The sequence below is a fragment of the Jaculus jaculus genome, chromosome 5, assembly GCF_020740685.1.
Source record: "Jaculus jaculus isolate mJacJac1 chromosome 5, mJacJac1.mat.Y.cur, whole genome shotgun sequence".
NCBI classification, from domain to species: domain Eukaryota; kingdom Metazoa; phylum Chordata; class Mammalia; order Rodentia; family Dipodidae; genus Jaculus; species Jaculus jaculus.
The window spans coordinates 104042162-104114250 of NC_059106.1; the positions used below are offsets into that span (position 1 = coordinate 104042162).

Here is a 72089-nt window from a genome sequence, read left to right on the forward strand (position 1 = left end):
AAATTCCAGGTCAGCCTGGGCTAGAGTGAGACCCTACCTCAAAAAATCAAAAAACCAAAATCCCATAGTCCTGCACAAAGACTAGAGAGCATTCCTGAGAGGTCCTAGAAAGCATCCCTAGGGAAAAAAGCTGGCCAGGAGGCCCAAGAACCCCAATAGGGAGTGTTGGTGGGGGCAGGCTAGTATCCAAGTCTAAGTTGTATCCCAAGTCTATAGAATTGAGTGCTTTATGGTCTCAGGTTCAGGAATGGTCATGTTATGGTTCAAACTGGGGTGAGAGGAAGAGGTAGGATCTGAGGTGGCAGCAAGCTATGGGGAGGGGCTGATATGGGGGTCAGACTAACAGGCCACACCCAGTAGAAACAGGGGAGGCAGCTGGCTGGTGAATTTATCCATAAGCAGCAGCATTTGGGTAGAAGCAGGAGGGGTCATTGTCAAGGAAGGTGGTTTGGCCCAGGCTCACTGTACGATCTTTACTCAGCTGTGGGCTGCTGACAAGTCACACACGATCACCCCTAAACCGTCACATCTCAACAATCCCACTTCCTTTATTACCCAAATATCACAGAATTCCAGTCATTGGTACAAACAGTTTTAACACAAACCTGATACCTGCTAAAAGAGCTAAGTATTTGGACAAACTGACTCATATGGAATCATCAGTAACACCCCGTACTTCAAGAATACGCTTTTGAGAGCTTTGGAAACTGAATTAAAATGTCTACACAGCTATGAACAATTGTTTAATAAAACGTTTTCATGTTTCCATTACATGTAAATATATCAATTTGGCATCTCTATAAAAACTCTGAAAATGGTGCAAAAGTTTCATTCTCTTTGAGAAAGCCATTGACAAAAAATATTCACACTTCACTAAAAAATTGAAAAATGGTCTTCTTTCAAAGATTCATTTATTAATCTGGAATCTTCTGGATTATCAAAATCTATTTGTTCCTCCTAAGACACTGAAGAACATTTATTCACAAGGATTTAAAGAAAAAGGCAATAGGGAGATAGAGAACTGATAAGGGCTTTTGTCCCTTAACCCTTCCTTTTTCTAGAAATATTTTAAAAGCTAAGTTACATTAACATCCTGCAAAGAACACAATGGGATCCACTTTGTTTTTGGCTTTTGGACAGCAGTGTCAGACTTTATTGAAAACAAACCTATGTTTAAAAACAAAGTTAAAATAAAAAAAAGGTACCTGAAAAATAAATTATTTCATATAAAACAAATCAATAACTTAAAACACACTAATATACAAAATGTCTAGCCATCTACTATACAACATGGGCATCGGCTGGCAAAGCCCTCCCTCCCCCAGTGCAAACCACTGATAGGAAAACAGCGTGTGGAAAATGGCAGTCCCAACCAATGGACAAGCCTTCTCTTGGGGGATGGGACAGAAAACACAAGTCTTCTCAAAGTCTCCATTAGCCTAACATCCATACTTGTGGTTGGTCACTTACAAGTTAAAAAAAAAAAAAAAGTAAAATAAATAAAAAATTTACTTTCATGACCAAAACCGAACACTACCTGCAAAAGGTTAAGAGAAGACATAATACAGTCATTGAATGCCAGGGTATAAAATGTTCCTGTCTGGGATCAAGATTCACATTCTACCGCTCCCCCTAAGAAATGTGTCAATTATCAGTCACTCAACAGAAAGTGATTGCAATTTTAGGGAAGTTTGGAGACACTCTGTAGTACTGTGAACCCCAGGGGTGTCTAAAGGGCTATCACATCCCAGTAGATAAGAAGGGTCCTGGGAGAATGGAAAGGAAAGGTGGAGATGATCAGATTGGAGTACGGAGGCCCTTGTCTGCTTAACTCTTACTTTCTTTTGTTCAATAATGGAGACCTGGCTTGACCAAGAATGCAGCAATGAAAGCAGGCTGTGAAATGGAACAGCTAAATTATGTTAACTTTGATTTTTTAAAAAATATTTTTATTTGCAAGCAGGAGGCAGGGGGAAAAGAGGAGGGAGAGTGAAGGGGAGGGAATGGGCACATTAGGGTTTCTGGCCAACTTCAGATGCATGTGATGCTTTGTGCATCTGGCTTTACGTGGGTACTGAGGAATTGAACCTGGGCCGTCAGACTTTGCAAGCAAGTGCCTTTAACCACTGTGCCATCTGTCCAGTCCGACTTTGATTTTCAAATCCAATACTGGATTAATTTCCATCTTTTCAATACCTTACAAATAGTTCTTATAGAAGCAAACAGGGGTCGGTAAAAAATTGCCACTGAATGTCTTGGGGTCCATCTTCTGTGATCCAGTAGGGACATCCATGACTGCCAGTTCAGAGGCATTGGCCATGGTAGTTCCCAAACTAACGGCAAATGCAGACTCCTACAAGACTAAAGCAGCTGCCCCTGGCGAGGGGGACACATGTGCCAGGAAGTGGAACCAACCCAGTACCATGGCACCAGGTGCCTGGGAAGCTTAATTCTCAGAGAGCTAAGCAAGATGGTGGCCGAAGTTGGAGACAATCCCAGCACAGCAATTAGGTGGCATGGCTTGGCACAATACTTGGAAAAGCATTATCAGGGCACAGCCATGTAGAAAAATGGATAACCCAAACAAGAACTTGGGCTAAGTATATGCAGGTACTCAACAACTACCTCCAAAGAAAATTACACAGATCAAGAGAATTCACTCAAAGCCTCTGGTCTGTACTGAACCAGATATGAGTGATCTACCTATTCTTCTTCTTCTTTTTTTTTAAAATCAGGCTGGGTGTGGTGGTGCACGGCTTTAATCCTAGCCGCTTGCTTAGGAGGCAGAGGTAGGAGGATCACCATGAGTTCAAGGCCACCCTGAGACTACATAGTGAATTCCAAGTCAGTCTGAGCAAGAGCTTACCTCAACCCCCGCCACCCCCAAAAACCCATCAAATTCCCAAATGAAAGAAAAACACTTATTCTGCTGAATAAAAATGTGATAGATTTATGTAAAAATTTTTAAGAAAGTTTATTTGGGGTTCTAACTTTTTTTCTTTGTAGTGCTAGTGGTGGAAATTTTGGAGCCTCTGTGCCTCAGGTTTAGGGTTCTGGGATCTTCCTTCCTGAGCAGGCCTTGTTAAGCTGTCATGAACCCCAAAGTCCAGGCCCAGCACCTAGATCCTTGATGAAGTAAAAATTTCTTTTAGAGGTGCCATTTTCAAAACCAGTCCTTTCAAAGACTGGCAAATGAAAGCTCCCCACGAGATGCACTGGGATTTTCATACAGAAAGCTGTTCAACCAGTGGAACCCACACAAAACGTAATTTCATTAAACTGAGAGAAACTTGCAGTGACTTCCAAAAGCTCATTTCTCCATTTCCCTCTCACATATCCCAGTATCAGAACAATCACTACAGAGCAAACAGGTGCACAGAGGGAATGGGGCAGCTAGAGAGCTGGCTGTGAAGTCCTGGTGCCCTTCAGTTTAAATGTAAGACAGTATCCCCTTCTGAGATGGGACACTCACTAAGGCTGCAGGAATGCACAGGAGTGATGACCTAAGGAACCAGAAGGGCCCATCTTTCTAGGAAAACATTCTGGTCCCAAGAATGCTCTGGGGCAATGAACAGAGACCTTTGTCAGATCCAGAAAAATGGGTCTTGGTTCTAGATTCCAGGAGAGCTCTAGGGCTGGCTTTTGAGTAAGGAGCTGGGTTTAGAAGGAGCAAGGTCCTGTATAGTACTTGGCTCCTTTTAGCAAGAAAAAGCCTGGCTGTGCGAGGCAACCTCAATTTGGGATCATTGTAAACAGCTCCTCCAGGAAGTCTAGGGGAAGGGTGTGGGGGACAGGCAGCCTCAAACTGTCCAAGGAAGAACTTCAAGACACTGACCTGTTTTGGAGACAGCTGTGCTTATCGCTCAATTTTCCACTTAAATAAATAGCTAGATAAATGAATAAATAAATAAATAGCTAGATAAGTAAATGTTGTCGTTCCATAACATCAAGAACTAAAAACAAGTTTGTTCTTAACTATTTCAGTCTTGTGTCAAAGTTAAGAGCTGCCAGTGAGTGAGTTATCCTGGTTTTGATTCTCTTTATATACTACTTATAAAAAACAGACTACATTCTTGAACTGCTACAGATCTGGCCTTGTCCCCTCTGAAGGCCTTTCCTCTGACCCTTTCTACTAGCTCCTGAGTTAAGAACCACTGCTTCATGACTATGTGCTCCTACGCCACGGATTCAGAAATGTTTCTTCTCTGAGGCAAGTGTTTGTTTAAGGTCTTATGATTCCTTCCTGAATGCTGGGCTGTCTATGACTTCCCTAGCCAAAAAGAAAGAAAAGGTAAAACAAAAAACAAAACAAAACTTGAGCAAAACAAAATCAAATTTAATGGTCTTAAATGCAAAAGTAAAAACAAACAAAAAACACAAAAAAGCAAAAGAAAATTAACAGAACAGAACAACCCCAAATGTCAAGGTAGCTATGAAGAGAACTTTGAGGGTTAATCTTTAAAACTACAAATTAAAGAGTTTTTGTTAATAGATAACTAGCAAGAAGTAAGTACTTTTCTGCTGAGTGTCCATATGAAAGCAAAGTTCCAAAACAAAATCTGACTAAGATAGAAAAATGTCTAGTGCTCACAAGGAGGGATGCGAGAAATACAATGCTCAAATGTTTATGTGTTATTAAAAAATAGATCTATCTTATGCATTCACACTATGTTAAATGCTCTTGGAACTGGAGGAATTGTATACAACAGTATTCAATGTGTGGGGCACCATGCATGCATTGTGTGGACAGGAACTTGGGATGTCAGAGTAGTAACACATCTTCAGGTGTGCCTGGAGCTCAGGTCTGACTCTGGAATATACTGGAGCTTCCCTGAAACTCTTTGGTCCATTCCCATTGGTGCCTGGGCTTACAAAACACCTTCGTCTCCTCTGGAAGGCCCATCCCAACCCAGTGTGTAACTCCCCTCCCTGATGATGGCTCACACAGGATGGCCTCTGTCACTACTTGGCAGAGGTAGGACTGAGTGAACAGAACGAGGCAGTGGACCTGCTTGGGGGGGAAGGGGAGTAATTTTCTGTCAACCAAAGCACAAATTGCTTAAAATGGTGAAGCAGTTGAGAAAATGCACACTTGGCATCTGTCTAACATCTTTAGATTAAAAACTAAAACTAAAAAGATCATGTTTTAAAATCCAGTTTGTGGAGTCATCAAATGAAATGTGCGTTAGACAGTCTCAGAGGCTAAAGCATGCTTTTAGTTCCACCACCATCCAGAGGGACTTTAGTCAATGCAGTCTACTTTAGGTTTCGGTTTAATATATGTTTTAAAGGAAATAACTTAAGAAACTTAAGTTGGTCTAACATTGTGGGATTTCAAACATTTGAACATGTCAGTTGCATCCCAGAGTATAAAAACCTTTTCACTTCTCATTTAGACTAAGACAAACACTTGTGAAAATTGGCGCAAAATGAGCTGTACGCTAACAAAAAAGTTTCAACTTCTTCACTCTTAATTATCTATTCCGTACAAAAAAAGCATGAGCGAGTTATTTGTGAGACTTGTTGGTTTTGAAGGAAACCTGTAAAATTTTGTCCCCCAGGCGGTAGCCATTCAGACTTGCTATGGCCATTGCAGCTTCTTCATAGTTTGTCATGGTCACAAAACCAAACCCTTTGCACTTGTTGGTGTTGAAATCTCGAATCACTTTCACATTGGTGACTGCACCGAAGGGGCCAAACATCTGCCAGAGGATCCCTTCATCAGCGTCTTGCCCAAGGTTATAGATGAAGATGCACCAGCCTGAAGAAGCATTGCCGGGGACATTGACACCCGAAATCCCACTCATGTGATCTACACCCATAGGGGAGAACCTAGCAAACAGAGAGCACACATTTAGGTCAAGGTCAGTGAAGGAAAGGTAGCAGGGATGGGATTGATAGCTACGTTAATACTGGTATAAGGATGGTTTTACACAGTCTGCTCCTCTAAACTGAAGCTGCACAAAGCTGAAGTACTACATGGGCCAAAAAGACATTTTAGGAAAAAAAACCACATCAATTACATAAAAACATTACATAAAATAGTATCGAGACATATTAACAATGCATAGGATGTACTTTGATCATATTCACCCATTACCCTCTTGTCCCTTCTTTCTGGAAGACCCCCTTCCCAAATAGTTCATTCTATTTCATTTGTTTAAAAAAAATTCCCCATAAGTGAGGGAAAAAAAATGAGGTATATGTTTTTCTGAGTTGAAAATGACTTTTTTGTTTTGTTTTGTATTTCGAGGTAGGGTCTCACTCTGGCCCAGGCTGACCTGGAATTCACTATGTAGTCTCAAACTCACGGCAATCCTCCTATCTCTGCCTCCCGAGTGCTGGGATGCCACCACGCCTGGCACTTTTTTTCTTTTTCCTGGTCTTTTGAAGTAGGGTGTCAGTTTAGCCCAGGTTGACCTGGAATTTACTATGTAGTCTCAGGGTAGTCTCAAATTCACAGCGATCCTCCCACCTGTGTCTAGGATTAAAGGTGTGCATCATCACGCCAGGCTCAAAATGACTTTTAACAGGAATTCATAAGGCAGTAGAGAGGGAGGAACCCTGCTCTGTAGAAAACTGAGTAGGAGGGGTGCAGCTGGTGTCCTCTGACAGCAGGGCCTCCACCCCTACTGTGTGCATGGTCCAGGTTGATTTGGTTATTTCAGAGACTGCCTGAATTTTATTCTGTTTTATGGTGTTAGGATTGAAACTCAAGAGACCAGCACATGTAAGTTAAGTGCTCTTCTATTGTACTTGAAATGATGGGTGTTTCTGCCATATCCCCCTAAGTAGATGAAAGCATTCTGTTGGGGCTTACTTCATCAGTTACTCTGTGGGAAACTGTTCTTTTCCTCAGTTTTGTCCTTCTCCTTGTGAGGGTCCTCTCCAAGGGGTTAACAGCCTAGTGAGAAGACACTTATGCATAGGGCTACTCGAGGACATAAAAATTCTTCTCACATCTGAGCTGGCTCAGACAATGCCAGAATGGCCAGGGCCAAACCACTGAGGCTTCTGAACTATGGAGATAGGGGAAAGGCTGGGGGGGGGGGGGATACTAACAACCACAGGTCACTCAACAATATGACCAATACAGGGAGCTCCTTCCACAGTGACAACTTAATCCCTCCTCCACTTTTCCCTTACAACAGGGGCTTCACCACATAGCTCAGACTGGCCTGGAACTCATGATCCGCCTGAACTCATGTTGCCTGTTGGGGCAACAGGTGTGCACCACTACACCTACCTACAGAACTATAGTTATTCATACTTTTTTGTTTGTTTTGAGGCAGTCTCACTCTAGACCTGGAATTCTGTAGCCCCAGGCTGGCCTCAAGCTAACAGTGATTTTCTACTTCAATCTTTTGAGTGCTAGGACTAAAGGCATGCAGCCACCATGCCCGGCTAACATTTATGTTAAAAATAAACCTGAAACTGGGCGGGAGAAATGGCTCAGGTAAAGAACCCAGGTTCAAATCCCCACTACCCACATAAAGCCAGATGCACAGGGTGGCACATGCATCTGGAGTTTTTTTGCAGTGGTTAGAGGTCCTGGCATGCCCATTCTCTATCTGCCTGTCTCCTCTCTCTCAAACAATGTATCAATTTTCAGACACACATACACACACACACACACACACACACACACACACACACACACACATGAAACCTTGGGGATATGATATCAAGGGTTAAGGAAGACAAACTGGTGCTTTGCTGCCCTCTGGATGTTTTGTGGGAGAAGGCCTAAGAATGTCTGAGGACACAGTTATCTGTGGCTATTCCAAAATGATTCTGGGCTTTGGGAGACGTGGGAACTTGCAGCATAAGCACAGTTCCCTGCAGATGCTATTAAACAGACATGTCCTCTCAACAGACACACCAAGGAGGAACCAAAACACAGAATCAATTTTTTAAAAAATTATTTATGCTTGTGTGTGTGTTGCTACAAATGAACAAATTTTCTATTTTTATTTTTTTTGTTTTTTTGAGGTAGGGTTTCACTCTAGTCTGTCCAGGCTGACCTCTTACTTGGTTACTGAGCCTCTTACTAGCTTGGCCTCTAGGCCATGGTTTTGTAAATTAATTTCAAGAGCAGGCAGTAGGAGAATGTTTGAGTGGATTAAATGACTCAGATGGCTTCCTGTAGTTCAGAAATGGTTTAGGAGGGCAGCACGACTGTTGGCATGGAGTGGGGAAGAGCCTAGCCTAGGTATCTGTGAGACACTGGGCTGAGTGAGGTGCTTTTCAATGAGAACTGGAAAAAGGTGCTGGCTTTGGGTTTCAAGTCACTCGTATTCCTGCATATTGTTTGCAGTGGGCCCACCCTATCTCTGGGCTCTACATCTGCCAGTTAACTTGCCTTTGGACCAAAGAAGGTATTTGCAAAAAAACCCCAAAAAACAAAATCAAAAACATTAACAGTAACAAACCATCCCTCCTCCCATCTGCCCAAAATATGTATAGCCTTTTTTGAGTCACCATTCCCTAAAAATCAAGTGTAGCAACCACCTCTACCTTTTATATTGTGGCAGGTATCATTTGGAGATGAAATCTTCAGAGAGGCTATGTGTGTGCTCTATGCAAATGCAATTTTATTTACAAAGAAGACATGAACTAGAGGATTCCAGGATCTGAGGGAGGGTATTGGTTAGTCCTAGATTCCATTTTCCACCAAAACAGAGGGATGACTATAGTAAGATTACTTGGGGTACTATTAATTATTGTTTTTAAATATGTATGTACTTATGTATGTATATATGTGTGTACAGACACTAGTATGCACACAAGCACATGCCAGCACAAGCCAGGTTCTCTTTGCATGTACTACATTGCATCTGGCTTTACATGGGAGCTGGGGAATTGAACCGGGGTCATCAGACTTTGCAAGCAACTAACTGCCTTTAACTGCTGAGTCATTTCTCTAGCCCTTACTATCTTTTTTTGAAAAACATAACAACAAAAAAAGTCACTATACAGGATCTTCCTGCCTTAGCCTCTCCAGTGCTGAGATTAAGGTACCTGACTTCAGCCCAGCAAATGTCTCTTATTCTTATGCATTGTTTTTGCTGAATGTTCCTTCTCTTGCTGATGAGATCCTAAACAGCCATAAATGTCTCCCCTGCCCTCCTAATTCTCATCTCTGATACAACAGGAGGAAGAGGAATCCTGTCTTGACCTTGAGGACTTTTCTCGCTTTTCTCTTTTCCAATTCTGGTGATTGTAACCCAAGACCCCTTCCATCCTTCTAACATTCCTAGTCTCCAGTTATTGGGCAGTTCCCCACATGATAATGTCTATCCACTCACATAGGTACAGTGAGGGATCCAATTCTGTCCAAACATGCCTTTGTGATCAAACCAGGAGACCTGGCCAGCTTTCAGAACTCTATGTGGCTCTATTGAGAAAATAACATCTCCTAAGATGACAGGAACAGGGTCTATCTAGTACTACTACCTAAAACTAAGATGGGAAAACTGTTCCCCTATAATCAAGCCCCTTTCACTTTCTGACAAATGAAACAGCCCTTAAGCTGGGGTCTCTGTTGCTCTGGAGACAGTCACACCCCTTAAACTTACATTCAATTTGGTTATCCTAATTGTATCTATTCTTCTTGAGCCTGGCAACTGAGGCTGTTTTCAGTACAGGAAAACTAAGGAATCTAGGAGAGCTGCTCTCCTCTGGGCCAGGGGCCTTTAAGCAGCAGGTATGGAATACTCAGCTATAAAAACAAGAAGGTATCCATGTGACAAAGGCTTGCCTTAGGGCAAATGTATGAAGTTTCTTAAGACTAGCTCTTGTCTAAGCACACCATGGGTGGCATCTTATCTCTCACTAATATGAAGACTTTTTTTTTAGGTTATGGAGACTGAACATATACCCCCAGCTCACAAGGCATCTTTTAAGCTCAGGGCTCCAGTCCCATGTTGCTAGGATGCTAGGTAACTCCAATGAAAGACAATGCCCTAACAGCTGTGTGGCTGGCCCTCTGAATGCATGGGTTCTGTATCTGCAGATGCAATCCACCACAGCTCAACTATTTCTGGGAGAAAAATAAGCATGTATATACTTTTCCTCTTGTCCTATTACCCAGACAACACAGTGTAACAATTTATATATCACTTAGACTGCATTAGGCTTTATGAGTCAACCAGAGATGATGTAAAGTCTATAGATGTCAATAAGTATATGCAATGCTACATCATGGAACAGAGGGGAGCTGAACATCTTTGGATTTGATATTCACAGGGTCCTAGAACTAATTCTCTATGGATACTGACAGAGTATTGTAAATGGCTTTTTCAGAGATCTTTTTTTTTTTTTTTTTCCCCTTGAGACAGGATTTTGTTTTGTAGCTTATATTAAGCTCCTTCTGCCTCTGTCTTCTGAGTTTACATGCTGGGTTTAAAGATGTATTTGTGTGTGTATATACAGGCATGCACCTTTTCTTTTTTTTGTTGTTTGTTATTTCAAGGTAGGTCTTGCCGTAGCCCAGGCTGACCTGGAATTCACTATGTAGTCTCATGGTGGCCTTGAACTCACAGCGATCCTCCGACCTTTGCCTCCCAAGTGCTTGGATTAAAGGCTTGCATGTACTCTTTTAAGAAAGGGTGTCTCACATTGCTCATTGGCCTGGAGCTCACCAAGCAGATTAGATTGGTTGGCTAGTGATGCCTAGGGATCCAACTATCTCAGCCTCCCCAGTCAGCAACCAGGCCTAAAACTTAAAAGAAAATATTCTATGTGGGTTCTGGGGATTCCTCAGGCTTGCAAGACAAGCACTTTTAACAACTTAAGCTATCTCCTCAGCTGTCACAGATACATTCTTTTTTTCCACAGAAACACTTTAAAGAAAGTATTTATTTGAGATAAGATAGATAGACAGATTATGAGAATGGGCACACATGGCTTCTAGCCACTGCAAAGGAACTCCAGACACATGTACCACTTTGTGCATTGGGCTTTATGTGGGTACTGTGGAATCAAACTGAGGTAGTTAGTGCCTTAACTGCTGGGCCGTTTCTCCAGCCCTTATTTTATAAACAGATTATACACTTTTATTCTATCTCTTTTGTTCCCATTTCTCAAGGGCCCTCCTTTGTGGGGTTATGGGATTTACTGTGGGGTCATGAAGGCCTCAGTCAGTCCCAATGGGATAGTCGGGTACCATGCCTCTAAATATTCTCATTCACTCCGTTTTTGTTTTTTTTTTTTTTTTTTTTTGAGGTAGAGTCCAGCTCTAGTCCAAGCTGGCCTAGAATTCACTATGTTGTCTCAAGCTGGCCTTGAACTCAAGGCAATTCTCCTACCTGACTCCCAAGTGCTGGGATTAAAGGTGTGCCCCACCATACCCAGTCACAGATACATCTTTTTTTTGGGGGGGGGGGAAGGAGGTTGCGTGATAGGGTCTCACTCTAGCCCAGGCTGACCTGGCATTCACTATGTAGTCTCAGGGTAGCCTTGAACTCACAATGATCCACCTACCTCTGCCTCCCAAGTGCTGGGATTAAAGGTGTGCCCCACCATGCCTGGCCACAAATATATTTTTGATGGAGACGGGAGCAAAGCCTAGCATCTCTAGTCTTTTCCACTCTTTGCAGCCTCCTCCTCCTCACCCCCCACACCAAGGCTATTGCAGCTTAAAAGAACATGGCAGGCCAGGAAAAGCCAGCTAGTGCTCCAGCCTCTGCACCCACCTGAATCTCTGCGCCTGGTGGTGCACAGGGCCTCCGAACCGCCTTGCAGGTGAGTGATACAGCTGCGAGAGGAGAGCCATATTTTTGTTCTGGTTGGGATTGGCTGCGAACTTCACTGTGATTGGCTCAGAGGAACCTGGGGGTTTATGACCATTGAAGCTGGTAATTGCCTCTTCTGCTTCCGATCGTTTGTCAAACCGGATAAATGCAACCCCTCTGGACAAACCTTTTTAACAAACCAACAGAAATGGAGTTAAGAGGGAAAAAAGACAAAAACAAAATTGAAAGCAAAAGTTAGGTTTACTGTGATTCAAAGTGGGCATCTGGTTAATGAAGGAAACAAAAATTAAACATGAAAATTCACGAATGGATTAAAGAAAACAAACAATGACCAATCAAAGATTGTTTCAAATTCTTTCAAGTTGAAGCAAGGACTCTATACCCTTGGTGCCAAAAGATATCCCGAATAGACACTCTGAACCTATTTTTGAAACAAAAGCAATTTCAAGAGAGATCCTTTTTCTCCCATCACCACTTAGCCATTAGGTGAGCAGTGCCCGTGAATGATGAACATACATGCTAAGGAGTGTGGACCTATATAGCAAGAGCTGGGTTAGAACTCCTCCCTGGGCTCTAGGCCTGTGCTCCAGCTGCTGATTCCATGAACCCACTGCAAGGAGTGGGGAAAAGGGTTAAGAGTGGCAGGAATGGGTCTTATCATTCTCCCCATTCCAAGCTTTCCTGGCTTATCCTGAGGGGACTATTGGCTGTCCAGCACCTGCCTCAGCCTATATACTTTCTTTGCCCCAAGAAAGCAAAGTATCCTAACCTTGCCCTTCACCCTGTTCTCCTGCCCTACCACTTCATTTATTTCTTAGAAACTCCTCTCTGAGGCCATGGGATCTTTTGTGGCCTTTAGGAACAAATGAGGCAAACTAGTCTCCACAGAAAACCATACTGGAACTGACAATAGAGTTTTACCATGCCAGGAGAAACATAAACCCCTGCTGTACCCCCCACACCTGTTTGGGGTCTTCTATGGAAGGAACCAGGGCCTGAATGACACCTTCTCCTGTCATCTGAAGGCAAGCTCTAACCTCCCACCAGAACCTTACCCCTAGGCCAAGCAGCCTAAGACTGAAGCTTGACTGCTGAAGGCAGCACTTTGTCAGTGAAGACATAAACTAGATGGAGGAAGTCATCCTTCATTCCTTGTCTGGCACATCCTGGTACCAAGCAGAAGAAAAATGGACAGATTGTGCCTTGAAGAACATAAGAAATGAGATAAAAGCCTGCTTGCACTAAAGGAGTGGGTTGGGGTGGACTTGCTCCATCTTATACTTAAAGGAATAACAGGGTCAAAGGGCTGGAATCATGGGTATAGTCTCAAAGGAAAGATGGCCCCAACTTGGCTAAGTATACTTATTCTGATGACCAGCAAATGCTAAACTCAGGTTTCTTCCTCAGGGAAAGGCCTTTTTGCACGTAGGCAAGACCAGTGATAGGGATAGCCTGGGACTCTGGGTGATGTGCTGAGTAATTATGCTGCCAACTATATCCAAGTACCCTCTCATGCCTTGGCACTTTCCCTACTCACTTTCCAGAGAGGCCCAAGTTGCCTCATGATGCAACACTGAGCTTCATGTAAGCACAAACCAGCCAGAGACCCCTAGACCAAGGCTTATTTCTTGACCACTGTGGATACTACCTGCTAATTCCTAAAACTTACACCCTAACTGTCCAACTGGGATTCTTTGCCTGGTCCTCCTGGGCTACTCCTTCCCCTAGTACAGCAGCAGTCTCAATGCTCCCTCAACTCCAAGACTCTTTCGCTATACTCTCCAAGCACGTTTTAGTGCCTGGGTTCTATCCCTGCACTGCAAAAACCAACCAACAACCAACAAACAAAAAGAAATAAAAAAACACTCAAACCCACATAGTTAAAATATACCAGACCAGAGGCATCCACTGACTTAGTAAGGTCAGCAATATGCCATGTGCAAGGAAGACTCTAGTACCTGAGCTCATAGTCAAATTTCACTGAAGGAATACCTGCAAACCCACACTTGGCTAATGCTGTTTTTATTTACTCTCATGTGGCATGAATAATACCTTAGTTGGTCCTGGAAAGCTGAATACTGAGCTAAGTTCTGGCAATCACAACTGAAGTCATGGCTGGCTGCCTCACACAGGGCTGCCTACAAGGAGACAGTGTCATTAAGACCTGTGAGCAAGCGGGTGTAGAAGGAATGGGGGAGGGGCGAGAAAGAGTTTTATACAACAGTTGTCATAAGAAAACTGCCTGAGCAAAGAAGGGAAAACTGGGAAAGAAAAGGAATACTATTTCTTGTAGGGCATAGCAATTCATTAAGTATCCCTGATAAATTTATGTACTTTTGAAAATAACTCTGTAATTTTGTTTTTTTGTCCCCTTTGGGGGGGAGGGCCTTTCCTAGAAATTCTCAACCCTGGGGAAGGAGGGAGGAGGGGGATCCCTGGGACATTTTCCTTGCTTAGAGAATGGCAGCCAGGGGTGAGAGCTAGGATCATGTGAAACACCTGGTGTTAATGGCAGAGGAGGTATCCCTAACACCCATGGAGATGTTGTCTTGCAGAGGGATAACAAACAGATAAGGGGGCTGAAGTGACCACCTTTGACATGGTGGGTCCTTATGTGCCAAAGAAGCAGAAGGGACTCCCCAGAGAAAGAGATGTTGTTAGTGATGGGGACTCTATCTGAGAACTCCCTACACCCTGTAATGCTAGGCCATCACGGTCCATGTGGGATCTAGGAGATTGGGGAAGCAACATCTTGTGTCTGCCTGGTCACCCAATTCACATGTACTGATTGATGTACTGGTCAGTAGGCCAGATCCTCTCTCAACAGGCACTTCAACAAGGACTTTAGAAATCACAGAAAGATTGCAGAGCAAATTGGGGCTGGGGTTTCTTGCCAAGTAAATGGAGTTCCCTGGTACCCTGCCCATACAGAGAAAGGGCCATGATGGTACAAGGGATCCTAGTCTTTCTGACACAGATTGTGTCAGAGCAGGTTATCATACCAGGCTACAAGTCACATCTAGAGTCCTCATGACATGCCAAGAACCTGAGTCTGGGAAGCCTATTCCAAAGAACAAAGCATGACTCAGCCTGACAGTGCAGTGGCACTTCCCTTCCATGACCCAGCCTAAGATGGTTCAGCTTGCCAAGTAAAGCTGCCATACAGGTGGGGAAAGGCTGATAAGGGTGCTTGCTCACAGTGCACAGTGCAGGGGGACAAAGTTAATGGGTGTTCAACTCCAGCCCCACCTGTCACATGCTGAAGGTTATGCCCTGCAGAAGGGTCTGCTCTGCAGTCCCAAAGGGTTATTTCTAGTCTCTCAAAAGGAAGGCTGCCCAGAGTTGTCTATGACTCAGTCACCCAATGCCAAGGGGCAGGACAGTCTGTGGACAGAGTGTAAAATAAACAAACAACAACAACAACAACAAAAAAAAACCAAAAAAACAAAAAGGGGGGGAAGTCTTCACTGAACCTTTGAGTGCACTCTTGCTTTCTAGTATGTCAGCAAATACCCACTCCTACTGGGGCAAGTACCGCAATTCTGAAACAGGTGAAGCTGCATATGGCACTTGGGAGGCACACCATCAGTCTGCCTTAGAACACTAACTGAGGCAGGTATGTGTGAGGGACCTCAGATCATTTGTGTTCAGTGGTTTCACTCAATGTGTTGAGCACAAGTCCTATAATAAGATGATCTGGGAAGCCCAGCCAAGTGGCTAGTGAAAAAAAACTCATTTTTTTTATGACCTTCCTTGGAGTGAAGCATCCTAACCACATCTGAAGTAGCCAATGGTATCAGTGCAGGACACTGCAAAGTGGGGCCTTGGGACTATGAAGAAAGACACAGACACCATGTGACTGCATTAAGAACCACAGGGAAGAGAAGAGTAGCAGCCTCTCAACCTTTCTTGGGCCAGCCCAGGGCAGTTGGGTACTTGGAGAAAGTGTCAGGATTCTTGGTGTTTTCCCTGTAAGAAGCTGGCTCGATGCTGGTTTTCTTCTTCTTTTTTTTAATGCCACGTTACTTCCCTATCACACGAAAGCCAACATTGGTCCTCTCATTTCCAGCCTGCCCTCATTTGGAGGATAAACAATGGCACTGATCTCTTCTCCCTAGAACACTTGATCCTGGGCTCAGAGGTAAGCCCTTGCAGCCTGTCCCGGCTGCCATCCCATACCTGTGGTCTGATCCACAAGGACCCTGGAGTTGATGATTCGCCCAAATCGAGAGAACATGTCCTCCACGTCCTTCTGGGTCATGGTCCTCGGGAGCCCGCTGATATACAAGTTGGCATCTTTGATGACCTCTGAGCTTGGGCGAGCATATGACACCTTAAAAACAAAACCACTTTCTAAGATTAGGGGATGTACATGGCCAAAGCACCATAGGTGAACACAAAAATTTGGTGTTAAGAAAAGCCAATGCTCTGGTAAGAAATTGTACACAGGATAATTTTTCATCATTAATGTCTGACCTGTAATAGAATGTGACTGGCAGCTTACTATGGAGTAGATGGGGAGCTGAGACACCTTGCAGCAGTTTCTTACTTGGTCCTCCATCATCCCCAACAAGCTGAGTTGGTGGCAAGGTTGGGATCCAAGCACATTCTGATGTGCTTGAGACAGGATCTAGGTCCCTACCTACAAGGAGCTTGTGGTTTGATAGACAAGAACTGAGATTATTTCTTTTAGCAACTGTAACACCCCTTGACTACAAGTTACCTTGCCACAGAAGTTCCAGATAGGGTCCTGGATTCTTAGCTAAGTCTGTGTGGAGCACTCAAATGCCTGAGCTGCAGGATGGAAGGGGAGATCCCATAGGCAGCAGCTGGAAAAAGTGCATTCTCAGGTCAAGGTTGGGGTTGGTACAGACTCCATAGACCAGGAGTAACAGGACCAAGGCCATCCCTGATAAGGTGTTGCTGGCAGTAGGTCTTTTTGTCTGCAGAGAGATGGCATGATAGGACTGAGCCCACAGCCAAGTTAAGAGGCTGACCACATAAGAAGGTGAGCAACCAAATGTTCCAGAAACAGACTTATGCAGAGAAAGAATGTGTTCTTTGAGGAGCACCAGGTCTGTCAGACAGCAGAATCTTTGAGAAGTGGAGCTGCACACACCAGATACACTCTAGAAACTTGGTACCTTGGTTCAGCCTATGGGGCAAGAGCACTGGGGATACTTGGCCATCCCATGATCTAGTCAGGGGTTGGCATACATGTGACACTATTCTGCCTTGGCCCACATCCTCCCCAGAGCCTGTCTCCAGAGAGAACTAAAGTGTCTGGGTCTACCCTTAGCTGCCCTGCCATGCAGAATACCTATCCACTCTTGCCTGGGGGCAGCACCCAACAGCATGCCTCCAGTTTTACCAAAACCCTCACCCCCAACCTTAAGGGACTCCAGCTGTCTGGCTTTTCCCAGGATTAGGCTGAGCAGGCAGGACCATCTTACCCTGTCTAGGCCATGTGTAGGATCATTCCTTTTTTTGGGGGGGGGGCAGGTTGAAGTAGGGTCTTGCTCTAGCCCAGGCAGACCTGGAATTCACTATAGTCTTAGGGTGGCAATCCTCCTACCTCTGCCTCTCGAGTGCTGGGATTAAAGGCGTGTACCACCATGCCCGGCTGGATCATTCCTTCTAATCAAGGTTACAGGGGACAAGGCATTCCTGAGTTGTGACTTCATGACACCAGTAGAGTACAACTTAGGATAGCACTGCCTGTTGTGCACTGGATGAGAAACACCTTTTAGAGCTAAATTCTGGAGAAACTTCCATACTATGTCTTTAAGGACTATGAGAACTGAACTCTGCTTTCTTCTCTCTAGCCACTGCCCAGCTCAAAGTCAAACCAGAGTCCAAAGGGGTTGCACTAGAGCAGCTGGCACTCATAAGTATGCATCCTTGGGGGTACTGCTCCATGTTACCCCAAGACCGTTCCTGTCTTGATCTCAAGAAGTCTGTAAAAGGTTGAACTCTGTGTCCCCTCAATTTACATTCATATGGCTAAGTTCTTAGTCCCAAGATCACAGAACCTAGTATGGAGATAGGGCCCTTGCAGGTGGATTATCATCCATAGGAGGGTGGGCTCCTAATCCAATGTGATGCTTTCACAAACCAAGGATTACCACCAACTGCAAGAAGCTGAGGGAAAGGCCTGGAGCAAATTCTCCTCCATGACCTTTGGAAGAAACCAGTCCTGCTGACTGACAGGTTGGACTTGGACTTCCAGAGCAGAAGATTTTTTTTTTCTTTACAACATTTTATTTATTTGAGAGAGAGGGAGGGAGAGGGAGAGGGAGAAGAAGAGGGAAAGGGAAAGAAAGAAAAAGAAATAGGCACACCAGGGCCTCCAGCCACTGCAAACTCCAGAGGCATGTGCTACCTTGTGCATCTGCTTATGTGTATACTGGGGAATTAAACTTGGGTACTTAGGCTTTGCAGGCAAATGCCTTAACCACTAAGCAATCTCTCCTGCTATTTTTGGTTTTTCAAGGTAGGATCTCACTTTAGCCTAGACTGACCTAGAATTCACTATGTAATCTCAGGCTGGCCTCAAACAGTGATCCTCTGTGTGCTGCACTTGTTTCACTCTGTTTGAGTGTATGGAAGTAAGTAGCTTCTTCTACCATTTAGTGAAGTTAAACATATGCACATGATGGTACACATGTCTGTATATGCTATTATGCCCAACCAAAGGATGATTTCTGTTGTTGGAGACACTGAGTCTGGGATACTGTATGAAGGCAGCCTTAGCAAGCTTTAACTTCCCTGGCCATGTGGTTGGTAAAGACCCCTGTACCCACTGGCCAAGCCCTCTCTGTCTCTGCATTTATCACAATCTTGCATGTATCTTAATTAAATTAATGAGAGCCGGGTGTGGTGGCGCATGCCTGTAATCCCAGCACTTGGGAGGTAGAGGTAGAAGGATTACCGTGAGTTCGAGGCCACCCTGAGACTACACAGTGAATTCCAGGTTGGCCTGGGCCAGAGTGAGACCCTACCTTGAAAATTAATTAAATGACTTTGAGATCAAAACTTGGATAACCACTACCATGCCTTCCTCCCATTATTGCTGGCATTTAGTAAACACTGTGACTGGGTGTGGCAGTGTACCACTACAATGAATCCCAGCATTTCAGTGAGTGAGGTAGGACAGCAAACTCCAGGTAAACCTGGGCTAATAATGAGATCCTGTCTCAAAAACAAAACAGTAAACAAACAAAACAGAGTGCTGTCTATCTCCAGTTCCCCATATTTTCTGTGCTGGGAAGGTGCCAGACCATTATGATGTTAAACTGCCCAATGTCACACAGGATCCATTTTCAAACCTTGGCTTTTGCCCCTCCTGTGCCACCTGTCTGAATGTTTGGAGCTCACGTTTTTATGAGGACCCTGAGATGCAGTATGGAAGGGCCTGGCCTACCATCTTCATCTGAAGTGTGAGCTGTGTGAATCATATGGTCCTGGCAGACCTATAGAGCTGGACCTGGGCCTGCTTGGTTCTTCTTTTCCAACAATAATCCCCATGTGTGACTGTCCAGGCTCTCACTCAATTCTGGTCTCTGTGACCAAAGTGACATTAGAACCAATGAGGACAGAGCAGACAAGGTGGCTGCTTAACACTGTGACCTCAGAGGCTGGGTGGATACATCTAAGCCTTTAAAACAGGCCCTGCCTAAAGGAAGGGAAGGTTTGGCTTTGGGGACAGAATATGCCTGGCTACTGTTGTTCTCCAGTACAGTTGACTTTTCTTGGTGCTCCATCCATGAACTATACAGTTGATGCCTGTGGGTCCTGAAATCGGAAATACCCTTAAATGCCCATCCTAGCCTGTCAAATCCTCTTCCTCCAGACAACAGTGGTTGGTCTTGGAGACTTTTTTATTTTGGGGGGGTGGTTCAAGGTAGGGTCTCACTTGAGCATAGGCTGACCTGGAATTCACTATGTAGTTTCAGGGTGGTCTCAAACTCACGGCAATCCTCCTACTTCTGCCTCCTAAGTGCTGGGATTAAAAGTGTGTGCCACCATGCCTGGCTTAAAAGTTTATTATTCTTATTTTCTTTTCCCTTTTTGATTTTTCAAGGTAGGGTCTTGCTCTCGCCCAGGCTGATCTGGAATTCACTTATGTAGTTTCAGGCTAGCCTCGAACTCAGAGATCCTGCCTGAGGTGGGAACCCAATAGTACTGGTCCACTGTGATGTGGGACCTCAGCCTAACTGGGCTGTCTTAGGCCGAATCTTTGGGATGACATCACTATGAACTTGTAGAACGAAGGGCAGACCACATAACTGCAGCACAGCACCTGGCACCTATTCCATTATTTTTTATACAGTAAATAATTTGTTTAGTCTTTTTCTTGGATTCTTGGTGAGAAGCTGCTTTGAAATGCCTTGTAGTCAGGAGTGCATGCTAAGAGATAGAACAGGATAGGGCAGGTCACCAGAAAGACCAAGCCATGGTTACAGGGTTGGGGCTTTAAGCCATGCAGTTAGTTATCAGTCCACCCTCCAGGGTGGACAGTGGGGGGGGGGGAGGGGTAGGGGTGTTAGAGTCAGATCTTATGTGGCAATTAGGTCAGTCACACCTACAGAATGAGACCTCTATAGAAACTCAGACCCTGATCAGTGAAAAATCCTAGCTGATGAACACACTGCTGTGGGGGAAGTGATGTACCCTGATTTCATGGGGTGAGGACAAAGGAGTTCTATTTCAGATCCTCCCTGGCTTGCTTTGCCTCTCCATTTAGTGAAACCCCAACTTGAGTCTTTTATAATCAAACACCAATTTAAACTGTGTTTTGGGAAGCTTTCTAGTGAATTATGGAACCTGACAATGTCATGGGGACCCCTAAGCTTGAGCCAGCTGGATAGATGTACAGGTGGCTTAGGGAACTCACAGGTACACCTAGCATCAGAAACAAGAGCAGTCTTACTGGGAACCATGCCCGTAAATTTGTGTGTGGGGGGGGGGCGGGGGCGGGGTGTATTGACTCTGGATAGTTATCAGAACAGAGTTATAACTCCTTAGTATCAGGCTAAAGTTAAATGCATCTCTACACAGGATGAACCCACAATTATGATGGCCTTTTGTAATGCTATCAAGGGACAGGGCAGATGATATAAAGTCTCTCGATCTCCAGGTATCTTGATCCCTGGTTGCAGGCTTGGGAAAAGTTTGCTGAAGAAGCATGCTCAGAAGACAAAGAACCCCATGCACATTGAGGAAGGAATCAGCAGCAAAGACTCAGGCAGCTCCACGAGGAAGGATGACACAGGGCTGCCAATGGTGGAAGCTTCCACATACACTTAGCTGGGTTGACAGGGAGGGGGCAACACCTGCCCAAGGATGCACTTTGCAGTCTTGCTAGCTCCTGGCTTTGGCCTTAGGGAAGACCACTGTCTGCCACTATCCACCCCAAAAGGTAGAAGGATCAGATTCACAAAGAGTTGTGTGTTTTGTGCACGAGTACACAGAACTAAGTCCCTGCTTGGGTGGGATGGTTGACTTTACTAGCTTTTTCTGTGGCAAAAGCCTTTGGGAGCCTATGCCAGACACAAGGACATGTGAGTTGTGCTCCTGCCCTGGGAAACCCATAGCACACTCCACATTTACAAAGCAGAAGACAAGTCAAAGAATCTGCCTGGAGCTGGAAATGGCTTTGCGGTTAAGATGCTTGCCTGCAAAGCCTAAGGACCCATGTTCAACTCTCCAGAGCCCATGTGAGCCAGACACACAGGATGACACAAGTGTGTGAAGTTACACATATGCACATGATGGTACACATGTCTGAAGTTCGACTGCAGTGGCTTGAGGCCCTGGCATGCTAATTCTCTCATAAACAACAAAAAAAGAAATCTGCCTCAATTCATAGTCCAGGGAAGGTTCCGTCATTAATAAGATCACAGAACAGTGTAAGGGTATACAGTTGCCCCACAGACTCAGGTGTTTTATTAAACTTGAGTTTGCAACTTCAGCCCCTAGCAGCCAAATTCCTGCTACAGGGGGTATGTCGCTGGACAGGTCTGAATTTCAGCCCAAAAATATATAGAAAGAAATTTGAACTCTGTGGCAGGGTCTGTGTTGTCTGCTGGTGTGTTAGTGTTCTGTGTGCTGCACTTGTTTCACTCTGTTTGAGTGTATGGAAGTAAGTAGCTTCTTCTACCATTTATAGAACTTCCCCTGGATCTGTGAGCCTGAAGTAAACCTATTCCTCACCTAAACTGTCTGGCTGGATGTTTGTCCTAGCAACCTGAAGCTGATTGCAACAGAATTTACTAGCAGGAGAGTAGAGTGTTGCCATGATGAAGCTGAACATGTGGATTTTGGAAACTGTAATGGAGGAATGTATACAGACTTGGTATTTTCAATTACAGAAGGTTTACAGAACAGTAAGCCAAATTTTAGGGGTTATTCTGGTGAGAGCTTTTTTTTTTTCATTTGAAAATGCTAAATGCAGAGAGAATTGTGTTGGCTTATCAACTTTCAAAGGAGAAGGAAAGACTTTAGAGAACCTTGTTGAAACTGGGCTACTGCCATAAAGGCTGGCTGTGTTTTAATGTCCATGCCCAGAAAGTATGTTTAAGGTTGACTTTAAAATGGACTGGTGTGCTTGGAAGAAGGTATAGAACTGAAAGATGAATGGTTTAAAACTGGAAAAATCCAAGCAAATTTAATGTTACAGGCTGTGGTGGTTTGATTTAGGTGTTCTGAATGCTATGTCCCCAGCTGATGGGTATTTGGGAATTAATGCCTCCTGGAGGGAGTGTATTGTTGGGGGTGGGCTTACAGGTTTTTTAGCGAGTTTCCCCATGCCAGTGTTTGGCACACTCTCCTGTTGCTATGGTCTACCTTATGTTGGCCAGGGGGTGATGCCCACCCTTTGCTCATGCCATTGTGGAGCTTCCCCTCGAGCCTGTAAGCCAAAATAAATCTCTTTTTCCCAGAAGCTGCTCTTGGTTGGGTGATTTCTACCAGCAATGGGAACTGGACTGCAACACAGGCACAGAGACTGGTTTTAGGTTACTAGAGCTAATTGTTAAACAGATTACCACCATTAAGGGTGGGCCAACTGCTCTACATTAAAACAACAGAAAAACTGCTTTAGGGCGCTGTCCATGCAGGAAAGGCTGAATGAATAGAAATGCAAACTCTTTTGAAAGAAGAATTCTCAAAAGGTAACCCAGTTCATCAGGTCATGATTTATTTCCCCCTTGGATTAACAAAATGGCTGTCACTGAATCACTGGTATTGGTTTTGGAAGCATGAAAAGTACATGTAAGTGGGTCATTAAGTGAACACAGTTGCAGGAGCCACTGCTGAAATGTAGCAGTTGAATTAGGGTGATGTCCTTGTACAGATAGAGAGGCCAGTGAGACCACTGTAGGATGGACCATGGTTTGCAGTAGACACATGAAGATGTTTTGGATATACCAGAACTGTGCAAAAGCTACCATGGAGAGCTATTGGCTGGGGATGAAAGTTTTCCCCTAGCTCCTCAGCTCAGCTGGAGGGGTAGAACTTGAAATCCAGAGACTGTTGTCATTGGTTATGGAGGTTGGACTTGAACTACCGGTGCTTGACATTTACCTTATAGTTATTTCTAGTCTCTCCTGGTTATGCCTCATAATAGTGGAAATATTTACTCTGCCATTACATGTTGGAAGTATGTAACTTGTTTTGATTTTCCAAGATTCATAGTTAAGAGATGGTCTTGAATCTCAGACGAGACATGGGACTTTGGAACAATCTTAAAGTTGGTAAAGATTGTGGGAATCTTTGAAGTTGAACTGAATGCAATCTGCAATTTGAGATGGTCATGAGTCTATGGGGGCCAGGGAAGGAATGTGGAAGTTTGAATGTATGACTCCATAGACTCCGATGTTTTATTAAAATTGAGTTTGCAGAGCTGGGCATGGTGGTGCATGCCTTTAATACTAGCACTTGGGAGGTAGAGGTAAAAGGGTTGTTGTGAGTTTGAGGCCACCCTGAGATTACACAGTGAAATTCAGGTTAGTCTGGGCTAGGGTGAGACCCTACCCCGAAAAACAAAACCTCAAAACCCAAGCAGGCAGATTCCTGCTATAAGGTGTGTGTTACTGGGCTGGACAGATCTGAATTCCTGCCCAAAGGTGTGCTAAGAGTAGTTTGAGCTCTGGTGGCGTTTGTACTGTCTCTGGTGTTGGTGTTTTGCATGCTGCAGTTGTTTCTTTCTATTTGGATGTACGGAAGCAAGCAGCTTCTTTGGCCATTGATGGAACTTCTCCTGGATGTTTAAGCCTCAAATAAATCTGTTCCTCCCCTAAACTGTGGCTGGCTGTTCATCCTAGCAATGTGGCAGTTTGAATGTATGGCCCCAAAGGCTCAGGTGTTTTATCAAAACTGTTGTTTCCACCTTTAGCCCTAGCAGGCAAATTATTGCTAGAGGGGGGTGTGTCACTGGGCAGGTCTGAATTAGTGACAGGTGTCCACCCCACAGGCTAAACACACATGGTCCCTGCCCTCAAAAGCTACTCAGAAATCAACTACAACCCTACATATGTGTAATTTTTAATTCTCCAGCTGCTTCTATTGGTCAGATAAGCTCCAATTGCTTATGCTCCAATTGCAGGTCTCAAGAGGGATCCTTCCTCTGTGTATCCCTGTGAACTCGAGGAAGCATCCTGTTACGGACTGGGATAACAACAAAGACAATTTTATTCAGGTCACTCTTGTCTTCAATGGCTTCAAATCAAAAAAGATGATTCCAGCAGGCTTATGTCATAGGAACAAGGTGACAAGCCAGGTCTGGAGTATCTTGTGAAGGCTTGTCCCTAGGGTAGCTGCCTGGCCTTAGCAGAGTCAGGTTATGGGGCACAGTCTCAGGGTGGGACACTGGATGGGGAGCAAAGGATGGGAGAACCATAAGGGTGGTTCTGGGCAATGGGTGCTGCTGCCATCAGGGGAGCTGACAAGACACTTGAGGTTTCAAAGGGTCTCTGGGCTGAGGGATCAACTGCCCAAATGGAGGCAGTGGTTGGGGACAGCAGGTCCAAGACACAAAGACAGAGGAAACATAGAGCACTTCCTGGCTGGCTCCCTCACTGTCACCCAAAGCCTCCCCCAACCCTGCTTAACTATGCTACAGGTGGCTTTCCTGTATCTTTTAAGTTGTCCTGCAGTCCACAGCCTCTATCTATCCCTCAGCCTCAAGTTCTGTGAAGACACCAAATTTGCTTTGTCACTGTCTAGACAGTGAGTTTATTGAGTAAGTGGTTCAATACATATGTACCCAATGGATGAACTGGCCAGAGAAAGGTTGTGACTGGCTGTAAGGAAGTAGGAAGAGAGTGCTAGGTAGGGTGGGGTGGTGCCATTGCCACAAGGGAATGGGAACAAAGGCAGACAGGCAGGAGAGGCCTGATAAGGCTGTATATGAGAAAACATACACAGGGGATGCCCTGGCTTGGGATGGTGAAGACTGACTTAGTATCCATTCCCACATATCCTTTTTTAATGATAGAGTTGAGGCTATCAGCCACCCTGTGATTCATGAAGTCCCCCAGATGCCTCAGAAGCACTAGCTCTCAGAGGAGCACCCAAGCTCAGTATGGCTGTCTCTTTACCTTAATGGTTTTTGACTGGAGCCTCAGGCCGTTCAGTGTGCTGATTGCTCTCTCTGCATCCTTTGCAGTCACATAGTTCACAAAGCCATAGCCCAAGCTGTGTCCTGTGTAGGAGAAGCGACATTGGTAAATGGACTGCCAATGAACAATGGACCAAAGGGACAGGCAGAACTAACAGGATTCTATGTAACCAGGCTTAAGGGTAAGGCCAATAAAGAGAAGACAAAGTAACATACCAAGACCCCAAAAGAAGAGGCCTCTGGGGAGCCACATTAGAGATGCAGATAAGCTCACTTTCTTTGGTAAACATACCTTTTGCAACAAAGGTACCCTTTTTTTTTTTAAGGAAGAAAGATTTATCTTATTTTATTTGAGAGCAACAGACAAAGAAAGGGGGGGGAGGGGAGGAAGGGAGGGGGCAGGGAGGGAGAGAATGGGCATGCCAGGGCCTCCAGCCACTGCAAACAAACTTCAGGTGCATACACCACCTTGTGCATCTGGCATACGTGGGTACTGGGGAATCAAACCTTGAACCGGGGTCCTTAGGCTTCACAGGCAAGCGCTTAACCACTAAGTCATGTCTCCAGCCCCAAAGGCACCTTTTAAAAATTTTATTTTATTTCGGGGGGGGGGGGAGGGAGAGAAGAGGAGGAGGAGGAGGAGAGGAGTAAGGGAGGGAAGGAGTGGGAATATGAATGAATATATGAATGGGCCCATTAGGGCCTCCAGTCACTGAAAGTGAATTCCAGACACATGTGCCATTTTGTGCATCTGGCTTAGGTGGGTCCTGGGGAATAGAACCTGGGAAGCTTTGCAGGCAAGTGCCTCAACTGCTAGGCCATCTCTCCAGCCCCAAAGGCACTTTCTATAGTTAACAATAGCTTCAAAAGTAATAGGGAAGCCAGGCATGGCGGCACACACCTTTAATCCCAGCACTTGGGAGGCAGAGGTAGGAGGATTGCTGTGAGTTCAAGGCCACCCTGAGACTCACGTCAGCCTGGACTAGAGTTGAGACCCTACCTTGAAACACCCCCCTCAACAAACAACCCCCAAATAAACAATAAAAGTAATAGGGCTGGCTCAGTGGGTAAAATACTTGCTGCAAGTCTTAACAGTTGAGTCTGGATCCCAGCAACAACATAAACAAGCCAGACATGGTAATGCATACCTATAACCCCGGTATGGGGTGGGGGTACAGACAGGCAAGATGGCTAGCTAGTCTAGCTGAAATGGTAAACTCTGGGTTCAGTGAGATACAATGTCTCAAAAAATAAGGAGATACCTGATGTTAACCACATGCATATATAACACACATACACACAAAATTAAAATGGGTCTGAGGCAACTGAACCCAGACAAAGGGAGGGAGAAAGCTGGGTACATAGAGGAAAGCCAGAGCTGAGAGAATCCTAAAATTGCTAAGTAATCCCCGCTATAGGTTCACATCCCTGGCCAAGCTTTCTGGGCCTTTTCTGGTAACAGATGTCACTGTAACAATGGAACCATCTCAAATTCAGTCATGAGGGATATGAAAAATCAAGGTGGAAGGTATGAGGCTCCCCATCCTCTCTTTGTGAAACCAGAGGTAGCCACCAACTGGAAGGACAAGAAATGGCAGTGGAAGCCAAGGGAGATAATGAGGTTGGAAGTCAGAAGGGAACCTCTGAGCCCATCTAATCAAAGCCTCTCATTGAAGGAAAAGTGAAAACAGCCTTTGACCTCCTAAACCCATGTAGACAACACATCTCAACACCTGTTTCATTCTGCTTTGGGAACCTGAAAACAAAGCTGTGAGTCAGGTCCAGAGCCACAAGGAGGCAGGGATCTTCATGGCCAGCTGGGTATGATCCAGACAGAACTCAGGAAACTCAACTTGTCTCACTGATAACAACACCTGAACTGAGTGCAAAGAGCCTAACCCACACTTGCTGTTTTCTTGGGTGTTAGGGAATCAAACTCAGGGAGAATCAGGCCCTTGTGATTGTGCAGCAAGCTCTCTTACTTGCTGAGGCATTTTTCTTGTTTTTTTTTTTTTTTAAGGTAATGGTCTCAGTAGCCTAGGCTGAATCTCAGGGTGGCCTTGAACTCATGGAGATCCTACCTTTGCCTCCCAAGTGCTGGGATTAAAGGTGAGCATCACAATGCCTGGCAACATTTTCTTTTACAAATAAACTTTAGACAAATTACAAAGATTAATACAGCGAGTTTCCATCCTGCCCCAACCTTCTGCTCTCAGTAACATCTTTTTCTTTTTTAATTAAAAATTTTTTTCTGCCAGGGGTGGTGGCGCATGCCTTTAATCCCAGTACTTGGGAAGCAGAGGTAGGAGGATTACCATGAGTATGAGGCCAGCCTCTGCTTCCCAAGTGCTGGATGAAAGGCATGTGCCATCATGCCCAGCCACCACACCTGGCACCCAGCTTTCTTTAAAAAAAATTTTTTTTATTTATTCATTTTCAAGGAGGATGAAGGGAGGGAATGGGAATGGGTGCACTAGGGCCTCCAGCCTCTGCAAACAAACTGCAGATGCATATACCACTCTATGCATCTGGCTTTATGTGGACCCTGGGGAACTGAACCTGGGTTGTTAGGCTTTGTAGGTAAGTGCCTTAACTGCTGAGCCACCTCTTCAGCCCATCAGTAACGTTTTTTCTTTTTTTGGATTTTCGAGGTAGGGTCTCACAGTAGTTCAGGCCGACCTGGAATTCACTATGTAGTTTCAGGGTAGCCTTGAACTCATGACAATCCTCCTACCTCTGTCTTTTGAATGCTGGGATTACTAAAGGTGTGCACCACCATGCCCAGCTTCTAGAGATTATTTAATAAAACTTAAGGAAGGCAAAGTTCCTTTATAGTTCCTGTACAGAAAATGAAAAAGCTGGCCATTCTCCTAGGACTTAGGTTATGGCAGGCAAGCAGGCCTCTTTCTGCTGTTTCTCCCGTCCATTAGGGAAAAGAGCCTGATACATTTGGAAAGATAGGAGATCAGCATGAGATAGGGCCGAGGGCTGGGGAACAGCAGGAGTCTATGGCCAAGCTAGGCTGAGTGCGGCTTTAATGGGCTTCAGCCTGCCTAGAGTCAGGGTTGGGAATAATTAATGGTAGAGAAGGCGAGCATGGAGACGAGGGAGAGAGAAGAGAGACAGGGATGGCTGATAAAGACTGGATAAACTCTAGCTCTGAGGGCTGAGGATGTCCCAAAGACTGGTGTTTCCCCTGTGTCTTGCTTTCTCAACTGTAGGAACACATTTCTTGCCACCAGTTCTCTGATCTGCCCAGTATTAGCAACACCTTCCAAGAAATTTAAATATAGATGACCCAACTATTCAGAGTAGCTGATTCAGTGCCCATGAGTGGGGTCCTAGACCAGCATTCCTCCAAGTTGACAGATGTTGCTAATGGCTAAGGGACAGCCTTTGATGGTTGGCTGCCCTGCAAGAAACAAGGCTACCTCCATTTGGAGAACAATTTCTACTGTCCTGTTAGGTGTCCATCTGGCAAACTTCAGCTATTAGTTTTGCATTCCCAAACTTACTTTTCTCTTTAGGCAGCAGGGATAAAGCTAGAGAAACAACATCTTGGCACTGTGCCTTGCTCTAGGTGCTTCTAGGAACTGGGAACCTCAGGCCAACCTGAGGTGTGAACTAAGAGGTAAACTCTCCTGTGCAGTATGATGATGTAGATACAGTGTGCTCTTTCTTTAAAGGTCTACAGGGACTCCAAGGAAGATACGGGGTCTGAGTGGGAGGAAGAATTATGCACAAATGAAAGATAATAGGCAAAAGATAAGTATATTTTTCTTTTTAAATTTTTTTTTATAATTTATCTATTTATTTGAGCGAGCGAGAGAGAGGAGGGAGAGAAAGAGAGAGAAAAGGAATGGGCACACCAGGGCCTCTAATCCAGATGCATGTACCCACTTTGTGCATTTGGCTTTATGTGAGTACTGGTGAATCAAACCTGGGTCCTTTGGTTTTGCTGGCAAGTTCCTGAACCATGAAGCTGTCTCTCCAGACCAAGGAAGTACTTTTCAAAAGAAGCTAAGAAGTCAGCAAGTAAATGAAGATGAGGATGAAACATACTAGAAATGCAGGTCAGCACCACAAACAAAAGCCAAGCTGTATACCTGCTGTCAAAGAAGAAATCCTGTCAGGCTCAGGGAATGAATAGTAGGGCTGGGAGGTGGGGGAGGGTGTGTATGTGTGAGTTGGCAACAGAGATCAAGGGTTCTTAGAAGAAACACCTGCTGCTTTATTACTTCCAAGAAGACTACATGGAAATAACCAATAAAACAAAAGTGATACTCATTTCCATGGGATTTATAAACATGAAAAAATATAAAACAAATACCATGCAACCACTGTGATGATGGGACAGTACAATGTTTGGTGGGAACATGTTCAGATGTGGGAAGAAAAGTTTGCTGTATTGCTTGCAGCCTTTCTTCCTGCTTGTCTCATGTTAATTTTTTTTTAAAGTAACAAAGTTGGCTTGTGTTAAGGAAAAAGGGTTGACACATTATCAAAGTGTGGAAGGGAATTCCTGTATCAGGAAATACCAGGAGCTGAAGCCATGTTTGGGAAATGGTAAGCAGCTCAGTCCAGGCTGAAGGTGGACATGATAGGTGGGGAAGAATCAGAAGTTCATGGTACAACAAACAGAGTGAAGCCAGGCATGGTGGCTCACACCTTTAATCCCAGCAGAGGTAGAAGGATCACTGAGGTCTAGGCTAGCCTCTCACTATACAGTGAATTCCAATTTTGAATTCAGCCTGGGCTAGAGTAAGACCCTAACCTTGAAAAACAAACAAACAAGAGTGAATGTGCTGGAGGCTGGTGGCACAAGAAGTCCATGAGGGTTGAGGGCTGACTCCTGACCCCCTGAGGTCATATGGACTATTGTAGGGTCCTATGAGACCAAAGAACAAGGCAGGAATGTACATGAAGACTCTCTGAACAGCACAGTGGATGCTTTGGTGACATACCATAGCTAGTGTTTGTGAATGGAGGAGCAAACAACAAACACAATGAGCCCATAAGAGGACTTGCACCTGTCTAGGCTGGCCAGAAAACACTGGGAGCCTTCTGGTCAGTAATTCAGTCACCATGCTTCCTTCATACTGTCACTAGTGCCCAGAATATGGCTTATTCACAATAATTTTTAAAAATTTATTTATTATTTGAGAGAAAGAGGCAGATAAAAGAAAACAGATGCATCAGGCTTCACATGGGTTCTGGAGAACTGAACCTGGGTCCTTTGCCTTTGTAGGCAAGCGTCTTAACTGCCAGGTCATCACTCCAGCCCCACAATAAATATTTGCTGAGTGAATGTACTGGATGAGAGTTCTAATCTCAGTGCAATATGGGCTTCTGGATTGCAATGGGAACCCACAAGCAATCTGATGGTGACTGAGTAGGTCAGAGAAGGTGTATCCTTAGGCAAGATCTACATGGTCTTAAATGCAGGCTGATGAAGAGGTCTCTAATGTAGTGGGAATCTGGAAAGGAGACAGTTATGAGTGGCTACAAGTTAAGAGGCCACAGCAATAGTGAGCAAAGCAATGGTGTCCTGGGCTGAGATGATTTCTGGGGAGTTGCAGGACAAGAATGGACTGGAGAAACAAGAGGGACAAATACTGGGACCCAGGCCAGTTTCCAAGATAAGGTGCCAAGGTGTCTTTATATAACCTAGGTAGTAGCCCAGAGTGCCTTAAGAGTATTGTTTACTACTTAGCCTGCAAAGGGGGAAGAGGAAAAGAGAAGGGAGAGAAAGAGGGAGGAAAGAGAACAAAGCAACAGTGTTTTGCAGTACTGAGTCACTAAAGCCATCCTCTAAACATAGCATCAACAGAAACAAGTCCTTCTGCAAACACTTATGAGATAGGTATAGTAAGGACATAAAGCACATCCAGCTGCTTCATGGATGGGGCACACAGGCCTAGGAGTCACTGTATATGAGTTAAGAACAAACAAGCTTTCAGTTGTCCTGCGCCTGACCTCAGAGTCAAGCTTACTGTGGTGCAGAAGTTCAAGTGATGGAGCAATGATGAAGATAATGGGGAACTGCCTATGGGCTTGCTGGTGCATGTATGCCTGCACAGATAGGAACAGACCTGGCACCCTTCCCCAGCAGGTCCCTTCTAGCTTTTAGAATGGTCCCTGTTTCATGGATAATTTTCTTCTTTCACGTCTTTCTTCATGCATGTGTTCCATCTTACAAGGAACTGATCCTCTTTTGGGAACTTATGTCCAGTCTTATGTCCAACTAGCAGGGCAAAAATAATTTGGGATTAGAAAAAAACTTGACAGCCAAGGCTTCCAGGCTGTCACTATTCTGCACTAAGTAAATGTGGTTAGCCAGCAGCAGGGCCCAGGTGAAACCATAGATGAACTGGCGAAATGAGTGCTTCCATGGTGAGACTGACAACCTGCACCAGGGTGATAAGACATTGAGGATACTCATAATGTACCAAAGCAGAAGTTTAAAAAAAAAAACTGTTAAGAGCTCAACACTAAAGTAGACTTATAACAAACACATCCACCAAGGCTCAGAGAATTCTGTGGAAGAGGGGGGTGGAAAGATTTTAAGAGCCACATGGTGGGAAGGCACATCCAGGAAATTGTCCCCCTCCCCCAAAATGACAGACTGCTGCTCTCATAACTAATAAACCAAAATTCCATGGTGAATATCAGCAATCCCACTGAGGGCCCTCAGTGGAATGGGGACAGGGAGGAGGAAAATGGTGGTACCACCATATGATATGTACATACCAAGTTTCTACTTAACAAAAACAAACAAAAACCAGGACAACCACTGGTAGCCTTTCACAGAATCCTCTCAGGTTTCTTTACCTGCTACTTTATCTCGAATAAGCTTTGCAGATTCAACTTCACCAATGCTGCTGAACAGACTTCGTAGTTCCTCCTGGGTCATGTTCTGAGGGAGGTAGTTGACAATTAGATTTGTTCTCCCAATGTCATCCCTGCAGTCTTCGGCCATGTGGTCTTCATAACCATTAGACATTTTATTCTTTAAAAAAACTGCAAAGAAAACCAAGATCAAATAAATTCCACCAAGTTCACACTGAACTATGGAAATCAAAGCTAATGACTATACCTAAACTTAAAAAATTTCCTTTTTGGTACTCAAAGATCAACCATGCCCACAAAAACCTGCCCATGTGTGTGCATAGCTGCTTTATTCATAGCCACCTAAACCTGGAAGTAAACAAATGTCTTTCACTGGGGGAGGGGGGGAATGGATAAACTCCATAAAGAAAACAAACAAGGAGAAACTTTAGCTAGGCAAATGCTCTACCATTGAGTTACATGCCTATCCCTAATTCTTCAATTTAAGAAGATCAATTTGTGGGCTTGGGAGGAGGGTGATCGGGGGAGTTTGAATCTATAGCTTTGTGCACGGAGGCAAGCACTCTACCACTAAGGTAAGCTACCAAGTGGCACCGAAAAGGAATGTTAAATGCATATTCTACATGGAAGAAAGCAGTGTGATGCCACAAACTGTGAGTTCATTTTATGTCTTCTTGAAAAAGGTCAAACTACAGAGATAGCAAAAAAATTAAATGGGGGCTGGTGAGATGGTTTAGCCATTAAGGCATTTGCCTGCAAAGCCAAAGGACCCAAGTTCAACTCCCTAGGACCCACATAAGTCAGATACACAAGGGGGCGCTCATGTCTGGAGTTCATTTGCGGTGGCTGGAGGCCCTGGCACACCCATTCTCTCTGTCTTCCTCTTTCTCTGTCAAATAAATATATAAATAAAAATATATTTTTAAAAAAGTAAATGGTTTCCAGGGAAAGGGGTGGAGATGCATAAATAGGTAGATCACAGGGGATTTTTTAGAGCAACACAAGTATTCTGTATGAAGCTGGACATATGAAAGCCTATAATCCCAACATTTAGGAGGCTGAGGCAGAAGGATAGCAAATTCAAGGTCAGCTGAGGCTAGACAAGTTCAGACTGTCTCAAAAACAAAAAAACAGAGCTGGAGAAGTGGCTCAGTGGTTGAAGACAATTCCTTGCAAAGTCTGATGGCCTGGGTTAAATTAAATTCCCCAGTACCCACGTGCACAAAGCGGTGCATGTGTCTGTGTCTGGAGTTTGCAGTGTGAGGAGGCCCTGGCATGCCCAAACTCGTTCTTTGTAATTTTCTGTAACCTAAAATTGCTCTTTGAAATCTAACAAAAAACAGAATAATTAGTTCAACCATGTCCATTAAGAGGACCTTTAGTTTTGTATTGATTGGCTGCAAATGAACTCCAGATGCACGTGCCACTTTGTGCACTGACAATAATGGTACTGGGGAATTGAACCTGGGTCATTAGGGTTTGTAGGCAGGTGCCTTAACCAACGAACCGTCTCTCCAGCTCCTGTACTGATTTTATTTTTTTTTTAGTTTTTTAGTTTTTTCAAGGTAGGGTCTGTCTCTAGCCCAGGCTGACCTAGAATTTACCATATGGTAAATTCATGTCGATCATCCTGCCCCAATCTTCCCAGGGCTGATATTACAGGTATGAGCCACCATGCTGGCTAAGAGCTCTTAAAGAGATCTGGGCATGCAGCTCAGTAAAAGAATGTGCACAAGCTCTGGGTTTCATTCCCAGCATGTTTATGCAAACCCATGCACATTTGAAAAATCAGCCTTTTAAAGAAACCTACAAAATCCCAGTACAATAGTTCAAGCCCTATGAGAAAGTGTGCCTCAAGAGGTTTCCCAAAGATTCGTGTCTGCTTTCTCCTTATGCTGAAAGCTGATCATAGCTAGATGCTGAGGAGCTCATGATGCGTGCCCTCACAGCTCAACCTCAGGAAACCTGCTTGGTTGGCAATTGTCTTATGTGCCTATTGTCTCCAAAAACAGAGTAATGAAGCCAGAAAGAGGCTAGGATTTCTCCCCCTGTCCAAAGACCTTGGCTTTCATAGCTTGCAGGCTTTGGAAAACTCTTTACTTTCCGTGGCTAACATTAGAGCTCAGGATATTTGAAGAAATGTCTGCATACATGCAGCTGAGGGCATCAAGACTGCTCTTCTGAAAGCTCAACTTGCACTAGCTTTGCTCACAGGTACTGCTGTGTAAGTGTCCTAACTGAAGAGGTCCTGCATCCCTGCCTGTAGATTTACAAGTATCAACCTCGTGGGTCTCCACCAGCCTGGAGGGCTCAGTGGGCATCCGTACTTCCTCCATATCTCTGGTGTGCAGCTCTGTGTTATATTTAAAACCCCAATTCTCATGCTCCTAACACTTTAGTCTTCTTTAAAAATAGTTCTGCAGGGGGCTGGAGGGATGGCTTGGCAGTTAAGACACTTGCCTGCAAAACCAAAGGACCCAGGCTCCATTCCCCAGGACCTACATAAGCCAGATGCACAAGGTGGCACATGAATCTGGAGTAAATCTGCAGTGGCTAAAGGCCCTGGCATGCCCTTTTTCTCCGTCTGCCTCCTCCTCCTCTCTCTCTCAAATAAAAAACAAACAAAGCTTTATAGGGCTGGGAAATGTAGCTCAGCAGCAGAGATCTTGCCTAGCATATAAGAGGTCCTATGTTCCATCCCCAGTAAAACACACACACACACACACACACACACACACACACACACGCGCGCGCGCGCGCGCGCGCGCGCGCGCGCAAGCACACCCACCCACTCCACACCCACACTAGAGATTACTTAAAATTAAACACCACTTAGAGAGTTCCTTTCTATTCCTTCAATCAATGCTGAGAGGAAATCTGGTCTGGTTCCTGGTGGATTTGTTCAGGTCTTCCCAATCTTTCTAACTTTCAAACAAGCTAAATTAGTAAAAATTGCCCAGCATTTGTTACTTAGTTCCAAGTGTCCAGACTCATTTCTCTTTAGAGACTTGTATCAAAAAAGAAAAGCCTGTAAAGCCAAAGGATCCTATTCGACTCTCCAGGACCCATGTACAAGAGGGCACATGCGTCTGGAGTTCATTTGCAGTGGCTGGAGGCCCTGGCGCGCCCATTCTCTTTCTCTCTCTCAAATAAATAAGTAAAATATATTTAAAGATAAAAAAAGCCTGGAAAATTAGACATCATAAAGTTAAAAACTGTATGGCAATAATCATCAGAAACAAAAACAAGCATCCTGAGAATAGGAGAAAATATTTGGTTATGTATAATTTACATCAATGGTTCCTATGCTGGGTGATTATGCTATGCAAAGGGATAAGAGACAATGTATGCAGGCATTTTCAGTTTTCACACTACTGGGTACAGCCCAGGAAGCCATTAATTAAACACATTCTGCAAAGCATAAGACAACACCCATAGCCTTTAAAAAGTATCCAGCCTACAATGTCAATACTGCAAAGTCTGAGAACATTTAGTTCATTGTATCGATTGCCTAATAATAATTTTTAAATTTTATTTATTTAAGGGAGCGAGAGATAGAGAATGGGTGTGCCAGGGCCTCCAGCTACTGCAAACGAACTTAGATGCATGTTCTACCTTGTGCATCTGGCTTACATGGGTCCTGAGGAGTTGAACTGAGGTCCTTTGGCTTTGCAGGCAAATGCCTTAATTGCTAAGCCATCTCTCCAAGCCAATAAAAAATTTTAAAACACAGCATTATCACCAAGAGAAAAGCTGGCAAAGGATATGAACTACAATTAAAAGATATTAACCACTCAATAAGATAATAAATCCACTTAAAGGCTCAACCTTATGAACAACGAAGAAAATGCAAACAAATAAGACGTTACTTTCTGCCAACCACATGGAATAAAATCTGGGATTTATAAAATCCAGCATAAATGAATAAAAGGGGAAAAACAGCCCCATACACTGAAATGAATGAGCACAAGATGGTATCACCTTTTTGGAGGTCAGCTCGGCAGCTCCTATCAAAAACTTTAAGGGCTGGAGAGAAGGCTTAGCACATAAGGCGCTCACCTGTGAAACCTAAGGACCCAGGTTTGATTCTCCAGTATCCTCTTAAGACAGACGCACAAAGTGGTGCATGCTTTTAGTTTGTTTGCAGTGGTCAGAGGCTCCGGCATGCCCATTCTATCTGCCTCTTTCTCTTTTTTTAAAAATTATTTTTTAATTATTTATTTATTTACTTGAGAGCGACAGACACAGAGAGAAAGAGAGAGAGAGAGAGGGAGGGAGGGAGGGAGGGAGGGAGGGAGGGAGGGAGGGAGGGAGGGAGGGAGGGAGAGAGAATGGGCGCGCCAGGGCTTCCAGCCTCTGCAAACGAACTCCAGACGCATCTGGCTAATGTGGGACCTGGGGAACCGAGCCTCGAACCGGGGTCCTTAGGCTTCACAGGCAAGCGCTTAACCGCTAAGCCATATCTCCAGCCCCCTCTTTCTCTTTCTAATAGATAAATAAAAATATTCTAAAAATTTCACATGAACAGTAGTCTATGACTCTACTGTAGGCATCCATTCTACAGAAATGACCACATAGTGAGGCTTCATAATGGAGAGGAACACACTACCATTTGGGTTATAAAACATTCAAAATTGGACATCATCTAAAATATACATCAATGGAAGACAGTGAACTATCAATTTTCAGGAGAAAGCATTAAGATTTAATCATGAAAACTTTGACCAACCTCTTAAATTGCCTGTGGTCATGAGATTTTAAAATAGATCATTAGCTGAAAAACAGATGAACAAAAACACTTGCTGAGGGCTAGAGAGATGGCTTGGCAGTTAAGGGTCTTGCCTGTAAAGCCTAAGGACCCATGTTCAACTCTCCAGGTCACATGTAAGCCAGACACACAAACTGATGCAAGTGTGCAAGGTTACACATGCTCCTGAGGTTTGATTGCAGGGGCTGGAGGCCCTGGCGTGCCAATTCTCAACCCCCAACCCCACATTAAACAAAACAAAACAAAACACAACACGCCATCAGGAGGCAGTTAGGAGGATCGCCAAAAGTTCGAGGCCACCCTGAGACTGCAGAGTGCATTCCAGGTCAGCCTGAGCTAGAGTGAGACCCTACCTCGAAAAATCAAAAAACAAACAAACAAACAAAAAAAGCCTGTCTGTTGGGCTTGTCTCAAAACAAAAAACAAACAAGTAAACAACAACAAAACCCCACTTGCTGAAGTCTGATCCAAGGCACAAAGCATGCATATCAATTTCTCAGCACTGACCTGTGTTTCCTTCATCTTCCCCATCCCCCTTTTTCTATTATGCCTTTTTTGGGTGGTACTGGGGATTTAAACTAGGACCTTGAATGTAACTAACTAGGCAACTGCTTTACCACTTAGCTTCATTCAACTCTTCCTTCTTTATCTCCTTCTCCCTCCCTCTCTTCACCCTTTCTGCAAGAGTGAAGTAAGTACCTGTCCTCTTCACCCCATCCTGCTTTTATGGCAGACAAACAGACAATGACTACGCCACTCTTATTATCTTTCTTTATAGACAGAGAGAGAGAGAGAGAGAGAGAGAGAGAGAGAGAGAGAGAGAGAGGGAGGGAGGGAGGGAGGGAGGGAGGGAGGGAGGGAGGGGAGGGGAGGGGAGGGGGGGGGAGGGGAGGGGAGGGGAGGGGAGGGGAGGGGAGGGGAGGGGGGAGGGGGGAGAGGGAGATAGACAGACAGAATGAGAATGAATAGGCATGCCAGTGCCTCCAGCTGCTGCAAACCAACTCCAGATCCATGTACCACTTTGGCTTTATGTGGCTACTAGGGAATCGAACCTGGGTTGCTGGGCTTTACAGACAAGTGCCTTAACTGCTGAGCCACCTCTCCACCCCTTACTATCGCCCCCCCCCCCCCAGTCTCACTCTAGCCCACATTGACCTGGAATTCATTATGTAGTCTCAGGCTGGCCTCGAACTCACGGTGATCCTCTTACTATCTTTTATCCCTGGTAAAAAGTGCACTTTCCAGCTGGAGAGATGACTTAGTGTTTAATTAAAGGCACTTGCTTGCAAAGCTTGGTGCCAGTTTGGGTTTAATTTCCCAGTACCCATAGAAAGCCAGACACACAAAATAGCAAATGCATCTGGAGTTTGTTTGCGGAGGCAAGTGATGTGTTCAGGCAAGCGCCTTAACCACTAAGCTACTTCTCTAGCCCTATATTTCTTTTTACAATGACAGAACTTAGTAACAAGCTAGTAACCACCACATGGCCCATATCCTCCACCCAGCTTTTAAAAAACATTTTTGTTTATTTATTTGCAAGGAGCAAGAAAGAAGTTGGCTTATATATCTGAAGTTTGTTTGCAGGCCCCGGTGCACCCATATTTTCCTTTTCTCTGCAAATAAATAAATTATTTCAAAAAAAATTTTGTGTTTCAGACAGGCTGTCCTTGAACTCTTGACTACGCAAGTGCAGCAAGAGGGGATATTTTTGCTTATTTATCCCCCCCCCACACACACGGGGGAGGAGGGAGAGAATGGGCACACCAGGGCCTCTAGATACTGCAAACAAATGGCAGATGCATGCACCACCTTGTGCATCTGGCTTACATGGGTCCTGAGGAATTGAACCTTGGGTCCTTAGGCTTCGTAGTCAAGTGCCTTAAACGCTAAACCATCTCTCCAGATTTACTTACTTACTTTTGGTCTTTTGGTCTCACTCTAGGCCAAACGGACCTGGCTGATTCTGTAGTCCCAGGCTAGCCTTGAACTCGCAGTGATCCTCTTACCTCTGCCTCCTGAATGCTGGGATTAAAGACATGTGCCACCGGGCTGGAGAGATGGCTTAGCAGTTAAGTGCTTGCCTATGAAGCCTAAGGACCTGGGTTTGAGGCTCGATTCCTCAGGATCCACGTTAGCCAGATGCACAAGGGGGCGCATGCATCTGGAGTTCTTTTGCAGTGGCTGGGGGCCTGGCACACCCATTCTCTCTCTCTCTCTCTGCTTCTTTCTCTCTCTGCCTGTCACTTTCAAATAAATAAAAATAAACTTCTTTTAAAAAAAAGACATGCGCCACCACACCTGACCTTATTTATATTTTTATGATCAAAATTTCTGACACATGGAGGGAGACAATAGTTTGTACATTCGTCAAAACTTTCAGTTGGTAGAGTGCATGGTCTAACTTGCTCAAAATCAGCAAAGATGGACCCAAGCAGGAGCACAGCATCATTGAGACCAAAACCACCCCAAAAAGGTAACTGGGATTATGGGCCAAGTAAGCCTTGAATCAGAAGTGTTAAGTGCACCTTCCATGGCAGGACAAATTATGTTAAATCAGATGGATGGTCAGATTTGCCATTCCTTTTTTTTTTGGTTTTTCAAAGTTGAGTCTCACTTTAGCTCAGGCTGACCTAGATTCACTTTGTAGTCTCAGGGTGTCCTCAAACTCACAGTGATCATCCTAAATGCTGGGATTAAAGGCATGCACTACCACAACAGGCTCAAGATTTGCTATTCTTCTTCTTCTTCTTTTTTTTTTTGAGGTAGGGTCTCACTGTAGCCCAGGCTGACCTGGAATTCACTACGGAATCTCAGGGTGGCCTCGAACTCACGGCAATCCTCCTACCTCTGCCTCCTGAGTGCTGGGGTTAAAGGCGTGTGCCACCACGCCCGGCTATGATTTGCTATTCTTAAATAAGCTATATTTTGGGCTTGTTATTTGTTGCTTCCTGACTTATTGTGCCTTTGTTTCCTCTTCTGTCATTCCTTAGGGAAGTGTCTCACTTGGTCACAAGCTGACTTGGAACCCTCAACAGACCAGAAATCCTAGCCTCCTACTTGACAGGATTAAGGGACAACATACATCCTAAGCGACTGTGACTTTGTTAGAGGATCTGGTTGTCATTAATATATGTTCTTGCATAAACACTTTATGCTGTTTTTCACTGAATGTGTACACTGTTCAGTTAAATTTTAGCATCTGCCTATATTTTGTTCCACCCAACATCTAGAGGCACTTTGGTAGTTACTGAGAGCCCAGGATGGGACACCTGCCAGTGAGTTGTTGGCCAGGGAGGTCCCTGATGCCCCCAGAACATTACAGGGCATTACTGAGGCCCTTGGTTTCCCACCAGGAATAGATAGGAAGACTATTGCTGAAGACTCCACATACTTGGGCTGCAAGGTCACTGAGAAATCCTGCTGGGACTGAGCTAGTAATTGACTCCATGTAGACCAGCTGACAGAAAGCTGGACAAAGCTATGCTGCATGTAGCTCAATGGGAGAGAGGGAAATCACCAGTGAAGATACTCCACAGTGGACATTGCAAGCCTTGTATCTGGCCAACTAGGCCAATGAGCCAATGGGTACAAAGTGGCATGTCTGTTATGGGGGAAACCAGCTGCCTTCTAATTTGACTGGAGGCCCAGTCCACGGGAAAGAATACATCCCAGATACTGAAAACCTACAAAAGAAGTAGTCATGAGCCCCAGGGGTGTAACTGTCTGCTGCTGTCTGGCTAAATGTACATATTATGCTCATCAAACTCCCCAGTAAGCACTTCTCTTAATGTTTATATCCATATATTAATGCTACTCTCACTTTTGGTTAGGAAACCTCTTTTCAGATGACAGTGACCTTGGGATGACTCAGAAGGCACCACGGTGCTGAGAAGTGACAAGTACTCAGCTCTGCAATATCTCTATTGTACCTTTTAAGGCTCAGGGTCCATTGGGGAAGAGGTGGTGGAAAGAATGTTAAGGGCCAAAGGAAGGGTAGGACTCCTTACAACCTGCTCTTCCAGACACAAAATGGCCTGGATATCTATGACCTCACGGTGCCCGATACTACCTATCATAATAGGAGGAAAAGATGATGACATCAAAAAAAGAGACTGATTGAGAGGGGGAGGGTATATGAAGGAGAGTGGAGTTGAAAGGGGAAAGTGGGGGTAGGGAAGGAATTACCATGTGATATTGTTTACAATCATGGAAACTGTCACTAAAAAAATAATAAAACAATAACAACAAAAAATCTCGGTTCTATCTATACCCAACACCACATAAACTTGGTGTAATGGTACATTCTTGAAAGCTTAGCACTTGGGAAGTGGAGGTAGGCAGGTCAGAAGTTCAAGGTAGGACTAGGGATGATGGCTCAGTGGGTAAAAGTCTACCCAAGTTTGGATCTCCAGAACTCATGGACAGCTAAACACAGTAGTACGCTTCTTTGCTTCCAGTGCTCCTATGGTGAGATGAGAGGGGGAAATAGGAGAATCCCTGGAAGCTTGCAGGCTTGCTAGCCTGGTATTCAGAGCAGTGAACAAAGAGACCCTGCCTCATACAAGGTGGATGGTAAGGACCAATACTGGGGACTGTCCTCTGACTGCCACATGTGCCCCATGGCATGTATCCACCTACATTCACACGAGTGTACACAAAGACTTTTCAAAAATTCTCATATGTAAATAAAATTTTTTACTTAAAAAAATTTAAAGTCATCCTCAGCTGCATAGCAAGTTTGAGGACAGACTGGGCTACATGAGACCATGTCTCCAAAGAAAATCCTCAAAACAGGGCTGGAGAGATGGCTTAGCAATTAAGGTGCATGCCTGCGAATCCTAAGGACCCTGGTTCAATTCTCCAGGTCCCATGTAAACCAGATGCACATAGTGGCACATGCGTCTGGAGTTCATTTGCAGTGGCTAGAGACCCTGGAGCGCCCATTCTCACTCTGTGTCAAATAAATAAATAAATACAAAAGAAAATCCTCAAAGCATACATTAAAAAAGAATAATTTTTTTCTACAATGCAAGTTTAAAAAATATTTTATTTATTGACAGTGAAAGATACCAGGGCCTCCAGCCAGTGCAAATAAACTCCAGGTACACAGGCCACCTTTTGCTTATGTGGGTTCTAGGGAATTGACCCTGGGTCCTTTGGCTTTGCAGGCAAGTGCCTTTACTGCTAGGCCATTTCTCCAGCCCCCACAATGCAGGCTGAAAACCAAAACATTTAAAAAGGGTACTCCATAGGCAGGTGTGGTGGCGCACACCTTTAATCCCAGCATTTGGCAGGCAGAGGTAGGACTGCTGAGAGTTCAAGGTCATCCTGAGACTACATAGTGAATTCCAGGTCAGCTTGAACTGGAGTGAGACCCTACCTCAAAAACAGACAGACAACAACAACAAAAAAGGGTGTTGCTGCATTTCCACATTATTCTACAGTATGCTATAGTCATGTCTTTGGCTAGCTGGCAACAAGAGAGCCATTCTTATGGTGCTTCAATTCAAGAACTCTGCTTTCTAGAGCCCTACCCTTGACCCTTTCCAACTTTGTGTGACTCAGCTTGTCCCCAAGCATCCTTGGTGCTCACAAGTTCTAACTGCAACAGGGCCTGTCACCACCCAATTATCAATGACTGCTAAGCCATTTGACAACTCCTGCTCCCTCTAAGTCAACTACCTTGGTCCCCTTTTGTTTCCTTGTCAGGCATCACCATCTATTGAGGCTCAGAGATTACACTATTTTTGCTCATGGTCAGAGACACTGTTAGTAAGTGGTAGCACTTGGCCTTAAGCTTTTGTAATGGAACTTCCACTGGGTTCTCCAGCCTGTTGGTTTTCAGCCTAGCTTCCTCCCAACATGCCATATGCTTTCATATTTCAGGGCCATTGTTTTGACTGCTCCGTTTGCAAGATTTGTCTTCCTCTCTCTTCTTAGTCTCCTTGTTTATCTTTAAAAAGCCACCTTTTGGGAGCCTAGAGAGATGGCTAAGTCAGTAAAGTGGTTGCTGCCCAAGTTTGAAAAACTGAGTTTAGATACCTAGCACCCAAGTAAATGTTGGACATTTCGTGCTCACCTATAATCCTAATGCTCTAGAGAGGGGAGGTAGCTGAGGCCCCAAATAATATAGGCCCTTGTCAAGGCTCTTGGGTGCCCACCAAAACTAGATGGTAAGACCCTACTGCTATAAATACCATATGCTTCAGTTGCAGGACACTAAGAAACCAAGCTGGAGTTGAGCTGGAAGCTTCCTCCTTGCTGACTACGTCAGAAAATGCTTATGCAAACTGCTGGAAGAGACAAGTCATCAACATTCTTATCCAGCAAGCTACACAACTACTCAGCCAGGCAAGATATATGTTAGATGCAACAGTGATGTATGTCTGTTACGGGGATAATCAAGTGCTCTCTGATTGGGTTTGAGGACTGCTCCATGGGAAAGAATTGATCAAAAGCCTCATAGCCCTGGGAAGGGGAGGGCTAGAGAGCTATTACTGTTTTTTGGCTAAATAGATAGGTTATGTCCATCAAATTGCTCTCAAAATATGTTTTGGTAAGAAGCTCTTTTCAGATGGCAGAACTACTAGGGAGATTAAAACTCATCGTAATGCTATGAAAAAGTGACAGTTGAGTAGTCGGCACTAAATGAGATAATCTGTCATATACCCTCCAAGGCTCAGAGACCACTGTGGAATAGGTGATGAAAAGAATGTAAGAACCATACAATGGGGAGAGTTGCTTTAGAGCAATGTCTTTTAGACACAAGTGGCAATTTCATTCAATGACCTCACAATGGCTGTCATTATCTACACAAGACCTACATGACACTGGGTCCATCAATAGATTGCTATGGATGATGGAAGAGGGAAAAAATGACATCAAAATATAAGGGACCAATTAGAACAGAGGGTTCAGTGGAAGGGGAACAGAGGACAAAGGAGGGTAGTGGGTAGAGATTATGATCAGAGTACACTGTGTATATTGCATGGAGGCTGTCAATAAAATTTTAAAAACAAATCAATAAAAAAAAAGAAAAAAAAGAGGGAAGGTAAAGATAGGCAGATCCCTGAAGGAAGTTGGCTAGTTAGAGGAACCCAATCAATAAACTCTGGGTTCAAAGACCCCGTCTCAATAAAGTGGAAAGCAACAGAAAGACACTGGCCTCCATAAATACACACCTGCAACCATACACATAACACACATACCCAAGCATATACACCATGCACATATACACAAAAATAAAAATTATAAAAATAATGTCACTTTTCCCCAAAACACTATAATTGCTGACTTATGTACATCACCATCTATAAGGTCCTCTAACTAAACTAAGGATATATGGCAAACCCAGTGTGTATTACCTACTGGAAGAGGGAGTCATTGGCTCTGACTCCTCCCCAGAGCCATGTGGATCTGGAATATTTCTTTATATTAATGAAGGGCAGTCAGAAATTGTCCTGATATTCTACTACCAACTGTCCCACTTTCTAAAAAAAAAACAACAAAACACTAACATTCCAAGTTTGCATACAAAATAGGTCTCACTATACATTTTCATACATGTAGCTCTCTCCCCTCCCTCAGTGTTGGGGATCACACCCAGGTCCTTGTGAATGTGAGGGCAAGAAGAGCTCTACCACTGGCCACATCTTCACACAGTGTCGTGCTTTCTTAATATCATTATAAAGTACCACGTCAAAGACTAAAGAGTCAAGTACAGGTGGCAAAAATGTTTTTCCTTTTTTTCAGGGGAGAGTACGAATGCAGTACCCCACTTTAACAAATTATGCAGCCGAGTTTCCCACATTTGGGGAAATCACAGGGTCGTTAGAGCACATGCCAAGTGACATGGACTGGGAAACCAACCTAACTGATCATGGTGTCTCCCCTGCCAGGTAAGTATGAAAAAAAAAAATGAATTTTTTTTTTTTGGTTTTTCGAGGTAGGGTCTCACTCTAGACCAGGCTGACCTGGAATTCACTATGGAGTCTCAGGGAGGCCTCCAAATCACAGCAATTCTCCTACTTCTGCTCCGGAGTGCTGGGATTAAAGGAGTGCAACACCACACCTGGTGGTCGAAAAAATGGAATTTTTGAGTTTGACAAAATGATTCCTGCCAAGGACACATTTCAAGTTACTGGAGGTCTCACAGGTAAGTCTTGTTTGGAATGATCTTGGAGTTTTTGATCCCAATGCACTATTTCAAACAATCCTGACTGTGCCTGTGTAGTGTCAGCAATGATGTTCTTATCTGTACCATACCTACCACACACACAGGGGAGAAGTATGTTTCCTTTATATGACATAGAGACATATATAGGCAGTATATCAATAAGACTGTTTTTCATGATGCATACATGAAAATCTGTCAGACTTTACAACAATAGGGCAGGTACTCCAAAGGACTTAGCTGGAAGAAAACTAGAACAAATTTATCTGCAGGCTCAACCTTGATATTTCCCCCTTCATCTGATATGGCTTGGATCCAATTATTTTTATTTTTTTAACCTGTAAACTCTTCAAGGTTAAAAAAAAGCATGCTCAGGTGTCAGAAAAAAAATTGAAGGTACCACCTAACCCAACAAGTGAAGGCTCAGATGGGTAAGGCACATATAGTTACCTTCTGGGCCCTGTCCACAGCTTTCTGGTTGAGGTAGCTCCAATTAAGTTCACAGCACTTCTGGATATGCCAGGTTAGGCTTTCAGCATGTGGCGCAGTCCAAGGAGTCTATGTTTTGTTAGCCTCAGAATCCTGCTAAGAGCTCCAGCTCTTTCTAGCTAGAAAGCTAGAGGGAAAAAAAAAAAAAAAAAAAAAAAAGCTCTCTAGGGCAGGAAAAACCATGAGCTATAGAGCTGAGTCTGAGCTCTAAATGAATCCTAGTACTGCTAATCAGTTGAACAGCAGTGTGTATGTTGCTTTCTTTTATTTATTTATTCATTCATTTTCTGGTTTTTCGAGGTAGAGTCTTGGCCTAGCTTTAGCCCAGGCTGGCCACAAATTCAGTGATCCTCTGCCTCCCCAGTGCTGGGATTAAAGGTGTGTATCATCACACCCAGCTTCACCTTCTTTCCTAAGATTCAGTTTTTTTTTTACTAGGATTGGGATGCCACCACCTGTGTGGTTTAACAAAACCAAGATGAATATGTAACTTCCACCTCTTAGTGAACCCTTAAAACCTTTTTTCTGGTCCTCACATCTCTACAAACCTCCTCTCCTAATGAATTACTTTCTGTGGTGAACATTCCATACTTGTCCTCCAAGTCACCTCTCCCCATCACTAGTACCTAGTCCAGCACCAAGTTCTACCAGGATGACATCTGAAATACAGTTCTAACTCTCCCCTATCTCTGCCTATGTCTTTGTCAGATCCTTGTTGCCTCTTGCCTAGACCAATTCCCAAGGGTGTCTCTAAACCTAACTTTATCCTTCCCTCCAAACAACTCCTCTTCTTGTCTCCCAGGCTCTGTTCATAGTGACATTAGCCTTGCCACTGAGTTGTTCTGTGCTGTGCCCTCTGGCATAAAGGTCTCTTTGATGGAGAGTTGGATCCAGTCACTTCTGAGCTGCCTACTAAGCCTTTCTTCCCCAGGCACAGATGGAGTGCCAACCATGTGTCAGGCAAAAGGCAAGGCATGGGGAACATAAAACACAGGATTAATACCAAATGAGGTGTGTGTGGGGGGACACAGCTCAGGATCACAACAGCTTCTGGACTGATTGGGCCCCTTCTTATCCTGACCAAGCTGCCTTTCAGAATCCCCTTGACCAGTCCCAGGAACAAATCCGCTATCACCTGATCTTAGTATACTTTTTCTAGATTTATCTCCAAGCTCACCTTCCTGACCCTCTGGCCTGGTTAAATTGGCCCAGTCATGACTTGGCAACCTTTTGGTGCCCCTGGACAGCCCTTCCCAACCTTCCCTTGACTATAATCTGCTTGGACAACAACAAATTCTCAAATAATCCTTTCTTTGACTGTAGTGCACTAAACACTGGTTCCTTTGCCTTTTTGATATTAAGTGTTAAACACTGAGGTCTATTCTTCCGAAATTAGTCTTTTCTCTCCATCCCCAGGGTTTCATATAGCAGTCTGGCTTCATTTTCAAACAGCCACATAACAAAGGAGGACCTTGAACTCCTGATTCTTTTTCCTCACCCTCCTGCTTGGTATATGCAGCGATGGAAATTGAAGCCAGGGCTTTATGCATGCTGGAAGAGCACTCTATCAATGGAAGGATATCACAAACCCTCTGAGCTTCTTAAGAAGGCTTTATCTTCCCCCTGTCAGAGGACAAAAAGTTTTACATTTTCAAGTTATGAGGTACATGTAGGGGGGTAGTGGGGAAAATGTCAGGGTTAAGATGGACCACTGAGCACTTGCAAATGTGGAGACTACTTAGGACCTTCCCACTACTCATTCTCCACTTTCACAATGTACTTTGTCTCCAACCATGAACTAAACTGCTCCTTCTGCCTTCTAGGATTCTCTGAGACCACCCATATTCCAATTACTCAAGCACTGGCAGAACCAGCCATCCTTGTTATTTCTTGTTCACTTCCCATACCAAATACCCAGGAGTTCTGTGACTTTGACCTACATCTATGTCTCTGCCATTGTAGTCCTGGTCTCACATGTGTTTTCTCAGGCCTCAGAAGGAAAGCAATTTCCTCTTAACTGGTTTTCTGTCGTTTAGCTTTTCTTCTGACTCCCTCTGTGAACATGGCTCTGGAGCTGGTCCTGATAACACCCAAGTTCCCTGTGCAGCAGACCTTGAGTACTGTACCACTCACTTCATTCTGCTTACTTCATAACCCCACATGGCTTCCTGAACAAAGAGAATGTCTCATAGCTTCCACATGCTGGCCCCTGCAGTTCCTGCCTCTTGCAGAGCTTTCTCCACTGGTCTTGGGCTACCTGCTCTAGCCCTCTTGCTTCACACCTCCTTCAGGAAGAATTCTGGGATCTTTTGAGCCCCACTTAAACTTTGGGTGACAGTTCCTTTTTCTGTTTCTACCTCAGCCACTGTATAACCACCACTGCACTCACTACAGAAATGAAATGATGTACACAAATATATTCACCACTGCCTCTCCAGTACCTACCTCCAGGCCTAGGACTCAGCTTGGGGCAGTCCTTCCAACAAGGGGAACAAGGCCTACAGCACTAAGGCACTATCGCCACCTATAGGCCAAAGGTAGGCACTACACCTCATTCCAGACAGGCAGGGTCAGTGTTTGGGGGAGGAGGGAAGGCATTTGTCATAGGGCAGCTTGTGGGAGGAAAAGGGTTTATGCTGGCTTACAGACAAGAGGAAAGCTCTATGATGGCAGGGGGAAACATGGCATGAGCAGAGGCTGGGCACCACCTCTTGGCCAACAGCGGCAGGAGTGTGTGTCCGGAAGTGGCTATAACACCCATAATCCTTACCCAACAACACTTTTTCAACAAGGCTCCAATTCCCAAATTGGCATCAGCTGGAGACCCAGCATTCAGAACCTAAGTTTATGAAGAGCACCTAGTTCAAACCACAACAGCATCTATGTGCCACAAGTCAGAAATAAAGGGCGGATCAGTGGCAAGAACTGACATCCCAAGCTAAGGCTTTCTGGCTTAACAGGCTAACAAAATATGCCTTTTTCTACCCAAAGACTTTTTTAAAATTTTACTTTTGAGAGAGAGAATGTGCGTGCTAGGGCCTTTTCAGCCACTGCGAATGAACTCCAGATGCGTGTGCCTCCTTGCGCAAATGTGCAGCACTGCACACTTGCATGTCTTTGCATCTGGCTATGTGAGACCTGGAGATCTGAACATGTGTTCTTAGGCTTTGCAGGCAAGTGCCTTATCTGCTATCTCTCCAGCCCTACCGAAGACTAAAAACCAAGTGGGACACAATCAGATACACACCAACAAAAGTCAACTGCTGGTGTGAAAGAGGGTAGAGAACTGAAGCAGCAAGTGAGTGAAGTATTTTTAAAATCTTCTCTTCCTTTCTACTTGCTGCCCTGTGACCTTCAATTTGATACATCCAAACTGCAATTGAGCCCCCTTAGAGCAGTGCTTTAACACAGACATTTCTTGCCACATCTGAGAGGGGGGGGGGGAGAGGGGAGGGAGAAGGAGGGAGGGGCAGACAGACACAGGATATGGATGGGAGCACCAGGGCCTCTAGCCACTGCAAATGAACTCCAGACACATGTGCATCTGGCTTATGTGGGTACTGGGGAATCAAACCCTGGTCCTTAGGTTTCACAGGCAAATGCCTTAATTGTTAAGCCATTTCTCCAGCTTCAACAGCATTTATTTTATTTTTCAAGGTAGGGTCTCACTCTAGCTCAGGCTGGAATTCACTATGTAGTCTCAGGGCGGCCTCAATCTCATGGCAATCCTACCTTGGCTTCCCAAATGCTGGGATTAAAGGCGTGTGCCACCACACCTGGCTTTAACAACATTTAAAAAAAACTGATTTGAACAGTTTTCATACATGTCCAATAGCAACCCAAAAGGGCACCCTAGATCTTTGATTTTTTAAAAAAATATTTAATTAATTAATTTATTTGAGAGAGAGCGCACACCAGGGCCTCTAGCCACTGCAAATGAACTCCAGATGCATGTGCCCCCTTGTGCACCTGGCTTACATGGGTTCTGGAGAAGCGAACCAGGATCCTTTGCTTTGTAGGCAAACGCCTTAACCGCTAAGCCATCTCTCCAGCCCTAGATCTTTGGTTTTAAGAGCAGTCAAGTAGTAAAGTTCTGTCAATTAGAACAGCAGGTCTCAGTTGAAATACTTCCTCAGCCATCTTAGTGAGATTGGCTATACCAAGGAACCCACTTAAGCCTCAGTTCTTTATCTTTAAAAATGGAAATTTATAATAGTGCCTATACTTCAAGGGCTAGAGGCAAATGCCTGTGAAGTGTCAGCATGTGGTAACTTGTCAATAAACACTGGTGATTATTCATCACATAATAGATTCAATGCCTTCCATGCACAATACCAAGGGCTTCCCTCGTCCTTTTAAATCTACACAGTACTTTCACCCTTCTCCTTTTACAGATAGCTTAATACAGAGGGTTGTTCCAGATCTAGGGAAGCATCTTCCAGGGCATCAGAGATGAGGCTGGAAGAACTTTTTTTAATGGAAGAATAGTTTGTTACTGGTTCCCATCGGTCTGTAGTGGAAAGGGCTTTAAAATAAAGACCCCTAGCTAGCATGTTTGGAACGGTTTTGAGTCTCACAATTGGGGATAGGTGGGGGCACAGAGACGTTCATCTTCCTACAGTGTACAGGGCAGCTTCCACAAGCAAGCATTATCTGACTCCAGCATTATCTGTCTACGGTGTGGAGGTTGAGAAATCTTTCTCTAGTTTGATCATTCTCCTCATCTTTCCCATTTTGGAGCACTGGCCATCCGTATCCTACACGAACATTTTCGATAACGGCGACTCTGTCCCTCCAAGGAGTACCCGTTGCTGAAGTTCTTCTCCACCTACTTTGCACAGTATAGGTATCAGAACCTATTTCTAAAAAGCCTAGCAGCAAAAAACACCGGAAAAGAAAGACCGTCTAACCCCTCCCCCATTGTTCAACTGCATGCAGCTTATATCTCCAACATACACACATTTTACAAATCCAAACGTCCCTCGTCCCAGAAGCAGCTTTGTTAGGGATGGCGATCAAATATATGTACAATTTTTTTTTCTTTTCTACAACTCACGTAACGAAGGCTTTTGCACGCTTCTTATAAGGTCCTCCAGACCTCGCTACCGGGCTCTTGACAACGATCACACAAAACAAAAAAAACAAAAAACCCTGTTGGGATTTTCCGAGGGACCGAGCCCAAGGGCCGTGACCTTTGCGCGCCGAAGGCCCCCGCCCAAATCCTTCGCCTCTGCTTCCACGCTTTTCCGCCCCCGGATCTCGAACAACACTACCCGGGCCCCAGCCGCGGAGCCCGGCCCCCAAGCGCGTGCCCACGCCGTGTCCCTCGTCTCCCGCCCCTCGCGGTGCCCGAGGAATCCGGCCGGGAGGGAACCCTGTCGCCGGCCACCACACTAGCCGGCTTCCACCCGCCCCTCCAGGGGCCCGAGAGTTTCCCACCCCGGCCTTGCAAGGCCTGGGCCTCCGCCGGTGTAGGCCCGCAGGCGCCCGCGGCCCGGCTAAGCGAGCTCAGGCTTGCCGCGGCCTAGTCCTTCAGAAGCCGCTGAAGATTCCCCCGCCTCACCTGGGCGCGGGCGGAAAAGCCCGGGGCTGCTCCGGGGCGGGAGGGCGGGTGGGCGGCGGCGGCTCGGCGATAACGGCTCCGCTCGGCCTCGATACTGGTGGCGGAGGCGGTGGCGGCGGCGGTGGCGGCGGTGGCGGCGGCGGTGGCGGCGGAGGCAGCTGCGGCTCCTCTTCAGCGCTCACAACCCGCTCGGGCCCGCGGCCCGGACACGCCCCCTCAGCGCGCGTGCCCATTGGTTAGCGTCCGCTACGGCTTGTTAATTATTGGTTGGTGTAGCTGTCGCGGTAAGGTAGCGCGAGGCGGAGGCGGGACTTCCTCTCGGCGCCGCCTGTGAAGGGAGAAGCCGACCTGCATAGACGCGGTTTCCCAGCTATGGCCGCGGGAGGGGGAGAGCGTTGACCAGACCCCGAGGAGCTCACGGGAGGCGGTGGCCAAGACGCGGTGCACTATGTCAAGCGCATGCTGTGTGTCCCGTGCCAGTCCGCTGCATTGTTATCGCGCCGCTACCCAGCAAGGTGAGTAGTCAGCGCCCCAAGGCTATGAGCATACAACCTGGGTTCGAATTCGGCTCCGACGTTTGTGCACTTAATATGGTTGGGCACTTGCTTACGTTACTTCACCGAGCCTCAGTTTCCTTATCTGATGTAATCAGTAGGCGGGGTAAAGGATGTGGTCAGCGTTCCATTAGTGTTTGAGCAAGGGAGTTCTAGGGTCCAGGCTCCCATTCATCTATTAACTTTTATTCTTTGGGTTTTTAGAGGTAGGGTCTCGCTCTATCCCAAGATGACCTGAAATTTACTATGTAGTCTCAGGCTAGTCTCGGATTTACAGCGATCCTCCTACCTCAGTAGGTATGTGCCACCACGCCAGGTTCCATTAACATTTTATTTTGTGAATATATTTTTTTCTTTTATATGTGTTTTTACATAGGTTACAGTCTCTTATCCCCTGGTCTTCATTTCCCTGAGGGTCCTCCACAGTAGGGTCCTTGGTGTTCATTGTGGGGTAGTTAGGGCCTGCTAAGTTTCTGGGTGGGGGTTGTGTACCTCAGGGTATTTATTTATTTTTCAAAAATTAAGAAAAAATTTTCATTTATTTATTTGAGAGAGAGAAAGAGGCAGAGAGAGAGAATAGGTGCGCCAGGGCCTCCAGTTACTGCAAATTCCGGATGCATATGCCACCTTGTGCATCTGGCTTATGTGGGTACTGGGGAATTGAACCTGGGCCCATAGGCGTTGCAGGCAAGTGCCTTAACCACTAAGCCATCTCTCCAGCCCAGAAATATTTTATTTATGAGAGAGAGAATGAATATGGGCATGGCTGGGCTTCCAGCCACTGCAAGCACACGCAGACACATACGTCACCTTGTTCGTCTGGCTTACATGGGTGCTGGGGAATCAAGCCTGGGTCCTTTGGCTTTGTAGGCAAGTGCCTTAACTGCTAAGCTATCTCTCCAGCCCCCTCAGGATATTTCTATCCACCCTGTTGCTCTTAGAATTTTTCGACTCCCTCTTCTGCAGCAATCCCCAAGCCTTGTGTGTGTTAGCAGTTTGTTTTTAGTGTTGAGTTCTCTGTAGTCTGTTTAGATGTTTTTCAATTCACCTCTGTGTGTTGCTTTTTCCCTAGAGGCAGTTGTTAGGTTAGCATTGGGAGCAATATTCTTTTTTTCTCAATTTTTATTAACATTTTCCATGATTATAAAAACTATCCCATGGTAAATCCCCCCCCCCACTTTCCCCTTTGAAATTCCATTCTCCATCATATCCCCTCCCCATCTCAATAAGTCTCTCTTTTATTTTGATGTCATGGTCTTTTCCTCCTCTTATGATGGTCTTGTGTAGGTAGTGTCAGGCACTGTAAGGTCATGGATATCCAGGCCATTTTATGTCTGGAGGGAGCACATTGTAAGGAGTCCTACCCTTCCTTTGGCTCTTACATTCTTTCTGCCACCTCTTCCACATTATTTGTTATTTATTTATTTTTTTTTTTCCAAGGTAGGGTCTCACTCTAGCCCAGGCTGACCTGGAATTCACTATGGAGTCTCAGGGTGGCCTCAAACTCACGGTGATCGTCCTACCTCTGACTCCCAAGGGCTGGGATTAAAGGCATGCACCATCAAGCCCAGCTCCTCTTCCACATTAGACTCTGAGCCTTGGAAGGTGTGATCAAGATGTTACTCAGTACTCCAGTCACTTCTTTCCAGCACTATGATACCTTCTGAGTCAATCAAAGGTCACCGCCATCTGAAAAGAGAAGATTCTCTACCCAAAGTGAGAGCAGCATTAATATAAGGGTATAAATATTAAGAGAAATGATTACTGGGCAGTTTGATAAGCATAGTATATACATTTTTCCAGACATCAGCAGATGTTACACCCCTAGGGCTCATGACTACCCCTATTTTAAGTTTTCAGTATCAGGGATGTGTTTTCCCCCATGGAGTGGGCCTCCAGTCCAATTGGAGGGCAGTTGGTTTCCACCATGACAAACATGCCACTTTTGCACCCATTGGCTCATTTGGGCTGGCTGGCCAATTATAAGGTTTGCAGTGTCTGCTGTTGAGTATTTTCACTGGTGGTATCTCTTTCTCCTATTGAACTACATGTAGAATGGCTTCTTCCAGCTTTCTGTCAGCTGGTCTACATGGAGGAGGTTATCAGCTCAGTTCCAGCAGGAGGAAGCAATATTCTTGTTGCTGCTTCGTCTGTAGTTTCTCCTGGATCTGGGTAAATGTGGTGAGCAGTCAGCTACCTTTTCTTGTTGTATTGATGGGTCTTGGATCTTCCCAGTATCTTCTGTCATCTGTAAAACAAAACATTTCCAACAAAGGGTGAGAGCAGATTAAAATATATATATATATATATATATATATATATATATATATATATATATATGAGAGAGAGAGAATGGGATGGGTGCACCAGGGGCTCTAGCCACTCCAGACAAATGCCAGATACATGCACCACCTTGTGCATCTGGCTTACATGGGTGCTGGGGAATTGAACCTGGTTCCTTAGTCTTTGTAGGCAAAGGCCTTATCTGGTAAGCCATCTCTCCAGCCTGTGAGAGCAGATTTGATTAAGGGAGGAGCATGCATATAATTTTGAGAGACATTTTGGTGAGGATATCCACTCAACTTCTCCAAAGAACCATGGGAGTGTCTTTCAGGGGTTATGAGTTTCCTGTGGGAGGGCACTGACTTGGTTTCCAGTACCAGATATGAGCTCTCTCCCCCTGAGCAGGGCTCTTATTCAATTGGTGGGCAGTGGGTTAGCTCCATGAGCAGTGTGCCACTATTGTGCAAGGGTGTGTTTCTTGTCCATCGGGTGAGTTGTGTAGTTTACAGGGTCTCCTGCTTATTTGTGCTGTTGTTGACCATTGTCACTTAGTAGCTCCCATAGCACTTTCTAGCACCTGGAGGATTTATCAGAAAAGGAATGACTTTCCTCTTGGGTCTCATATGATCTCTTGGTGTCTTGGGATAGCAGCCTATGGAGTTGGAGTCTTTAGCAATAGGGTCTTGCCATTTAGCTCTGTTGGGTTACCAAGTGCTTGCAATGACCTGAATTTTTGGGGGGACCTCATGGATCTTCCTGGCTAACTGCTTACTGTAGGGGATAACCCACTTCTGGTCCTGGAATTGACAAGTCAAAGCCTAGGGTTTTAGGATTAAACTTTCTCCACGTACTGTGCATGTGGGTCTGGTCTGTGTATCTTGTGTACTGGTATATCAGAGTGTTTCCTAATGTACTACCTACTTTATTCTTTTTTACTGTATAGTTTCCCCTCTTTACCCTCCCTTCCTCCACACTTCCCATATTCCCAATGCCAATATTCTTTTCCTCTATTAGTTTGTGTGTTATCTCCTCCCTCCCTGTTTTCTCTTGTTCCTAGTCTTGTTCTAGTTACATGACTATAGTCCTTTATTATTTATTTATTTAATTTTTTATAGTCTTTGCCCTCTTCTTTAGCTGGTCCATTTTAGGAGTCACATATGAGAAAACATGTGGCATTTGACTATTTTAGACTTTGTGACTTTGCTTAGGATAATATTTTCCAAGTCCATCCATTTTCTTTATTATTTAATTTTTCCTTATTGCTGAGTAAAATTCCAATGTGTATATATACCACACCTTCATTATCCATTCACCTGTCAATGGGCATCTGGGTTGATTCCAGTTCTTAGCTATTGTGAGCAAGTATCTCTAGAGTAGAGTGGAGTCTTTGGGATAAATGACCAAGAGTAGAATAGTTGGGTCAGATAGTAGTTCTATTTTCATTCTTTTTCAGGTGTCTCCATACTGACTTCTATAGTGGTTGTACAAGTTTACACTTCCATCCTGATTGGAGTAAGATGTAATATCAAAAAATGGGGCAGAGAATTCCCACAGGAAGAAATGCAAATGACCAATACACACTTAATGAAAATGTTCAACATCTTTAGTCATCAGAGAAATACATATTAAAACAGCTTTGAAATTCCACCTTACCCCAGTCAGGATAGATAGCAATCATAAAAAAATCAAACGACAACAAATGTTGGTGAGGATGTGGGGAACCTTTATTCACTTTTGGTGGGAAGATTTTATTGAACAAAGTTTTTGTATCTAAGTTCATCCGGGATATCTTACTGGTTTATCATTTTCTTGTTGTGTCTCTGGTTTTGATATTAGAGCAATGCTGGCTTCATAGAAGGATTTTAGGAGCATTCCCTCTTTTCTAATTATGTGAAATAACTTGAGAAAAAGTGGCTTTACTTTTTCAGTGAAGGTTTAGTAAAACTAGTCTGAAATTCCATCAGTTCCTGGACTTTTTTTGTTGGGAGATTTTTGTTCATTATTATTTTTTTGTCCATTATTTATTGATTTGAGAGCGGTAGACACAGAGTGAAAGACAGATAGAGGGAGAGAGAGAATGGGCACACCAGGGCTTCCAGCCACTGCAAACGAATTCCAGATGTGTGCGCCCCCTTGTGCATCTGGGGAACCGCGCCTCGAACGGGGGTCCTTAGGCTTCACAGGCAAGCGCTTAACCGCTAAGCCATCTCTCCAGCCCAGGAGATTTTTTAAAATTATTTTTGTTTGTTTATGAGAGAGAGAGAGAGAGAGAGGGAGAGAAAGAATGGGCCATCAGGGCTTCCAGCCACTGCAAACAAACTCCAGATACAGGCACCACCATGTGCATCTGGCTTATGTGGTACCTAGAGAATCGAGCCTGGATCCTTAGGCTTTGCAGGCATGTGCCTTAATCACTAAGCCACCTCTTCAGCCCTGTTGGGAGATTTTTAATTTACATTTTCAGTCTCATTGGATGTAATAAGTTTGTTTAGGAATTTTACCTGTTTGGAGTTTAATTTTGGTATGTGGTCTGTGTCTAGGAATTGATCCATTTTATTTATATTTTCCAATTTTGTAGAGTAGAGGTTTGAGATATTTGTCTTGATGATTCTTCACATTTCCTTGGTATTAGTTGTGATTTCCCCTTTTTCATTTCTGATCTTGTTAATTTGAGATTTCTTATTTTTTTTCTTTTGATCAAATTGGCCTTGTGGAACTCCTAGGATTGGATGATTCTTATTTTTCCAGCGCCTTTAGGTGGTTGGTTAAGTTATTAATTTGAGATTTCTCTGCCTTTGTTATGAAGGCATATAGTACTATAAATTTTCCCTTTAGGACTGACTTCATTGTGTCCCATTAATTCTGGTATGTTGTGTTTTCATTATCATTCAATTCTAGAAATTTTACAGTTTCCTTTTTTATTCTTCCATAACCTACTTACCTGGTATGTTTTTTTGTTGATTCTCTTTGTTTTTTTTTCCCATATCTTTTCTAAAAAAAATATTTATTTATTTGAGAGAGAGAAAGAGGGAGAGAGAGAGAGAGAGAGAGAGAGAGAGAGAGAGAGAGAGCATGCGCGCGTGCACGTCAGGACCTCTAGCCGCTGCAAATGAACTCCAGATGCACACGCCCTCTTGTGCATCTGGATTACATGGGTTCTGGAGAATTAAACTGGGATCCTTTGGCTTTGTAGGCAAACACCTTAACCTCTAAGCCTTCTCTTCAGCCCTGATTCTCTTGTTGATTGTTAGCTGTAATACATTGAGGTATATAATGCAAGGAGTCTTGTTGGTTTTCCTGAATATGTGGAGGCTTGACTTATGTCTCAATATATGTTTGTTTGTTTGTTTTTGCAGGTAGAATTTCATTCTAGCCCAGGCTGACCTGGAACTCACTCTGTATTCCCAGGCTGGCCTTGAACTCACAATGATCTTCCTATCTCTGCCTCCTGAGTGCTGAGATTAAAGGCAAGCACCACCACACCCAGCTTTGCGAGGAGAGAGAGAGAGAAGAGAGTATGGGCTCACCAGGGCCTCTTGCCACTACAGATGAATTCCAGGCACATGCTCCACTTTGTGTATCTGGTTTATGTGGACACTGGGGAATTGAACTCAGGTCATCAGGCCCTACAAGCAAGGGGTCTTATCTGCTGAGTTATATCTTCAGGCCTTGTGGTCATTCACTTTTTTCTTTTTTTGAGGTAGGGTCTCACTCTAACCCAGGCTGACCTGGAATTCACTATGGAGTCTCAGGGTAGTCTTGAACTCATGGCGATTTTCCTACCTCTGCCTCCTGAGTGCTGGGATTAAAGGCATGCACCACCACGCCCGACCTATGTTCAGTTTTTTTTTAAATTAATTTATTTATTTGAGAGCGACAGAAATAGAGAGAAAGACAGATAGAGGGAGAGAGAGAGAATGGGCGCCCCAGGGCTTCCAGCCTCTGCAAACGAACTCCAGACGCGTGCGCCCCCTTGTGCATCTGGTTAACATGGGACCTGGGGAACTGAGCCTCAAACCGGGGTCCTAAGGCTTCACAGGCAAGCGCTAACCGTCAAGCCATCTCTCCAGCCCCTATGTTCAGTTTTTGAGAAGGTTCCGTGAACTGCTGAGAAGAATGTATATTCTATAGAATTGTGGTGAAATGTTCTGTAGATGTCAGGTCTAATTGGTCTGTGGTGTTTTTAAGTTCTATTATTTTCTTGTTAATTTTCTCCTTGGATTATCTGTCTATTGATTATAGTGGGGTATTAAAGTCCCCCATTATAATAGTATTGGGAGTTATTTCTGAGTTGTTGCCAATTAGGTATTGTTTTATAAAATGCAAAATGTGGTGTACCTACGTTTGTTACATATAAGTTTATAATTGTGAAATCTTTTTGTTGGATAGTTCCCTTGAGTAAAAAGTGACCTTTGTCTTTTTAAATTTCCTTTGGTTTGAAGTCTATTTTGTCAGATATTAGCCACACCTGCTTATTTTATTTTAATATTTTATTTATTTATTTGCGAGAGAGAGAGAGAGAACGAATAGGTGTGCCAGGATCTATAGCCACGGCAAACAAACTCCAGATGCATGTGTCACTTGGTACAACATCTGGTTTAACATGGGTACCAGGGAATTGAACCTGTATTCTTTGGCTTTTTAGAGGCCATAGGCCCTGAGACTGCACAGTGCATGCTCTGTGCCCTCCGAGTGGGGCTGTCAGTGCTGCTGCACACGACCCTGCCTGTGGGGTGGCCATTTTCCTTGCACACCAACTGAGGCTTCAGTGTAGGTATGGAAGACTTTTAGTGTGGTGCACCTCCAGCCATGCCCTGCCCTGCCCTGTCCCACCCGAGCAGGTCAAGTGAGCAGGTGGAGGTAGGCTGCTGTGTGTATGCCCCAGCCCTGTTTCCTAATTGCATGTGCACACTGCCTGCTTCTTGAACTAGGGTCTCCCATCTGAGAGCAAGTCTGGACACTGGATGGCAGATCACCCAACCCTCCCTGCCCACCTGTACTCTTCTTGACAAACTAGCAGTTCTGCTAACGTATTAGCATCTGGCAGATTCCCATATATGCACCCCCTTTGCACAGTGCGGTATCTGGAAAGACCTCTCTGGTACTGGAACCCCAAGATCTTGCTTCCTTTCTCTCCTGAAGTTATAGCGTGGTTATAGTCCACCATCTTGTCTGTAAGTCCCATTAACATTTTATTAAGGGCCAACTACTTTTGGCCCTCTGGGCAGTAAGAAGAGCGGGGGGGGGGGGGGGGAAGACTATCCGTCCCTTTTGGGGCTGGTATTCTGGGATAGTGCTGTCCAGAAGAAATATATGCCAGCTCTCACTCCTTTCCTGTTTCTTTTTTCCTCCTTCCCCTGTCTACCTCTCTCCTTCTCTTTATTTCCCCCTCCTTTTTAAACTTTCTATTGACAACCTTCATACATATACACAATATACCATGATCATAATCCCCTTCTATCTCCTCTATACCCACCCCTCCAGTGGATCCCTTCTTTTTTTCAACTTGTCCCTGTTATATTTTGATATTATCATTTCTTCCCTCCTATTATGCAAGTCTTATGTAGGCATCAGCCACTCTGAGGTCATGAATATTAAGGCCACTTTGTGCCTAAAAGATGACAGTATTGCAAAACATTATTCTTCTTCCTTTGTCTGTTACATTATTTCCACTGCCTCTTCCACAATGTTTTCTGGGCCTTGAAGGGTGTGATAGAAATGTCTCAGTGCTGAACACTTTACTGTCTCTTCTTCTCAGCACTTTGATGAGTTTTTAGTCTCCCCAGTACATGAAGTCTTTGGTTTGAGCCCTGACGCCTCATAAACTATGAGCATAGGGAGGAATGTTTGTAATCCCAGTACTCAGGAACTGTAGATATAGATAGAAGGATCATAATTTCATCATTCTTGATCATTAGTGAATTAAAGGCCCTATCTCAAACAAATGGGCCTAGGGAGATGGTTCAGGGAATAAGGTGCTTGCTGTACCAGCATGAGGACCTGAGTTTGATTTCTAGCAGCCAGGTAAAATGCTGTGTGTGGTGGCATGCACCTATAATCCCAGTGGTGGGGAAGTAGAGAAAGGTGAATCCCTAGGGTTTGATGGCTGCCTAATCCAGCTAAGTCACTGAGCTCTAGATTCAGTGAGAGACCCCATCTCAGTCAATAAGGTGAAGAGCAATTGAGGAAGACATATGACCTGTGTCCTCCATGTGCATGTTGTACATAGATGCATATGCACATACACACAGAAGTGTACCAACATGTATACATACACAGATATACTACACACATGAAATTAAGTTTTTAGCTTTGTTAAAAAGTAAAGAGAGGGCCAGGTGTGGTGGCACACACCTTTAATCCCAGCACTCAGGAGGCAGAGGTAGGAGTACCATGAATTAATTCAATGCCAGCCTGAGACTACATAGTGAATTCCAGGTCAGCCTGAGCTAGTAGAGTGAGACCCAACCTCGGAAAACAATACAAGACAAAAAAGGAAAGAGAGGGCTGGAGGGATGGCTTGCTTAGTGGTTAAGGTGCTTGCCTGCAAAGCCTAAGGACCCAGGTTCAGTTCCCGAGTACCCCACAAAAGCCGGATGCACAAGGTGGCATATGCATTAGGAGTTCATTTGCAGTGACTAGAGGTCCTGGCATTTTTATTCTCTCTTTATATATATTTGCCTCTTTCTCTATCAAATAAATTGATAAAAATAAAATAAAATTTAAAAAATAAAATTTTGTTTATTTATTTATTTGCAAGCAGAAGAGTGAATGGGTGTACCAAGGTCTCTTGCCTTTGCAACTGAACTCCAGACACACATGGCACCTGTGCATCTGGCTCTACATGGGTACTAGGGAATTGAATCAGTGTCACTAGGCTTTGAAAGCAAGTGCCTTAAGTGCTGAGCTATCTCCCTGGCCCCACACATACAAGTTTTAAAGAAAATGTAAAAAGAAGCAAATGATATCAATTTTAATGGTTTTATTTAACTCAATATTTCTGAAATATTTAAATATATGATTAAAGTAAACATTACTAGATCGCTTACATTCTGTGTTTTATTTCATATGCTTTTAGACTCTGGTGTGGATTTTACATTTTGAATTGGGCCAACTTCATTTTCAGGACTTACCAGTCAAACATTTCCATTGGCTACTAGATTGGAACTGCCCTATGGGGAGGTAAAAGAGAAACCAAGAGGATTCTACCTCAGATGGTGAAAAACAGCAAGAAGAAAGGTAAATTGGTAGAAAGATATAAAACAGTGGTTATTGCCATTGAATAGCTTTTAAAAAAAAAACTTTTAAATATCTGACTTTTTCATAACTTCATTCTTCCTTACCACTTAGTAGAACTCCATTGTGTAAATGTGCTAAATCTTTATTATTCAGTCATCACTTGAGGGACACCTAGGCTGGTTCTGTTATGCCCAGTTCTTGGCACCCCCAGTGACCACCAAGGAGAACCAAACACGTATGCAAGGGCAAGGAGCTTTATTTTCAGGCTTAAGCTCGGTCTCTTGACTTCACCAACGCAGTGGGTCTGTGCAAGAGCCCCGAGCAACAGGGGGGCAGATTTTTTATAGGGATTTGAGCAAAGAAGTAGGGAATGGGTACATGATTGGTTGATTTCGTAGGGCATCAGCAGCAAGGTTGGTGGGCGGGAGCTAGGTAACTAAGCAACAAGCAGTAACTAACATTTGTATGTACTTTGAATGGCCAAGACAGGGAGGGAGGAGGGACAAGTCTTTGGCCAGTCTCAGGTGTCCTGGGCAGGGGGCAGGGCAACTGCCACTTTGTTTCTCTGTTTGAGCTGAAACTTGCAACTTAGGCCTAACCAGGGCAGCACTCTACTGAAGCCTGTCATGGCATCATTTAGTTTCTGGGTCCTTCAGTTCCATTTCCTAGCTATTGTGAATAGAACGGCAATAAACATGGTTGAGCAAGTATCTCTGAGGTAGTGAGACAAGTCCTTAGGATATATGTCTAGGAGTTCTATAGCTGGGTCATATGGTAGTAGAATTTTTAGTAGTTAGATTTTAGTATTTAGTAGATGTACTAAAGTTTTAGCTATCTCAGGAACCTCCACACTGATTTCCACAGGGGCTGGACCAGATTGCATTCCCACCAACAGTGTAGAAGGGTTCGTCTTTTTCCGCATCCTAACCAGCATTTATGTTCATTTGTTTTCATGGTGGTAGCCAATCTGATAGGAGTGAGATGGAATCTCAACATAGTTCTAATCTGCATTTCCCTGATGATGAGGGATGTAGGACATTTTTTAGATGTTTATATGCTATCTGTATTTCTTCTTTTGAGAACTCTCTATTTCTTACTATTTAATTTTTTGAGTTCTTTGTATGTCCTAGATATTAATCCTCTGTCAGATATGTAGCTGGCAAAGATTTTTCCCATTCGGTAGGTTGCCTCTTTGCTCTCTTCATAGTCTTTTGCCATACAAAACTTTGTAATTTCATGAGTTCCCAGTGGTTAATCTGTGGTTTTATTGCCTGAGCAATTGGGGTTATATTCAGAAAGCCATTGCCAATACCAGTATGTCGAAGGGTTTCCCCTGCTTTTTCCTTTAGCAGTTTCGGAGTTTCAGGTCTGATATTAAAGTCTTTGATTCATTTGGACTTAATTCTTGAGCATGGAGCAAGAGAAGGTTGATTTTCATCCTTCTACAAATACATATCCAGTTTTCCCAGCACCATTTGCTGAAGAGGCTGTTTTTTCTCCAGTGAGTAGTTTTGGCATTTGTGTCAAATATCTGGTGGCTATGGCTTCCCAGACTTACATCCGGGTCCTCTATTCTGTTCCATTGATCTACATGTCTGCTTTTATGCCAGTACCATGCTGTTTTTGTTACTTGGCTCTGTAGTAAAAGTTAAAATCAGGTATGGTGATATCACCGGCTTTATTTTTGTTGCTCAAAATTGTTGTACAGAGATTTGACAGTTTTTTGTGCTTCCAAATGAATTTTTGGAATTTTTTTTCTATTTCCTTGAAGAATGCCATTGGAATTTTGATGGGGATTGCTTTTGGTAAGATTGCCATTTTTACAATACCTATTCTTCCAATCCAAGAGCAAGGGATGTCTTTCCATTTCCTAGTATCTTCTGCAATTTCTTGCATGAGTGTTTTATAGTTTTCATTGTCGAGATCCTTCACTTCCCTGGTTAGGTTTATTTCAAGGTGTTAGGTCAGGACAAAATAGAGTTACAGCAGTAGGGAGACAGAGACATAAGGAAGTGGGTCATCTACATTCCTCAAGAAACCACCCAGCCATTATTCCTTCCTTGCCTAACAATGTCACAGGTCTAGGTTTCCTGTCCCTTATCTCCCACCTGGTCACTTCTGATCTCTCATCCTATGGCCAATGTAAAGAATATAGGAGTTCCTTCCCTTCCTTACCTTCCCCCAACTGAAGAGCCCTATATAGCTCACTATCTGTAACCTCAAAGTTGACTACTCTGCTCTTTGAGAGTCAGTCCTGGCAGCTCATGTCCCTCCAGCCCCCAAAATAAAGCCTTCCATCTTTGTCTCAGAGTGGTCTTATTGGTCTTGGTCACTTCTGAACCTTACATCTGGTACTTGTTACTTGAATATTGGTCTTGGCAAAGACTTTCTGAATATAACCCCAATTGCTCAGGAAATAAAACCACTAATAAACTACTGGGATCTCCTGAAATTACAAAGCTTTTATACAGCAAAGGACACTGTGAATACAGCAAAGAGACAGAAGTCATCAGCAGTGCAAACAGTGGACACTGGAAGCCTCAAGTTTGTCCACACAGGTCAAATGACTGAGTATGTCCAATAGTGGCATGTCTGCTCTGGGAGAAACCAACTGATTTCTAATTGGACTGGAGGCCCATTCTATGGGAGGAAATACATGCCTGGTACTGGAAACCTAATCAAAAGCCTATGGCAGGGGAGGGTGATGAATCTTAGGGGTATAAAGCCAGATCTTATATGGCTAAATGTATATATCACTTTCACCAAATTGCCCTGAAAGCACCACACTTATTGTTCAATCTCATATATTAATGCTACTCTCACTTATGGCTAGACAACCTTCTCTTTTCAGATGGCGATGACCACTGGGATGACCCAAAGGCAACATAGTGCTGAGAAGAAGGGACAAAGGAGAGTACAGGGCTGAAACATCTCTATCACACCCTCCAAGGCACCAGGTCCATTGCAGAAGAGGTGGCAGAAAGAATGTAAGAGCCTAAGGAAGGGTATCACTCCTTACATACAACTGTCTGGACAGAACTTGGTCTCGATATCCAAGACCTCGTAGTGCCTAGCAATACCTACACAAGACTCTCATAAGAGGAGAAAAAAATGATGACATCAAATTAAAAGACTAATGGAGGGAGGGAGAGCAGAGTTATGAAGGGGAAAGTGGGGGAGGGAAGGGAAGTAATATGGTTTGTTGTCTGGAAGTATTGAAGTTGTCAATAAAAAAAAATCTTAAAAGCAAGTAAATATTAAAAAAATCAGTCCTGGGGGATGCAGCAAAGGCTGGTGCCACCTGAGGAGTAGCAAAAGGGACTCTGCTGATGTCAGCCAGCAGGAACTCCTTCACCTTCTGAGGATCCCTGGAAGCTGGGATTAAAGATGTCCGAGCATCAAAAAGACCCAGCCAGATCTTCCTGGAAACCTGGAGGAATGGAGCCAGTGAAGAGCAGTGGGAGCAGAAAGCATGAAATGTGATCGACATGGTCATCTATCTTCAGGGCAAAGTCATCACTTTCACTGTCTTCAATGACAAATACTTATGGACCCCGACACAGTGCTAGGATCTGGGCACGCCTTCTATCACCTATGACCCCTGTCCTCACAGCTAACAATCTAATGGGAGGGCATGCCTTAGGTAAATAAAAATAGATTTGTAACTAAAGAAATAAAAAATAAAATAAATAAAAAATAAAAAACCAGTCTTAATACTTTAATTTTAATTTATGTCATTACTGAATAGTTTACCAAATTATCACAGGCAGAATTATAAAGTTGTTTAAGGTTTAAATACTTACAGATTGTGTCACAAAATTTTATGTATGTTTGGAATTCAATATAGTTCTATAAAATTGATTTGAAAGCAATTAAAAATACTTCTTTTTGACTCAGCAGTTAAAGGTGCTTATTTACAAAGCTAGATACACATAGTGGAACATACATTTGGAAATTGCTGTGACAAGTGGCTCTCGCATGCCCATTCACTCTCTCTTTTTTTTTTTAATTATTTATTTATTTATTTGAGAGCGACAGACACAGAGAGAAAGACGGATAGAGGGAGAGAGACAGAATGGGCTCGCCAGGGCTTCCAGCCTCTGCAAACGAACTCCAGACGCGTGCGCCCCCTTATGCATCTGGCTAACGTGGGACCTGGGGAACTGAGCCTCGAACCGGGGTCCTTAGGCTTCACAGGCAAGCGCTTAATCGCTAAGCCATCTCTCCAGCCCCCATTCACTCTCTTTTGCATGAGACTTGTCTCCTTTTTTCATTAGAACATGGCAGTTTAATTTAGTTCCTCTATTCTTTGTTACCTATAAGTAAAGTAATTTCAAAAACTGACTTATAGATTGGATGGACATCTTATTCAGCTTTTACAAGTGCTAAATCTCATTAAAAAAAGTGTATATATTATATAAAGGTATCCCACTTCTGATAAGCTTAAAAATTATAAAATTCTTTATGTCTTCATATTTAAGCTGAAAATGTTTCTACATAATATAGAGTTCTTGTTTAAGTTCTGTCAGCAGATCTTTTATTCATGGTTTACTCTCTGTAGCCTCATGTGCCTTAAATTTGTAAACGCTAATTTTTATTAATATTAGAGTTTTCCAGGTATCAGAAAAGTGTAATTTGGTTTGTTCAAAGTCCATAATGTTTGACTATCAGTAAGCATATATCATGCCTGGCTAAAACTCTGTAGTTTTAAGATGGTTCTTGTCTTGTTCATGCTTATTTTGTTAGATGATTATCACTGAGGTTATAATCTAAGTCTTATAAAAAGTGACATGATTTTGTTCTTAGAAAAATTAAAAAAGCTTCCCATGTCTTCAAAAGATCTACTGTATATAAACAATGTTAATATAGTTTGTCTGAGCTTCATGTAGCAGTCATAAATATTTCTGTAGTTAAGCCTTAAAATTGTTCAATGGTAAAAAGTACTTATTTAAGAAAATGCTTAAGCCGGGCATGGTGGCGCATGCCTTTAATCCCAGCACTTGGGAGGCAGAGGTGGGAGGATCATCGAGAGTTCGAGGCCACCCTGAGACTACATAGTTAATTCCAGGTCAGCCTGGACCAAAGTGAGACCCTACCTCAAAAAAAAAAAAAAAAAAAGAAAGAAAATGCTTTGTGTCTGTCATATTGTTTGTAATGCATGTTAAGATTGGGGTTGCTTAATTCAACAATGACCAAGTTTTATTTTGTTCTTGAGCTACATGTAATCAATCTCAGTCAAGGTTGCACTTAATTAATTGTCTTGTTTGTGGTTCATTGCTTATAGTGATATTGATACCTAAAACATGATTCCTGCCCTACAAAAGTAGTCTTACGGGGCTGGAGAGATGGCTTGGTGGTTAAGTGCTTGCCTGTGAAGCCTAAGGACCCCAGTTCTAGGCTCAATTCCCCAGAACCCACAAAGGTGGCATATGCATCTAGAGTTTGTTTACAGTGGCTGGAGGCCCTGGCGTGCCCACTCTCTCTCTATCTGCCTCTTTGTCTGTCTGTCGCTCTCAAATAAATTAAAAAAATAAAAAGAATCTTAAATTGCTGTTCTACTTCCAGTTCTGGGTGTAATTGGTACTTACATTGATATACAGACTAGTCAAAGTTGTTTTCAAACACAGATGCCAAGTTTTTATACTGTCTTGTTTTTTTCTTGGCACACCATTTCTAAATTAAAACAATTGACTTAAGGTTATTGATAAAGTAATTTATAAAAATATTGTCCTTAGGGCTACTAAAATATTCTGCCTATACTTATGCTTTCTGTGTCCCAGATATAGCTTACACTGTCACCTGACAACTAAACTTAAATATTGATCAGAATGATTTTAAACTATTGTGTCATTCTCTAACCAGATATGTTCTGCACCCTTTTAACTAATCTGTTTTGCTAATGAGGTATGTACAGTCTCTTTGAGTGATTATATGTAGAAGCTAAAATGGATCGGAAACATTGGAGTTAAAAGGATAACCAATATTTTGTTTCCTGCTTCTAGGTCAAAAGGCCACAGGAGATGATGGGACACTTGAACCTCTAGCATCTGGTAAGTTACCTGTCTTGATCAGAGAGGATGTGGAGACCCAGAAGTGAATTCCAAGTCAGTGTATCTGCAACAGGAGAGTCACATCAGAGGAAAATCAGTCCTCCAGGCTTCCCAAAAGAGGGAGGGCCACTTGGCCAGTATGGTCTTGACTTACCCTAGCAGATGACAATGCTGAGAGTCATAGTACTCCTCACAGGTCCCTGAAAGTCTCTCCTACAGAACCATTATTGACCTCCAACATACACAGTTAATTTTGGCAGCCTACATGGTCTTAATCACCCATTAAGAAAAATATAACTACAATATAAACAATAATTCGGACTAATAGGCTCCCTTGTCTGATGCTGACTTACAATATGAGACTACCTCAAGTCTTCTGCCTCTGCCTGTCCCTGATTAATTTCACCTATCCTGACCCCAGCTCCTTTCACTTGCCTTAGCCAAAATCAGGCATATTCCTCAGGCCCCCTCCTTCCTTAGCCCTTACCCTATCTCATCCAGGGATAAGTACACTGCCACCCCAATGGTCACTCTCAAACTTAAACTTTCTTGTCTTCCTACTCTTCCCCTGATCCCAAAATGCCCCTCTGCCTCTTCTTGCCCCACGTCCTCTATCTCTCACCTCTGAATGTTCATTCTCCCTTTACACCCGTCATTTTCATGTCATAGCTGTTGACAAGAATAACAAGCTCCGTTATTCTCCCTTCCATCTTTTCGCAGCGTGCACAGAACCCATCTCCCTTCACCTTCTCTATAACAAGTGTCTGCCAGTGACTGCCCTGAAGCCAGCTCAATACAGGAGTGGTATGAGAGAAGTCTGTTTCATTCAGGACCAAGTTGGAACAACATGCTACTCTGGTATTATTGGTCTCACCACTCTGCCACCTCTAGCTACCATGAAACTGCCTCCTCCTCATCTGCCCTGAGGAGAGACCCATCAACTGCATTATCCAGCCTCTCCCATAAAAACTTATCACCCTTATGGTCAGCATGAAAGAATTAACCTTCATTTCTTGTAAGTAACAAACGGCTGAAATGTTAAGTCAGGACAAAATGGAGTTAGAGTAGGAGGGTGACAGAGACATAAGTGGATAATCCACATTCCTCAAGGAACTGTCCAGCCATTATCCCTTCCTTGCCTATCAATGCCCCAGGTATAGGTTTCTTGCCCTCTTATCTCTCACCTGATCACTTCTGGTCTCACACCCTATGGCTAAAATAAAGAACAAGGGAGTTCCTTACCTTCTTCACCTTCCCCCAACTGAAGAGCCCTATATAGCTCACTATCTATAATCTCAAAGCTGACTGCTCTACTCTTGAGAGTCAGTCCTGGCAGCTCATGTATTTTCCCCGCCTGAATAAAAACTTCCATCTTTGCCTCAGAGTGGTCTTTATGGTCTTGTTCACTACTGAACCTTACACAAGTTACTTTATTTATTTATTTACTGGTGCAATTATGAATGGAAATGATTCTTTGATTTCATCCTCTGTATGCTTGTTAGCATATAGGAAGGATACTGATTTCTGTGTGTTTATTTTATATCCTGCTACATGGCAATAGGTGTTTATCAGCTCTAACAGTTTGCTGGTAGAGTCTTTAGGGTCCTTTATGTATAGAATCATATCATCTGCAAATAATGATAACTTGATCTCTTCCTTTCCAATTTGTATCCCTTTTTATGGTTATCTCTTGCCTTATTGCTATAGCTAAGACTTCCAGTAGTAAATAAAATAAATAAAAGTGGGGACAGTGGACAACCTGATTTTAGTGGAAAAGCTTCAAGTTTTTCTCCATATAGTATTATGTTGGCTGTAGGTTTGTTATAAATAGGTTTGTTGAGATATGTTCCTTCTATTCCCAGTCTCTGTAGGACTTTTATCATGAAGGGATGTTGGATTTTGTCAAATGCTTTTCCTGCATCTAATCATGTGATTTTTGTCCTTCATTTATTGATTTGCATATGTTGAACCATCCCTGCATCTCTGGGATTAAAGCCTACTTGGTTAGTGTGGGTGATCTTTCTGATACATTGTTGTATTTGGTTTATTAATGTTTTGTTGAGAATTTTAGGTCTGTAATTTTCCTTTTTTGTTTTATCTTTGTCTGGTTTTGGTATTAGGGTGACTCTGGTTTCACAGAAGGAGTTTGATAGGATTCCTTCTTTTTCTATTTTATGAAAAAGTTTGCGAAGCATTGGTGTTCTTCCATAAAGGTCTGGTAACATTCACTAGTGAATCCATCTGGGCCTGGACTTTTTTTAGTTGGGAGATTTTTGATAACTACTTGGCTCTCCCTACTTGTTATAGGTCTACTTAAGTGGTTAATCTCATCTTGACTTAATTTAGGTAGGTCATATAAATCAAGGAAATCATCCATTTCTTTCAGATTTTCAAACTTAGTACAGTACATATGTTTATAGTATGTCCCTATGATTTTTTTGAATTTCTCTGGTGTCTGTTATGATGGTGCCTTTTTAATCTCTAATTTTAGTGATTTGTGTCTGTCTTTCTTTTGGTCAGGTTTTCTTAGGGTTTATCAATCTTGTTTATCATTTCAAAGAACCAACTCTTTGGTTCATTGACTCTTTGGATTATGTTTTGGTTTCTATGTTATTAATTTCTGCTCTAATCTTTATTACTTCTTCCCATCTACTGATTTTCAGTTTGCCTTGTTCTTCCATTTCCAAGGCTTTAGGGTGAAGCATTAAGTTGTACTTGTAGCCTTTCTAATTTCTTAATATAGGCACTTAAAGCTATAAATTTCCCTCTTAGGACTGCCCTCACTGTGCCCCAAAGGTTTTGTTATGTTGTGTTCTCATTATCATTTGACTCTACCAAGTTTTTGATTTCCTTCTTTATTTCTTCATTGATGCATCCACTATTTAGTAGTATATTGTTTAGTTTCCATAATTTTGTGTGCACCCTATAGCTTTTCTTGCTATTGATTTTTAGTTTGATCTTATTGTGATCAGATAAAGTGCAAGGAATTATTTCAATATACTTGTGTTTGTTAAGATTGTTTTGTGTCCTTGTATATGGTCTGTTTTAGAGAATGTTCCATGTGCTGCTGAAAAGAATGTGTATCTGCAGCATTTGGATGAAATGTCTTGTATATATCAGTTAGGTCCATTTGTTCTATGATCTCATGCAATCCATATGTATCTCTGTTTATTTTTTGTCTGGATGACCTGTCAATTGATGAGAATGAGGTGTTGAAGTCCCCCACTAGAACTGTGGTTTTATCTGTGACCTTAGTTCTAATAGCATTTGTGTGAAGAAGTTGGTAGCCCCCATGTTTAGGATTGTAATGTCATCCTTTAATCAATATAAAGTGACCTTCCTTATCTTTCCTAACTAATGTTAGACTCAAGTCTACCTTGTCAGGTATTAGGATAGCAACTCCTGCTTCTTTTCTAGGCCTATTTGCTTGAAACACCATTTTCCACCGTTTCACCCTAAGAAAGGGTCCATCCTTTGTAGAAAGGCGAGTTTCTTAGAGGCAATAAATTGAAGCATCCTGCTTTCCCCCCACACCTCCCTGAGGTAGGGTCTCACTGTAGCTCAGGCTGCCCTGGAATTCACTGTGTAGTCTTAGGGTGGCCTCAAACTCATGGCAATTCTCCTACCTCTACCTCCCAAATGCTGGGATCAAAGGTGTTCTCCACCACTCCTGGCTAGGATCTTGCTTTTTTTTGTTGTTTGTTTTTTGAGGTAGGGTCTCACTCTACCTCAGGCTGACCTGGAATTCACTCTGTAGTCTCAGGGTGACCTCAAACTCATGGCGATTCCCTACCTCTGCCTCCAAAGTGCTGGGATTAAAGGCATGCACCACCATGCCTGGCTAGGATCCTGCTTTTTAACCCAGTCTGCAAGCCTATATGTTTTGGTAGAGGCATTGAGGCCACTGATATTAAGAATTATTATTGAAAAATGTATACTTATTTTTACCATTTTTCTTTCAGTTATTCGTTTACTCTCTTGTATTAACTTGTATTTGAGTGTGGTTTGTTTTTCCAGGTTCCTTATAATGTGTGCTTTTCTTTCTGTTTAGCATGGAGGATCATGTCAAGGTATATTTTTAATATATTTATTTATTTTCTTTGGTTAAGTTTTTTTTTTTTTTTTTTTAGTATTAGCACCTTTATTTCTTTCTTTTTCTTTTCACAATTTTTATAAACATTTTCCATGATTATAAAAAATATCCCATGGTAATACCCTCCCTTCCTGTCCACACTTTCCCCTTTGAAATTCCATTCTCCATCATATTACCTCCCCAACTCAGTCATTGTACTTATATACATACAATACCAAACTATTAAATACCCTCCTCCCATCCTTTCTCTTCCCTTTATATCTCCTTTTTAACTTACTGGCCTCTGCTACTAAGTATTTTCCTTCTCACTCAGAAGCCCAATCATCTGTAGCTAGGATCCACATATGAGGGAGAACATGTGACGCTTAGCTTGCTGGGCCTGGGTTACCTCACTTAGTATAATCCTTTCCAGATTCATCCATTTTTCTGCAAATTTCATAACTTTATTTTTCTTTACCGCTGAGTAGAACTCCATTGTATAAATGTGCCACATCTTCATTATCCACTCATCAGTTGAGGGACATCTAGGCTGGTTCCATTACCAGCTATTATGAATTGAGCAACAAAAAACATGGTTAAGCACGTACTTCTAAGGAAATAGAATGAGTCCTTGTGATATATACCTAGGAGTGCTATAGCTGGGTCATATGG

General features: G+C 43.7%; 1 protein-coding gene and 1 non-coding gene across 3 annotated transcripts; both read right to left on the reverse strand.

Moving 5' to 3' along the window:
* Window positions 1-523: 523 nt before the first annotated feature.
* Elavl1 (ELAV like RNA binding protein 1) lies at window positions 524-51283 on the reverse strand. 2 transcript variants are annotated; one of them, XM_004672193.2, is made up of 6 exons: window positions 51220-51283; window positions 32209-32397; window positions 25358-25461; window positions 15936-16089; window positions 11697-11922; window positions 524-5832 (listed from the first exon to the last, which is right to left on the reverse strand). In XM_004672193.2, the coding sequence occupies exons 2-6, from the start codon at window positions 32378-32380 to the stop codon at window positions 5508-5510; spliced, it is 981 nt and encodes a 326-aa protein (XP_004672250.1). In that variant the 5' UTR covers window positions 32381-32397; window positions 51220-51283; the 3' UTR covers window positions 524-5507. The 2 variants fall into 2 exon arrangements, with proteins under 2 accessions (XP_004672250.1, XP_045005261.1); XM_045149326.1 differs by lacking the exon at window positions 51220-51283 and adding an exon at window positions 45618-45750.
* LOC123461003 lies at window positions 44744-44900 on the reverse strand. Its single transcript, XR_006637339.1, has one exon. It is a non-coding gene; the product is annotated as a U1 spliceosomal RNA (small nuclear RNA).
* Window positions 51284-72089: the final 20806 nt, after the last annotated feature.

Bases quoted from the DNA above. Each gene is read 5' to 3' on its own strand.
- Elavl1 (XM_004672193.2), bottom strand. From the start codon at position 32,380: ATGTCTAATGGTTATGAAGACCACATGGCCGAAGACTGCAGGGATGAC. The intron at 16,090-25,357 runs GTAAAGAGACAG...TTTGTTTTTAAG, and splicing joins TCCAGTCAAAAACCATTAAG to GTGTCATATGCTCGCCCAAG. The intron at 11,923-15,935 runs GTATGGGATGGC...TTTGTTAAAAAG, and splicing joins CCTTGTGGATCAGACCACAG to GTTTGTCCAGAGGGGTTGCA.